The 72,089-nt window shown below is 37.3% G+C and overlaps 1 protein-coding gene across 1 annotated transcript; it reads right to left on the reverse strand.

Annotated features, from left to right (window-relative positions):
• Positions 1-907: 907 nt before the first annotated feature.
• On the reverse strand, positions 908-42,860 carry TMEM26 (transmembrane protein 26). Its single transcript, XM_012762754.3, has 6 exons — positions 42,147-42,860; positions 25,411-25,489; positions 20,880-20,993; positions 18,451-18,671; positions 8,770-8,846; positions 908-5,054 (listed from the first exon to the last, which is right to left on the reverse strand). Exons 1-6 carry the CDS (start codon positions 42,335-42,337, stop codon positions 4,618-4,620), a joined length of 1,119 nt encoding a protein of 372 aa, XP_012618208.1. The 5' UTR covers positions 42,338-42,860; the 3' UTR covers positions 908-4,617.
• Positions 42,861-72,089: the final 29,229 nt, after the last annotated feature.

The following is a 72,089-nucleotide window of genomic DNA, read 5'->3' on the forward strand; positions in this document are numbered from 1 at the left end:
TGTGTCAAATTTATAGATCAATTTAGGGAAAATTGATACCATTTTAAAATTTCAAGCCCCCTTACCATTCTCCAATAGAAATATCTTCATATTTGTTGTATCATTCATTTATTGCCCTCAAAATAATTTGAAAGTTTTTTCACATAGATCTTATACATTTCTTAAGTTTATTCAAATGTGTTTTATGGTTTGAGTTCATACTGTAAAGAAAATCTCTTCTTCAAATACATGTTCTATGTGGTGCTACATATAGAAAAGCTATTGATTTTTGTGTGATTTCATATTTATGATAGTTTCTGAGGTTTTAATATGCTTTTCTTGGATGTTCAAGACTCAATCTTATATGAATAAATGATCATTTTGGTTCTTCCTTTCCAGTTTCTATATCTCATCTCTCTTGTCTGATTGCACACAGACACCTTTTTCCAGAGAAGTAAATAATAGTGATATATTTATGATATTTTTTGCTATTCAAAAATGTTAAACTTTTATGTAGGAAAATTTGCCAGTCTATTCTTTAGTAGCTTCTGGGTTTCATGTCTTGTTTCAGAAGATCTTTCCTATCCTCCAAATACTAAAGTCACATTCCATATTTTCTTCTAATATTTATAGTTTCCATTTTACATTTAGATCTGTAATCCATCTGGAATTTATTTCTATATATTGCATGAGATAAAAATCTAACTTTATTTTTTCCAGATGGATTGCAAAATTTCCCAACATCATTTGTAAATTTGGTCAGCCTTTCCTCACTGGTTTGAAATGCCACTTTAATCATATTCTAAATAGATTAGTTTTATTTTTTAAACTGGAGCTTAGAAACCATAAAGACAGTGAATTGCAGTAGAGAACAAAGACATGAAAAGCAGGCAAAAAAAAAAAAAGACATTAAGATAAAGTTGTGCACACATTATTTAATGTTTACAGTAAAATACAAAAGTCATTCATAGCAAAATAGTACAAATATACATACTTCAGAGAAAATAGTCTTGTATAGTTTTCTGGTAAGAAAGATTCAGAGGATGGATACCCATAAAATATAAGACTGTGGCAGTTAATTATTCAAACATTGTTTAGAGTTTCTTGCATCACATGGAAAGTTATTTGAAGCCTCAAAGCTATAAACATCCTCCAGCTGCCTGGTTTAACCTCAAATCAGATGCTTCTGAAACTGGATCAGAATGTCCACTAAGTAAAAAAGTAAAGTCTGAAATTAGAAAAGAAATTAACAATCTCCTTTTTTTCTTTTAATTTGAGACTGTTTGGCTTTTTCACTCGCATCTCTGAGTCTCTGCAGTGTATTTCAACATCTCTCTTTCTTGGCATTGGAGGAGCACTAAGGTAGATAGAGGCCTGGCTTTGGCAATTCTTTCTTTTAACAGGAGACTCAGTTAAGAGTCATGGAGATTAAATGCCAAAGATAGTAAGAGTCAATGTTCAACTCTGAAACCTGGGTGGAAATGCTAACGCTTGTCCACCTACAATGAATGCATGCCTTTCCGGAGCTTTGAAAAGTTTCTATTAAATGACAAGTTAGCAATTAATACTGCAATAGTAAATCCTGATATTTCTTGCCCATATCTTTATGGTTTTATGAGACCTAAACGGCTATGTGTAAGGGTACATTTGTGCAAGACTCTTCACTGGAAAGTTAGAAAGAATTGTTACTGGCTAATGCAAAATTTTATTTGTTAAGCTATTTATTACAGCTTCAATAAAAATTAAAAGAATAATCCACAGATAAGACAGCTTACTAATTTTACCATGTCAAGTCATGTCCTTTGAGGCTCATCCAGCAATGGCAAAGAAAACCCACAAAGGGGTCTTGAGGTGTGTTTCTGCACAGTATCATTAAAACATGTGTACTGTGTTTGTTCACCAGCAGATGATGTATTTTTAAGAAGAACATCTAATTAAGCTTTAATCAAGCAATTAAATAACAATAGCAATAACGACAACATCACCGACAACCACAAATAAGGCACTTTCTTTGGTGGTTGGGGAATTGGTCTTTGTGTGTCGGGGGCAAGGAGGGGCAGTGGAGAGGTATGGCTTCGTCACATTATACAGATCATGTGAGTTACTTATCTTATTGCAAATAAAATGTAAACAAGTCCTAGGATGTCAACATGTGGGAGGTAACTGATGTTCTAGCCACTTATAACAAACACTGAGTTGTTTTGAGACATTACCATGTATAGCAGTCTACACTAAAAACATACAGTTTAACTGAGTACATTTTTAACTTTTCATCCTGGGTCCTAGAGATGGATACAACCTGGGCTTAGAGCTTTTTAAAAATAAACTAAATGAATACAGATTTTTTTTTTCTGTACTATAAAAACATCCAGTCTAAGGGAGTGGGAGTATTGGCAGTTAGGTTAACAAATGCTGCCCTTAGCAGATTTTCCTGGAAAACCTTCCAGAGCATGTGTCTATTTTTGCCACCATTAATCGCCAAGACAGTCCTGGGTGCTCTTTGACTTCCTGACACTGTACATGAAGCTAGATTTTGGACAGACTTTTTATTTCTCAGGCCTTCAGAGGAGTGCTAATTACAAAATACTTTATTTAAACACTACAAACTCATTCATGAAGCCAAGCCAAATCTCAGATTTGAAAGTATTTAAAATTATCCTTGCAACAGCCGTACTACTTTATACTTTATCTATTTTTAGAGGCTCAATGTTTGTTTTCCTGGAAGAAAAAAAAAATTAAAACATAAAAAGTATGCCATGAGCAAATCTGCAATAATAAGCAGCACATACATGTTGGGGATGAAAATATTCAACACAAAGCAGTCTACATAAAAACAGATTTTGCTGAGACATTTTTATAAATAGCAGTTATTATTTTGCTTTCAATTGCTAAGCATTTTAAATAACATGCCCTCAAAGGTTGTCAAGTTCTTTACTTCATGTAAATATAATTTCTTGATCTTAACTTTCATAGAGTTATTATGGAAAATTATAAATGTATTCCATTAGTCTCATGCATCATTTTATAATCATTATATTGTTAAAATTAGAAGCACGAGGAAGAAAAGAAAGAAATAGAAACACATAACTGAATGGCACTGAAGAAGCCATTTATTGGAAAATATGCATTACTCTGTATAAAACCAGAATTTATCTATAAAACTTTGTATCAAATGTTTTAAATGGACATTATGTGACACAGAGATTTATAGATACAATTGCCCCAATTGGTTGTTGATAGATCGTACCCAATTAAGGGTACACTCTACCTTAAACGCCCCTTTGAATTCCTGAGCATACTGACATAGGAGGAATGATGCTTTGAACCCTAAAAGAACAGTTTTGTAACTGTCTGCCTTATGCAATTACTGCTATACACCCCAGCAAATTTTCACACTGCATCTTTTAAAGCAAAAACTCACTATAAAAGCTTCTGAATCACCTCCATCTGGAAAGCACAGAGGTATGTAAAGGAAAAATATAGCTATTTCAATACTGGGAGAATTAAGTCTTAATGCAGGAAAATAATGCGTATTATTCCCACCGTGTGGTGGCACAGTTCCGAGCCCCGTCACTCATCCCTGGCTGTTGGCCACGAGTGGGGCTGATGCTGTCCTCCGTCCGTCCCCGTGTTCCCTGAGACCAAAGGCCACCTCCAGTGGTGGCGGTTCAGAGGAGCGAGCTGCAGCTTTTTTCCCCGCGATTGCTGGCAGACACCAGAAACCATGGTAACACTTAACAGGGCCCGAAACACCTTTATTCCCTGTTTCAGAGCTTCCCTGCATCAGCCCACGTGATCCAACTTGGCAATGTAGAAAATGGTAACGTGGGGGTTCAGGAAAATACTGACGCACCCTGCAAATCATGCTCGGAGTGGAAATTGTGACTTTGCTAGCATTTTTCCCAGTATTTCCTGCCTTGCCACTAGTAGATATGTAACCGAAATGGCTTGCTGTGAATGTCATAGTACCCAAGCCAAAAGCAATAAAATTTCTGTAACAGCATATGCGCCATGACAGAAGACCACATCAGCCCAGAAAAATGATTTTCCTGGGAAGGGCTGCGCAGCAATGAATAGGGCTCTCTATGATACGGAAGCTGGGCAGAGATTTTTCCCTGCTTCCAGCCCACGGTGAGGTAATTTTAAAGGCACTTTTGCCTTCATTTGTTCTGCATTCACTGAATGTACATTTTTTGATGTCAGAGGGACACTGCAGAAAAGATCACACGGGATAGTCTGACAATGGAGCCAAAGTTCAAAGCTTCTCTATTTTCAGGTAGCAGCCACGGCAGTTTGCACTAAATCTTTCAGGGGCCATGTCACTCTAACCCTGCCCCGGAGCTTTTTTTCAAACGGTTGGAGACAAACAAATCACTTAGCCGTGGAACAGCTACAAAATCTGATGCCATCATGCGCAAGTTGTAAGTGAGAGCCCCTAATCAGAAGTTCCTCCCATTGGGTTGAAAAAGGAAAATTCCTTGGCTTTGGTCGAAAGATCAGCTTTTTTTTTTTTATGTTATTCTTTTGGAAATGATGATATGCCCAAGTCGGAAGAGCAGAAGGAAGAAGGCGACCCCGTCTGCAGGAAGAAGCAGGAAGTCCCAGGCAGCTGGCTGCACGAGGCTGGGCGTAAAAGAACTACGGGGCGGGGTGCGGGTCCCCGGAGGTGTCGTCAGAGGCCACAGGGGTGGCCCGCAGAGGAAGCGCCAGGCCCTCCTGGGGCTCGCTCCCCCAGTCTTGGGGGGACAGTCCCCGCTCGCAGGGCTGCCCCCCGCAACCGTGCTGTCCTCGGGGGCCACCTGCCGGGGGCTGGGAGGAGGCACGGGCGCCCAGGGCCAGCACCGCCAAGCGGTACAGCTGCAGCACCACCACGAGGAAGTTCTTGGCGGCAAAGAACACCAGCATCTGGTTTATCACTTTGAAGTGGGCCATCAGGATGAGGCGCACGACCAGGAAGGGGCCGTCTTGGATGAAGACGCTGATGCCGATGTTCCACAGATCGGCGCTGTACCTGCAGAAGAACAGGCCGAGGAACCCTCTCGCTGTCACAGACACGGGGCACGCCACGCTCTGCACTGAAAACCCAAGACAGGCAAGTTACCATCCCTCTCCGGAGTGCGGGCATGTCATGTCAGACGGAATGACAAGCGGGGACAAGTCACTCACAACGGGGGGCTGTGCTAGTGCACGCTCGGAAATGACGCCAGAGTCTAGTTTTGGGTGGAACAAATGACACAGCACCTTGCCACGTGCTTTCCATGCAGGTAAAAAAAAATTCAGATCGGCCGGTGTGCGGTGGCTCACACCTGTCATCGTAGCTAGCACTCTGGGAGGCCGAGGCGGGCAGATCGCTCAAAGTCAGGAGTTAGAGACTAGCCTGAGCAAGAGCGAGACCCCTGTCTCTACTAAAAACAGAAAGAAATTAATTGGCCAACTAAAAATATATAGAAAAAAAAAATTAGCCAGGCATGGTGGCGCATGCCTGTAGTCCCAGCTACTCGGGAGGCTGAGGCACTGCTTGCGGATTGCTTGAGCCCAGGAGTCTGAGGTTGCTGTGAACGAGGCTGACCCCACGGCACTCTAATCTGGGCAACAGAGTGAGACTCTGTCTGAAAAAAAAAAAAAAATTCAGATCATCTCGTCATCACTCTGGGGAAAGCACAAGTAAAGAGACTACAGAGAATAAAGAGTAGTGTTCTTGGGGCCTGCGGTGTGTGGGTGGCACAGTAGTGTGCTCCACGCCTCAAGGCAGGCTTGGCCCCAGCTCTGGCTGTTGTCATTTCTAGCAGTGAGATGCTGGCCATGTCACTTAAGCTCCTGGACCTCAGTTTCTTCCTTTGAAAACTGGGATAACAATGACATCTGCGAGGACAGAGGCCTATTCATGGCCACGTTTTGTTTCTTTTCTTTTCTTTTTTATTTATTTATTAATTTATTTTGAGATAGAGTCTCACTTTGTTGCCCAGGCTAGAGTGAGTGCCGTGGCATCAGCCTAGCTCACAGCAACCTCGATCTCCTGGGCTCAAGCAATCCTTCTGCCTCAGCCTCCCAACTAGCTGGGACTACAGGCATGCGCCACCATGCCTGGCTAATTTTTTCTATGTATATATGAGTTAGCCAATTACTTTCTTTCTATTTTATAGTAGAAATGGGGTCTTGCTCTTGCTCAGGCTGGTTTCAAACTCCTGATCTGGAGCAATCTGTCTGCCTCGGCCTCCCAGAGTACTAGGATTATAGGCGTGAGCCACTGCGCCCAGCCTCGTTTTGTTTCTATTAGAGTAAAAACCCTGCCTTCCTCTCACTGTCTCCCATCGTCTCTCCCTTAGGATCTGAATGATGTGCTTGACTGTAAGTTTGGGAGTTGGAGCAAAGTGCACATGGCCCAGATCATTCTAGATCCTCACTTTAGGATCCACCTACTTACTGGTTGACTCAGTGATAGTGGTAAATTGTGCTGTGAAAATTCAAGTACTTATTCAAATGCAAACCTAATTTATGTTAAACATATTTTTCTAATGATGGTGGGTGGGGGGAAGCCCAAATAAATGCCATTGTTATTTTATTTTGTCCTAATTCCTTATGCTTTTGTTTCACAGTTTACAAGAAAGACTGGATGTAATTACTGATTTTCCAGCAGAACAAAAAGAGGTCCAATCAACAGATGAACCTTTTGTTTTAATTTCTAAAATGTAAATTTAATTCAGGGTCAAGGGCAGAAAATAATCCTTTTATAATAATGAAGCTTTCCATTTGGAGTTTTCAAACAAAGAGTGCCTTCGTCTACTGGAGCCTGCGGAATATGATGAAGCTGCTTTGATATGGATGAACATAATGTACTGTTTGTTGGAAAATACAATAGTGATTTAGTCAGAAGTAACATTTGGTCTTTGTTTTTCAAACAGCTGCATAACATTATCACCCCTGAAAGTTTACAAAATTTCTTTCTTAAATAAAAATTGTCTTAGCAAGGCTATAAACCACAAGATAGGGGAGGGGGAGGATCAGAGAGTGAATGACAAAAGAAAAGCTAATGTAAGATCAATAATAGCCTTTCCTGAGAAGCTAAGTCAGGAGATGGCTCCCAAAGGACTTCCTAAGGGTATTATTACTCAACATCTAACGAGATGGCACCTAACATCCCATCAGTAGACTGCAGCTGAGCAAAGAGCACAGTGTACCCTCAAGGGCACACTATGACAAAATTTGTGTGTGCATGCTATTAACATACATTTGTTTGTAATTATTAATCAGCAATTAGGCTTCAGATATTTCAAAGAAGCCACAGCAACCCTTTCTGTTTATTCTGGTGACAATTTTCTTTCAGAAAGTGGATGTTAAGGTCTAACATGGCCTCTGATCTTGGAACCTATCAAAGGGAGCCAAAAAAGATACAGAAAAAAGTTAAATATTTCTGTCCTATGGATTAATTCTTATCCCGAGGCCATCAAGTAGGATGCTATTTAAAAAAAAAAAGTGAGATTAAGAAAAATGTAATTATTAATGTCTAGAATTTCTGCAGGGTAAAGTGTCATCCAAGAGAATTCCCAAATCAAAATTGTAGGGTTCCAAGAAATTATGGGATGACTCCAGATCAACACTGTCCAATTGAACTTTCTGTGATGGTAAAAAAGTTTAATATCTCTGCTGTCTAATATATTAATAGTAGCCATCATGCTGGACGCAGTTGTTCACGCTTGTAACACTCTGGGAGTCCTAGGCGGGAGGATCATTTGAGCTCAGGAGTTCAAGATCAGCCTGAGCAAGAGTGAGACCCCATCTTTACTCAAAATAGAAAGAAATTAGCTGGACAGCTAAAAATATATAGACAAAATTAGCCAGGCATGGTGGCACATGCCTGTAATCCCAGACACTTGGGAGGCTGAGGCAGAAGGATTGTTGAATCCATGAGTTTGAGGTTGCTGTGAGCTAGGCTGATGCCATGGCACTCTAGCCTGGGCAACAGAGTGAGACTCTGTCTCAAAAATAAATAAATAAAATAAAATAAAAGCCAGTGTGCTGATTGGTACTTGAAATGTGGCTAGCGTGACTAAGGAATTGAACTTTTAATGTTATTCAATTTTAATTGATTTTAACTTAAAGTGTCACATGTGGTTGAGGGGTACCATGCTGGACAATGCAACTCTAAATCATCACTAGTATAAAATTCCTCAGAAACAGTTTACTTCTGGCAAAATATTAGGAGTTTATATGACTTTGTTGAAGTTAAGACCAATGGGATTCCAAGAGCCATCACTGAGGGAGATTTTAATTTTTAATTTTTAATGTTTACTCCCCAAATTACTCTTTCTCTGAGGTTCATGATTCTGACAAAGAAATGAAAATGACCCCTTACAAATATTAAGAGATTAACACTCATAGGCCAGCAACTTGCTAAACACTTTACAAATTATATCTTATTGAGTCATCACAAGAACCTTCAGCCCTGGCAACTGTGATTATCATCCCCATTTTGTGGACGGAAAAACTGAGGCACAGATGTACTATCTGATTTGCAGGAGGTTTTACAAATCATAACTGATAGAACCACCATCTGAAGTGAAGAAAAAGCTGTGCGATTATCCACACAACTATCTTAAGCTCACAGTGTACCAGAGTGGATCCACTCGGGGCTTCCTAAGTTTCAGTCTACTTCCCTTCTAAGTTGAACTAGAACTAACACTGGGATATTGAGAAACAATAATCCTCGTGATTTCCTCCTTTAGCTTTAGTACAGTTTATAATCAAGAGTGGTAATTTTCTGTTTCTTTGCACAAACATCAAGACACTTACCCGCCAGGTCAAGTGGAAACTGCAGCATGCTCCAAGTCCATATAATAAGGATGGCATAGACTAGTGCAGGGCTATTCCTAGAATACAGATTAAAACTTTAAATTAGTAATAAAAAGGATGATCAAATGCATCAGAGAGAAATCTTCCCAGTCCATATTTGAATATATGCCTAATAAACCTCTTGGGGGTTGCCAAAATATCTTGGTGATAAAATAAATCCATGAAAAAAAATTCATGCATGATCATAAAGGAACAATAAAGAAGATTTGAAAAATAAATAATCTGAGGCTCAACATATACAAGAATTATACAAAGCCTCTTGGTACCATATTGCTGTATTTAGCTTTAAAATCATAGTAACATATGGCAGAGACATGCTTGGAAAAAAAGTTAGAGATTGATGGATATTGAGATAGGTAAACATGGATACATGATAGATATATATAAATATTCAGAGGGCTGATTTCAAGAAATTTCAGGGAGAAAAACTAATAATTATTCTAAGATTCCAGGGATCTACTTGAAAAACATGAAAATACATCTCAAAAGAGCTAAATGGTACTCAAAAATTAAGAGCTCAACATGTAAAAGGATACTGTACTTAGGTGGAAAAAATAGTGAGGAGATAAATCTAAACAAAGATATTTACACAAGAAAATAGGATGTAAAGTTAGGAATATGTGTTAATTAAACGCTATATATATGCTAAGTGCCTAGAACAGTACCTGACAAATAATAGGCATTCAACATGTATTTGTGGAAAGAATGATAGAATACACAAAAGAAGGGCACGTTCTTGGGCAAATATACAAATGTTACAGACCTAGGAAAATGGCCATGAAAATTAAAGTCAGAAAGAATAGAGGTTACAGAAATGCAAAGATATTAAAGAAAGTTACATTTATTTTTAGCAAAAATACAAAGGAAGTTATCAATTTGAGCTCAGTGGCATAATAACAGATTTTGTTTCCATCTTCAGTCAAGAGGGATTTTCAGATTGAAGAGGGCTGGAAAAGCATCAGGGAAGGGTAATTGAAACCAAACTAAATGAGGTGATTGTAAGGGATATCTATAAATGCTTCAAGTGTTGAAGCTCTCAAAAATTAAATCTCAAAACTCAGAATTTGTAAATGAGATTTCTAAGCCATCATTATCTGTCTTGGCGGTTAATGGTGGAGACCAGGTTGGTGGCAGAAAAAGTCTCAACTTTCAAAACGAAGCAGAAATATCTCAAAGTACAAAAGCCACATTTACTATTAATCCCGAGTTACATTATGTAAGTGATTTTTAAAAAGATTTCTGATAGCCCTTGTAGAAGACAGTAATTAGAATCAGCACAGGTTCTCTGAGAACAATTGCACTCAACTAAGATTATTCCCTCTTTTTTTTTTTTTAATAGAGTTAGGATTATGAAGCAGGTAATGCTATAGAAACTGATAATAGACATTTGGATTTAAACAAGGCTTCTGAAAAAATCTCTCATATTGTCCTTGGTAACAAAATTAAGAAATGTTCTGGGTGTGAGTGCTGTTAGATGGATTCCTAACTGTGTAGATGACCCCCTGGGAGCTCTCCAAGGGGCTGCTGCAGGCTGAGCCTTTGAATCTGTTCTACTTCACATTTCAGCGATGATGACTTGGTTGATGACACTGATGGGCGGCTTCTCTCATGCACATAGGACACGGAGCTTGGATAGAAAACCAGTACCCCGGAAGACACAATCAGGATTCAGAAGGATGTAACTGAATGCCCTAGATTAGGAGTAGAATAGGATAGAAGAGATAGCATTTCACATCAGCAGCTATAAAAAAGGCTCAAGGATTTTCCCTTACTATTATCTAATTATGAGTCCACAGTGTGACATGATTTATGATTTAGCAAAATAAAATGCAATCATAGGTTGCTTCAGAAGAAATACAAAGTCTAGAATTTTAAGAAGAAATGCCTTAGGAACGCAGACCATAACTTTCCCCTCTACAAGGTCAATGTCTATACAGAGTAGAGCTTCAATAAGTGTCTGATTTTTTAAATAATGTTTCTGATCTCATTCTTACATGCTAGGAAGTTTTCCAAATGCTTAAATCTATGATCACACTTAATCTCATACCAACAACAAAGTAGGCATAATTATTATCCCCATTTTACCAATGAGGCAACTGAGGCATAGAGAGTTTAGGAAATGTACCCAAAGTAATGTGGTTATAAGTGTTGAGAGCAGAAATCAAACCTAGATAGCTGATTTCAGCATCTACCCTTTCAACCATTACACTATACTATTTCCATGAATGAAATGGAAAGTGTTAGCTCTGCTCTATTCTACAATGTTCAAAACATACCTGAAATACTATGTTTGGTGCTTCATGTTTTAGGAGGAACTTTTATGAAGTTACTTGCATCAAAGGGGAAAGCTAGGATGGTAAGGGAACTCAGAGCCGTGTTACATGTGGGATAGTTCAAGAAACTGAAAACTAGAGAAAATTCCTTAAAAGCTTTATTTCAGATGTTTCAAGGGCTATAATGTGGAAAAGGAATTAAACTTATTTCTTGTGACTTTAGAAAGCCAATTCAGGCTCAGAGGATTTTAGTTGCACCTCTAAGAATCCAGATTTTATCACAATAGAGGAAAGTGCTAATAACATTACCTCAAACTAGAATAAGTTGCCACTTGGGTTAATATATTTTCTACTAGTGCAATTTTTCAAATAGAACTGACAGAGGAACGTGTTGAAGATATTTTGGAGAGGATTTTTCAAAAATAGATACAAAATAAATTTTTCATAAGATGGTCACTTTTGAAGTTTCCTCTAATCCCAAACTTCAATAATTCTACCAAAACCTCAGGTGCAATTTGTCTGTAAGGCGGTAGAAAGAAAAGTATGGGCTCTGGTGCCAAGTGACCTGGAGTTTAAATACTAGCTCCAAGCCTTGCTAATGAGATAGGATGTGAAACTCTAATCTCAGATTGATCACTTGCTAGTTATATGAATATGAACAAGTAATTTAACATTTATATACTTTAATTTACCCATTTACATTATAAGCATGACAAAAGCTACTAGACTTTTTAAGAACGACATTATTTAATTATGTTAAGCATTTAAAGCTATTAGAAGAGTATCTGACACAGACTGTTATGGTAGATCACTACAATTTACTTATTTTTATATTACATGCAATTTTGAGACTTTTAAAATTTCTTTTGCCTGATATTCTTTGTTTATAAAATAGTGATAATGATAATATCTACCTTATCGTATTAATGTAAAGACTAACTTATTAAACTACAGGTCTTAACAGACTTATTGGCACACAGCAAATGACAAATAGTAACAGGCAAATATGAATTTTTAGATCAGGCCGTAAAAATACTCAGGAAGGTGAAATGGTGGAATATGAATAAATCACTGAGTTTAAATCACAAACGCTCAAGCTCTGCCAAGGAATTTTGGGGTGGATTTATCTATCACTGTCCCTTATATGTGATATGCCTTCACAAATGTCAACTGAGAAGCATGTAAGCAGATGTGATGGACTTGATTCACAAAGAGACAAAAGATCTTGAGAAGTAAAATTATTGATGTGATTATCACTGTCCTGCTTGAAAAACTGGGAGGATAAAAGACTGGCATTTGGCAAATCAGCACACTCAATCTGGTAGGTGAAAATTAGAAATAAAAAGTCATATTTGCCAATCCACTTAACTATTTCTTTTTGGAAGTATAAATATTCCTGTAGACAAGAGGAAATCAGGGGATAGAAATCATCCAGCTTTAAAAAAATAATTGACAAACACCTTCAGAGAAGGAAAAATAATGACAGAGAGAGGGAGAAGGAGAGGAAGAAAGTAAACAAAGTGTTAACCTCTCCTGGAAGAGATGTTTCACCAAGATAAACAAAGAAAAATGAAGAGAAAACACAAAATGTAAACATACGAAGATTCTCCTTTGTGGGGTCAAATACTCACAGTAAAATATCAGTAATGCTAGGAAAACAGATTTCTTCTTAACAAATGATTTATGTTCAACAACAAGACTACATAGAGTGGTCTCCAAATGTGTAAAATGTCCAGTGAACTCTTCTTAGTAATGATGCTGAAATTCTGAATTGTGAAGATGTTGGAGGCTGGCTGTAACCAAATGAAAAAGTCGACAAATACTCTCCCCAACAGACATGTATAGTATTGGAAAAATTGTCAATATTCACCATCCAGGGCTCTGGAAATCAACCAAAGGCAAACAACAAGCTGAGTAACATTTATTAATGAAAAACTGGCAGAAATTCAGGAAATCTACAGCATTCCCTCCTATGGATATTCCTATATCCCCAGTTTGGCTATGTTGAAAAATTGCACTGTTAAACAGGTAAGGAAGAATTTATTCTAGACTATTGCAATAGGGAAGAGACTAAACTCTCCTGAAGCAAAAGATGGGAAAGTTTTTAACACTGGAGTGAGCTAGTGGAAAATCCTGGAGAAGGTTAGGGTGGAGGTTGCTCAATGTGATTATGCTATTTGTGTTTGCTAATTGGCACTTATCAAATTAGGACCCTACTGTCCCACAGAGACTGGGATATTGGGGTTCTATCTTTCTTTGTGATTACATTCTAAGGAGATGCCTCCCAGGTCCTTGAGAAAGATATTGTTGGGTTGTAAACTGGAAAGGACTGGGAAAAGATTTACATCTCAAAGAGGTAGAGAAAGAATTTATAATATCAAGTTTTCTAAAATAAATGCTCTAAGAAAAGAGAAGTCGGGGACCTGAAGTCAGGAAAAACCCTGGCTAAAGTTTACTCACGTTCTGAAAATACGAAGGCCATTTTGATCCATCAAAGTGATTTTAACAGAGAAGGCTTGGCAATGAACACCACAGGCTCCTTGTGGCCAGAGTGTACTGATTTGATTTGGAATTGAACATGAAAACTCATACTCAGAGGTGTGGTCAATAAAAGTAACAAACTTAGTTGGAATTTAATCAGAAAATCCACTCTGAAATTGCAACCCCAGTTGAAATGAGTGATGAATTAACTCTAAATTTAATGAAGAAATTCTGAAAGTGACAGAGCTATCAATGGGCTAGAGTTCTCGTGTATGCTTGGCTGACTGAGAAATTGCAGGCATGTGCAGGGAAGACCCAAGAGGACACAGTGGAATTAAAGGCTGAGGTAGACGTGAAAACTTCCTGAACCTTAAACATGCTACCCAATCCATACACAGATCATCAGAATGTAGAATTCATAGGGCTCAAAGTGTTTGATCACAATCTCTGCCCAAATCATTGGCTGACCTCAACTATGTAGTTAAAGGTATGGATGCTAAGATGTCAAGCTAAGAATAAAACTAAGAATTAAAAAACAAAAACCAAAAAACTGAGATACCCATGGCTACAATCCAAGGAGAGGTAGATCCTTCGGATTAAGAAAACAAAGCAACAAAAGAAGCAGCCTGAAGTGGTGAGGGGGCAAAACCTAAGGATAATATATTGTCACAGTATTTTACCCAAAAATGTTCAGTTTTCAACAAAGTAAGTATGTGACATGCAAAAAACAGAAGTGTGTGACCTATAATCAAGGGGGAAAACAGTCAAAAGAAACTGGCCTTAATGGGGCCCAGATATTTGATTTAGCAAAAAAAGAAATCAAAGCAACTATTATAAATATGTTCAAAGAATTAAAGAAAACTAAATTTCAGAAATTAAAGAAAAATGTGATGACAATGACTCAACAAATAATATAAATAAAGATACAGAAACTATAAGAAGAATTAAATAGAAATGCTAGAGTTGAAAATATGAGTACTGAAATAAAAAATTTATTAGAGGCACTCTATAGTTTGACTCTACATCTAGATTTGAGACAGCATAAAAAAGACCCCATGATCTTGAAGATAAATTCATAAAAATTATCTAATCTGAAGGACAGAGAGTAAAAAAGATTGAAAAAAAATCAACAGAGCTTCAGAGACCTATGGAACACAATTAAGCAAACATATTTTTAATAGGAGAAGAAGAAAGACAGAACAAATAGGAGAAATATTTAAAGAAATAATAGCTGAAAATTTTGAGAAAAATTCTGGAGCTTTCTTAAAAAGTTAACATAAAACCAGCCATTCTACTTCTAGGGATCTACTGAAGAGAAATGAAAACATAGCCTGCCAAAAGTTTGTAAGTGAATGTTCATAAGCAGCATCATTATTAATAGCAAAAATAGGAAACAATACACACATACGTCTACTACTGAATGAATAAACAAAATGCGTTATATGCATTCAGTGGAATACTACTTAGCAATTATTAATAAAAAGGAATGAAACACAAAACAACATGGATGAACCCCAGAAACATTATGCTAAGTAAAAAAAAGGCAGACACAATGGACAACCTATTTTATAATTCCATTCCCATGAAATTTCTAGAAAAGGACAATCTACAGAGAAAAAGAGTGTGCCTCCAGAAAGTAGTATAGAGATACCGGTAAGAACTAAAAGTAGAACTACCATTTGATCCAGCAATCCCACTACTTGGTATCTACCCAAAGGAAAAAAAGACATTCTATAAAAAAAAGACATCTGCACTCAATTGCTAAGATGTGGAACCAACCTAAGTGTTCATCAATACATGAATGGATTAATAAAATGTGGTATATGTATACCATGGAGTACTACTCAGCCATAAAAAAATGATTAACTACCTATTGTATTATCCTGGATGAAGCTGGAGCCCATTCTTCTAAGTGAAGTATCACAAGAGTGGGAAAACAAGCACCACATGTACTCACCATTAAATTGGTACTAATCGATCAACACTTATGTGCACATATAGGAAGGAACATTCATAGGGTTTTGGGCAGATGGGAGGGCGGAGGAAGGGATGGGTAAATTTGCACCTTATGGGTGCAGTGCATGCTGTCAGGAGGATGGGCACACTTGTAGCTCTGACTCCAGTGGTGCAAAAGCAATTTATGTAACCAAAGTGTTTGTACTCCCATAATACTCTGAAATAAAAATACTAATAATAAATAAATGAAATTAAAAAAAATAAAAGATTAGAAAATTTAAGCGATGCCATTTAAAAAAAGAGTGTATCAATGGTTGCATAGGGCTGTTGGTGGGAGTGAAGCTTGACTGCAAAGAGCCACAAGGAATCTTTCTGGAGTGATGGGAATGTTCTAAATCTGGATTGTGGTCATGGAAGAACAAGTCTGTAATTTACTAAATATCATTGAACTGTAGAATTATGATAGTTAAATTTTTGATATTTAAAATATAACTTTGTATAGCTGTTAAAAAAATTGCAGAATCATAGGATTTAAAAGCCTATAAAAATTCCTAAGATGTAGGCAGATGAACTTCAATGTGGCCCAAAGGAAAATAATTTATTTAAATTAAAAAAAAAAAAACAGGAATTGACATACTAGCCAGAATATAGGAAAGAGATGTAGATATCATCATGTCAGCAGCTATCCCAACAAATATAAATCTAGTGATGTGGACATCATGTAGGCTTTCTCTCAGGTAAATCTATCAGCCCAAATATGGAATAAAATACAAGAGAAAGTAAAATGCCATAATAATAGGCAATGCTGAGTAGGCTACAATGACGTGATCTGCAGTTACACATAAGTATCTTTTAATTATATATTAAGTTTATTCTTCATGATTGTCCTTTTGAGCCCAAAAGGTGAGACCTGAGACAGGAAATCAGAACTTAGAAGATGACATTCAGGAGAGAGAAAAACTCTATATTCATTCTGGGCCTTGCCTTTGTGGGGAAGGGAAGGTATTTGAGTAGTGGAGACACAGAGGAATGGAATAGGGGTTATAGAAAGCCACTGACACAATGAAACAATATTAAAAATAAAAATGGCTTCAATCTGAGCTAGTGAAAACTGAAAAGAATTTTTTAAGACATCAACCGTATAAACTATGACATAGCTTATTTGGCCCCATTAAACATCAGCTTTCTTGAGATACAGTATAAGTTTAACATTAAAAAATATATATATTTATGAAGCATCCAGATTAATTTGTAGGTTATAGAAGAAACTGGAGATATTTAAGGTGTCTTGAAACATCAGGTGCTTCCAAAATTCTTGCTGAACTGAAATTGTCTTGATTGGGACAGGACTATGTCCTTTTGCTAACCCTTTGCTCCCCAATCTCTGCCTAGCACAGTGTTTAGCACATATTAGACAACCAATCAATAGTGAATGAAAGAATGCCATATGGTTTTAGAAGCTTTTTTGGTTTGTTTGTTTTGCTGGGCAATTACAATGTTATTCATGAACTTATCTAATATTCAACATTTATTGGCAAGCACAGATTTATAAATTGCCCCCTGGTGTCATTCTGGATGGGACTATAAAACAGTCCATTAAGATCACTGAATTTGGCATTTCTCACAATTTTATGACTGGTCCCCAAAATGTATCCCTCCTCAATACCTCTTTTACTATCCTATGTTCTATCCCATCTCCCTAGATATTTTGCATGTACATGTTTATTTCTATATAGGTATAGTTATTTTTATATTATGGTCTCCCTATCACTGTTGATAGTTATTGTTTTTATGTGCTCTGTCATCATTTCTTCATGTTTTTCTTGTAACCACATTGTATTATATTTGAAAATACATTATACATCGTAAAGCAGTAACCATATATAAGGCATTAAAACTACAGAACTAAATCAACACTTTGAAGGTGATGGATCAATTTAGATTCTTTAAAAAAAAAGGAATATGTCAACTTAATAAGCTATAAGAAAAATTAGTATAAATGAATCAGGAAATGATCTTATAAAGGTAACTCCTAGTGATAAATATAATTTGTGCCATAATTGGGATATTAAGTTTACTCAGTAAGTTAGCGTATTTTGTTCAGCTTTATGTTTTGTTGTTTGAGAAACACAGCATAAAGTAAACTGTAGCATTAAAAGCCAGCCTCATTCCAATTTATTTTTATAGCACAGTGCAAAACAACCCAAGCTTAAAGTACATTCAGGCACTGAGACTTAAATCCCTAATGGTAAGAAAGTCGTTCCATAAACAGATGTGATCATGGATTCTGAGTTTATTTGCTTGTGGCAAAAATAAAAGTACCAACTCAATAAGTTTTAATTTATAGGCATCCACACCAGAAAGCCTTTGGGCACTTTGAACAAAACTGACTAAAAATAAAATTTAGTAAAATAAAATCTCATCTGCCCCATTCTCCATTTACACCAGGGAATGAAAATTCTCCAGCTGAATAGGAGACAGGTTTGTCTATGTATTCTCTAGGTGCTCTCTTGGAATTGTAGCTGTGTTGTGCTCTAGAAGAGAATTTTATGACTGGCTATGCTCTTGACACTGGAAATGGTATAAAAAGGAGCTGGGGGTGGTAATTCTACTCCAAGTCTTCGGGTACCTGACCTGTGGTCATGCAAACATGCAGAACTTTTCTGGTCTCACCCACAGGAACATTATGTGCCCCTTTTTCTAGTAGACATCTCCTTTACGTATTTTTTTTAAAAATAAAGTCCAGGCTGGTTTTTCATATGTATCTAAATAGCAGCAAATTCTCTGATTCTAACATTGGACACAGGCTATCTTAAAAATCCTTATTCATGCAGAATATAAATGAGAGAACAAAGAGACAGATGCATGGTCCTGTCCTTGAAAAGGTCTTTCCATTGCATGGCCTGCTTACCTCACATTTTGTTCTTCTAGGGTCTCACTTGTGAATTCCAGTATGTCAGCAGCTGTCCCCACAAATATAAGAAGAAGTTGAGAGAGTTGATCTCGAGTGATCCCACCTCCAATGGGTAGAAGCCATCTTCCAATTATTAGCATTAACAGGAATGTCTGATGGAGTCCCAAAGTCCAAACTTTCTCACATACTGTAGATAAGTTACTTACAAAAACTTTGGCCTATTAAACAGAAATGTCATACAGACAGAAAGATCATGAGCTACTTCCTTGGAGAGAGATATCTTCTTCACTATGGCTTTCAATCAAGAGTTTAACTTTTGTGGATGGTCATTGTCAGGAACTATTCTTCACTTGCTAAAGAAAGTAACACTCCTTTCAGCTGAGCACTCTGAAAAAGTAATAGCTAATATGGTCCTTAAGATGAGGCTGCCTGTACCTAGCAAGTAATTTAAACCTTACACTTGGCTAGTGGGATTGTACCATATGATATTTAAAGAAACAGTTTTACAAGGTTTTAAAGATCATGTCTCATTTTATTATACTCAAAGTATATCACAAAGCAAAATTTTATAAATTTCACATTAAAATCACAAACTCCCCCTATAGTTTTTCTTTTATAGATTTTATATCTGAATTTACTGATCTGAAGATATTTTTAGCATGGTACAAATCTTCCCTTTGTTTTGTATTGCTTTAAAACTCTATTATATGTAACCATAAAAAAAGGTAATAATGTTTATCCAAGACCTAAATGTAAAGGAAGAGAATAACTATAAAGTTATTATTTTTATTCTGAATACTTAACATATTATTTAATAATCTGTAAGCTAGCAAGCAATTTTATTCTGCCCTTATTATTGCTCTCTAAGAAAAATTTACATCCCACTCATATATTCTGGACATATTCTGGACATCTCTTGCCCAATTACCTTCTAAATCAGGCTCAAAGTCTATTATTGACCCTATAGGTTACAATCTTTTAAAGACTACAAGGACTTAGGTCTTAAGCGAATTGGATAATGATTCTAACTTAATTTATGCAAGTGACTTAACTATGTTTGTGCAAAATCCATTTATCGCTCTTGATTACTGGCTGACATCAAATGCACAAGCAAAGGGCAGGCAAAAGACAAGGCACCATGCTAACCTGATGGAAGGATGAGGATCCATAACCTTTCGTTTGCACACTTCTTTATATCTTGTCCATGAAACTTCACATGCAACTTATTTACTCATATAGGAAGCACAATAGTAGGATAAACATTAATATTTTCATTTGTCAGATGAAAAACTCAGAGATAGAGAGACTAAGTGATTTGTCAGAACAGATGCAGATAAATTGTGATTGGAGCTTGATTTAGAATCAAAGGTTCATTCCATGAAACCTCGCAGAATGTTTTCAAGATAGGGCTCTTGGCCTTGAGTCTCTCCTTTACACCATTTTTGAATAGGCCATGATCAGTTTGCCAAATATCAGACATGTGAAGAAAAAGGAAGTGATTCTATTTGGGCTGGAAACTTTCTCTATTTTACTAATAAACACCTAAAAAATATGTATGGTGGAAATCCTAGCTAATTCAATAACACAAGAAAAGGAAATAAAAGGTATACTGACTGGGACAGAAAAAATAAAACTATTTTTGTTCATGGATGACATGATTGTCTATAGAAAACTCCAAAGAATTGACCAAAAAACTTCTTCTAGAACTAATAAGCGTTTATAGCAAGGTTGCAGGATCAAAGGTTAATATGCAAAAGGAAATCTCTTTCTTTATATGCTAGCAAAGAACAAGTGGAATTTGAAATTGAAAACAAAATATCATTTACATTAGCATTCTCAAAAATGAAATGTAGATTTCTAACTTTTAACAAATGTACCACTCTGGTACAGGGTGTTGATGGATGGGGAGGCTGACATGGTCACAGGGTATATGGAACATCTCTGTACCTTCCTCTCAATTTAGCTGCAAACATAAAACTGCTCTAAAATATTTTTAAATTCGTATTTGTGTGTGTGTGTGTGTGTGTATGTCAGATTTCAATCTTTTCATTATATCATTCCTTCACAAATGTATATGTCTCTCTTTGCACATATTATCTGACTTAAGTGCTCCTTAATGCTGCAAATTAAATATATCGTTTAATACATAATATCTATTAATAACTATAAAATATGTCTATTAATATATTACTAATAATATATATTCTTATGCATGTTCAAGATGTTTAATAATATATAAAATATGATTATTTTACATAATAAAATAATAATATATAAAATATGATTATTTGTGAATCACTGAGCCAAACAATTAAACCATTAGGAAATTTCTTCAGGAAAGAATGAGCTGTAAGGTGTACAGTATGTTATTCTCACTAAGCTCACCATTTGCTAGATCCTTTCATTATGGTGGAAAAAGCTCTCACCGTCTTAATGAGATCATCTGTCCCATTGGTTTGTTCACTGGACATCAGGGTTGGATTGAAGTCTTCTTTTCTGCTGGCATTCTGTGAGTTTTCTTCGGATTGGATACTGCAATACTAAGAATTGGAAGAGAGGCAACATGCCAAAAAAATATCACAATGAGGTAGAGTTTAAAATTGCTTCAATCTATCCAAGAGATTATGAACAAATATGTGGAGTTTATATAATTAATGTGAGAAGAGTGTCAACTATATATATCTTATTTTTCCATAGGTCTATGAGGATGTAAATGTTCTGAGTCATTGTGAAGAGCTATAGAATTTACAGATTGATAACTGACGCTCCTTTTGTGAACCTTGCAACAATTGTAAAATGAACCAGTAACCAATGACAGCAATAAAAACATGTTATGATCCTAATCAAAGCATTTACAATATTTTGAGAGTTTGTTTCTTATCCAGAAGCCTCTTTATCTAAAACATACCATTCTGCAAAGTAAATAATCTATTTTCAATCTTGTCTGTCAAGCAACTTAAAACATTGCATGTTCACCCACTAAAACATACATTCTAGTGACAGTTCAGAAGTTAATTTAGATTTAAGGAAAATTTGACAATAGACCTAAAAGAAATGATGTGTTTTCTTCCTTCACTTTGTATGTGAATTTCTGCAACTGAACTGTGCATGATTTTTATCTGCCAGATGCTGGTAATTTGGGGTAGAGTAAGAGAAGGAAAAAGTATACGAGAGGAAAAGGGTGGCACTTGAAAATGTAGCTATAGCCAATGCATATTTTATAAACTGGTTAAAAAAAAAAGGTTGGAGATTTTTTAAACATCTGCAGTGTTAACATCTTTTTGAAACACGCACACACCACCACCACCATTACTACCATTATCACACATCCACAATCACACATTTGTATTTAGAGAGAAATTACTTAAAAAATTAAAGCCATAAGAAGTATATTTTTCTTAATTATTCTGGATACTTCATCGATTATTCTATGAGCTACTTGATAAAGTAGAACGGAAAGTCTGCCAAGAAGCTATTTTTTCTACCTTTCATCCGAACAACTAGTGTTATGGGTGAAATGACTAGAATAATTAAGAAAAATGGCCATATGCCATATCTCTAGGAGCAAAATTACAGCTGTTTTTATATTTGTGTGTGTGCGTGCATGTGTGCAGCTAAGGCTCCAAGAAAAGATAATGAAGATAAAAAATTAAATCTTGAGCCAAGCAATAAATTCTCATTGCAGAGTAGTTTTGGGACTCTATCTCAGAACTTAATAGTCAATAGGAAATAAATTTTGGCCACTTTGTGGGCAGGAAAGCAGGTTGTATATTAAAAGTTATGACATTAATATGTTTTTGACATTCATATCACTAAAAATCCATAAACATCTTGTTATTTAAGAAAATAGCCATTGTTTAGTACAGTAGAAGATAATTTAGAAGCAAATAGCTTTGTAGTCCATATTACGGTATTAAGACTTATCTGAGTTCTTCTTTACTCTTGTTATTCTTTTCGTTATATTAATAGATTGATGAGACTTTCTTTTAAGTGGCAACTACATTGGGATGGCAATGAATAAGTGATTTCACTCTGCAAGCCTTGCCTGACTTATACTGTTTTTGTGGTTATGTTGTTTACATTCAGCATTGTATAGGTGAGTTCATATAGATGACCTGAGTATGTCATTTTTTCATGAGCTATGTGTTTAAAACTCTTATTATCATCAAAAATATTCCTTTGGGGCCGAGCACGGTGGCTCACGCCTATAATCCTAGCACCCTGGGAGGCCAAGGCAGGCGGATCGCTCGAGGTCAGGAGTTTGAAACTAGCCTGAGCAAGAGCAAGATCCTGTCCCAATTATAAATAGAAAGAAATTAATTGGCCAACTAAAATATATATAGAAAAAATTAGCCAGGCATGGTGGCGCATGCCTGAAGTCCCAGCTACTTGGGAGGCTGAGGCAGGAGGATTGCTTGAGCCCAGGAGTTTGAGGTTGCTGTGAGCTAGGCTGATGCCAGCACACTCAGTCTAGTCGGGACAACAAAGTGAGACTCTGTCTCAAAATTTCTGTCTAATATATATATATATATATATATATATATATATATATATATATATATATATATAATCCTTTGGGTCAAAGCAGGCTGTGACACCCTTAAGACCAGAATGTTTCCATTACTTTTATCATGCCACTTCATAAACAGACCTAAGAGCGAAGGTCACAAACATTGTCATAACCATCTTGTTCCATGCATGTAGACCCAGCCGGATTCAGGAATGAAGGTACCAGATTGGTCATCTAGGAGAAATGTTTTCATGAAATAGGTCAGGATGTTTTCCTAATGCCAAGTCACAGATTAGAACATTTAGAATGTCGAGTAGATGGAAAATGTGAAAGGAAATTAAATTACTCTTTTCTATAGTGAAAAACTCAGATGATTTTGATGCAAATGCCTCTAAAACATGACACACATAACTGAGAAAGGCAGTGTGGTTTAATGGACAAGGGTCCATTAGGTTCCCAGCCCCAGCACTGCTGTTGATTAGTTGTGTGGCCTTAGGAAAATTACTTAACCTCAAGGTCCTCTTCTATAAAATAGAAACGTACTTACCATGCCTAACTTACAGAGTTTCTGGGTTCATAAATGAAAAAAGTGTATATGAAAGTACAAGGGACCATATGAAAAAAATTGATTATTATCATAACCAAAATTTTCTAAAAGAGTAGACTAAGAGAATTACTGTAACTCCCTTTATTCTGCCATTTCTTATTTCTTGAAATGCATGTCCAATATTTTATGTCCCTTTTCCTTTTTTCTACTTCCTTCTCTGCTCACCCTGCCCAATTCAATCTCTGGGCATTCATTTTCATTCTCAGTGTCAAAACTAGTCAAATCCATTATTACTAAAGGTTCAATTTCTTTTGTAGTATGAAAATTAGAGAAGTACTGCCCAGGGCTCAAAAATCTTTTTTTATTAAAAAGAGAGCTTTAGGTTGTATGCTATTTGTTGTAATGGGATTTGACCTGTATAGCAATTAACTGTGCAACACATTTATATTATAAATGCATTTGGGGAAATGAATTGTTATTGTAGATGATAGCCATGTCACAGAATTAGATATGAAGGAAAAAATTGATTCAAATCACCAGAGCTTATTTCCACACTCTTGAAAGTGGTAAGTAGTAAAGAGATTGAAACAGTCCCCTAATTCCTTATGGTGTAGTTTTAAAAAGCCATGATAATTTGAACCAACCAACCTACAGTTACAAAATACTTTTTGCTACAAGCATAGAGATAGCTTGTGACTTTAATGTTTTTAGCAGGAGATTTTATGAGGAAAAATGTTCTTTTCATCCTACATTATTGATATGTGCTTGTGGAATTCTTCAAACATAGTCTACAGAACTATTTAATAAATTCCCCTCTGTGTGCCTAAAATTTGGAGCATTTTCCAGATGGGGTTATGTTAATGTATGGGAAGCTTAATCTTGCAATAAAATGCCCAAACGTAGCAAAGAAATCTGTATAGTGCCAAGTTCTCACGGATCTTGCCTAAAGCATTTTATCAGTAAAGGTATCAAAATGCTATTATATCATAACCACAGTTCCTCTGTAACATAGTTTTATAAACTGAACTGTGAAGTCCAAGCTGGAGGCTGATGGGCTTTACTAACTTGGGCTCTCCAAAGTTGTATAGGAGCATCAATAACAGTAAATGGCTGAGCTCAGCCTAGAACCTGCTAACTAGAGTTGTCTGTGTAGGAAGCATCTCAACTGAAAATCTCTCTGTATAAATTAGAGACTTACTGGAAGCCACCATTTATTTTCTAGGTCAATGTGTTCTAATCCGTATGAGCCTACCTTCTCCCTGGTGGGTCCCATGACTCCCCTGCTTTAACCTTAGTTTCTAGATTCTAGAACAGAATTTCTATTCACTAAGACGACACATGGGACTCCCAAGAGTGAATCTCCGATAATCTGCACAGTCTGTATTTTCAGACAGACTATTTTAAGTAAGACAAAATATTTTAAACCTACAAGTTTGATTGTATTTAGATAGAAAGGACAAATAAAGGTTTTTTTTGTTTGTTTGTTTTTGGAGTTTCTAAAAGTGTTATTTTACAGGATGCCAGATTATCGAGGCCCACCCATTCTTAGCACAACATGGAAACTCAGTGAAGCTGCATAGGTTAACACTAAATTTCCACACCCCCATGTCAACTCTAGCATATTGCGGGGTGTGGGTGGGGGAGTCTTAGTAACAAGATCTCTAATACAAAATGCTAATTAATTATGTAATGTCAAATCTTAAATAAATGTAATGTTTTTATTGTTTTTTGACAGATCATAGATTCACTTTTTTTTTTTTTTTGGTGATGGCCTCTTATTTAGTAAAGGCTTGATGACTCCAGTCCCTTAGAAAAGTACATTTCTGAAATAAATCAGATCATACTGTGGAAGTCGTTTATTGCCGAATATTTCAATTTCCTACTTTCCAGAAGGAAGTACCTGGGTCTCATGATGCATCTCAAGAAGCCATAATGATGGAACGATGCTAATCAGATATAAAAATATAGCTGGTGAAAACCTGTGAGAGAGGGAAGAAAAAAATATAGTTTAGCTTTTCCAAGGAAAAAAATTATTTTAAAGAGAGAAAGAAAAATAAATGCACATACTCTGACCGCATTGACTCAAACCTTTTTATCTTAACTGTTTATTTCAATGGAGAAAAAGGCATTATGTGATTTCTGCCATATGGATTATAAAGAAACAAAGTAACTGTAAAAGGCATTAGCAGCTGTCATTCTCACTGAATTTCTAATCCAATTAATAGATGTTAATTTTAATATGGTTTAATGGGACACTGCCAATTAGTTTCAGGCACAACACTGGATATTTTGTATTTAATATGTTTTATGAAAAGCAAATACAGCAGTAGTAAATCTTCCTGGATTTATTCAACACTGCAATTCCAGGAAGATTGGCTGCATTTTTCAACATTAACCTAGTATTCTGAGAGCTCAAATCATATCATGCTAGAACACAAAAATTAGATAATAAGGACTAAGAATGAGAACAATCCACCTGTTTTTTGTGTGCTTTGCTAAACCTGTAAAAGAGAAATACAAACAACAGCTGAAGTGCTTGGTATTTTTTTTTAAAGGCTATCTATATTCATTATTTTTTGGCTGGAATTCAAGAGGGGAACCTGAAGAGTGGGCTTTTATAGTCAGACACACACAGGTTCAAATGCCAGTTTTGCCACTGACCTTTCAGTTTGTTTCCTAATCCATAAAATTGGGACAATCCCTGCATCAGTCAACTCAGCTTGCCATACCAAATACCACGGACTGTGTGGCTTACAGAACAGAAATGTTATTTTCTCCTCGTTCTGGAGGCTAGAGGTCCAGGATCAGGGTGCCAGCATGGTCCGGGGCTGGAAAGGGCCCTCGGTCTGGAAGCTTTAGGCAGCGCCTTCTCAATGTGTCCTCAGACAGAGACTGTACCCTCTTCCTCCTCTGATAAGGAGGAAGACTGTACCCTCTTCCTCCTCTGATAAGGAGGAAGACTGTACCCTCTTCCTCCTCTGATAAGGAGGAAGACTGTACCCTCTTCCTCCTCTGATAAGGCCACCTATTTTATTAAATTAGGACCCCATCTTTAGGACTTCCTTTAACCTTAATTACCAAATTAGTCTCCAAATGCTGTCACATTTGGGGTTAGGGCTGCAGCACATGAATCTGGAGGAGGACACATTTCAGTCCGTAGCCATCACATTTGTCTCTCAGGGGTTTCATTACACTTTCTGTAAAGCAGTGCCTGGCAGAGGTGAGCACTCAATAATGGGTAGATATTATTAGTATTATTATGGGTCCTTGTGTGATGAAAAGGTGTCGTTGAAGAATTTGAAATAAGATAAAAATAATATACTTTTCAAATCCATTTTTTTTCAAATTGGATTTCATTTTAGATTGCACTCTTGCATTATTAGAACATCTCAAAGTCAAAATTGTAAGTCAATATAATTTTATTGAAATGCTTTTAATACACAAATGTGATGGTTTAAAATGACCCAGAAAATAGAAATGTTAATTGCTCAACATGTAGAATTATTTGAGATGAATTGTTACCAAAACTATATTGTTATAATCCAGCAGAGAAAAGTGAATAAACTGAAATAAAAAGAATAATTTTAGAATGGATTTTTTAAAGGCTATTAACCCTTTCACTAATATCTTTTTTCAATTTCTGGGAAGAGGATGAGAGAAAGGGCAAGAGAAAAAGAGGTCTTTTAAAAAAAATCAATATTTAATATAGATACTCCCCCACCTTTGATTTCCTGCAAAAACCAATTTTGAAACAAAAGGTTATGGGTCATGGTATTATTAAAATCTTACTCAGAAGATGGCAAAGCTGCAGAGAGATATCAAAAGCCCATGTTGAGCATGTTCATAAAAAAAAGGAACAATTAACTCTTTGACCTTACATATCAAAGGAAACATCAGGAGAGAATATTTCCTTTGTGAAATGGGGAAAGGAAGTGAATTCTAGTCAGAGGGACAGTTGAAATATGTAAATTTTTGTTTGTACATATCAAATGTTGCTTAGACTATAATTTTGTTGACTCTGGAGATTAATTTTGAGATTAATTCCCCTAACAATACGTTATAATAATAATCTAGGGAAAGCATAGACTGAATATATCATAGCTCTTGAAAGAAGTTAAAAATAAAACAAACAACAAACATTAACATCTTCTATGTATAAGATTTACTTCTATAATTGGAAAGAAATACTATCCTGTTTCACAGTATTTCTTCCAGTTAGGAAACTGGTTATATAAACAAACTTCAAGATTCAAGTTTTTCTGTGTTGCCTACAATAGAATATCTAAACTCCACAAACTGATATTCAAAGCCTCCATTATCTGGTCTTATCTCCACTTCCACTTCCTCTTCCCTTACCACATCCTATCAGCTGAGTAACACAGTCATTCCAACCTACTGCATATTTAAAACAAAAGAAAACAAAATATGTTGGAAAGTTCCCTTCACTTCAATACCTCCTTATTACACTTATTTGACATAAAGAAGAAAAGAGGAGGAAGAAGGAATCATATTAAGGTCCAAGAATTAATTATATTCAACTCAATCCCCAGCCTTGTTTAACTAACCTTGGGTCCTTGGTAAGAACAGAAAGTGAGTGCCCTATGCTCTCCCAGCTTGGTTAATCTGAGGAGAGAGGTTGTGAAATGACATTAGAGCAAATATCTCCCCAAATTATGAAAGCTTGTTTTGGAATGCCTTTTTTTCACGTGTCTATCCATCAATATCCTACTTGTATTTTAAAGGCACAGCAGGAATTAATCTTGACCTGTAGTTCTCTTGTGACCCAACACATGCTATGCTGTTTCACAGTTATATGCATGTAAGACTTAGCTTTCCTAATATAAGTTTCTTGAAGGCAGATCCCTGTCTTATATATCTGTCTATCCCTTCTGTCTTTCTACTACTTCATCTTTTCCACACCACCGGTGATATCATAGTATTTCACTAAGTCTACAGTTAATGCTCATTAGGCAATTGCTTTAGTGTTTAAATGCATAAATTTATGAATAAAGGAGGGACTGAACAAATGAAGAGAATGGAGGCTACAGGCATCTACAAGGATCTTTTATTTCAGGAGGCCCAGTATAAAGCGAGTTCTTTGAGCTGTGACCCTTGAAGAATTATTACACTGCAGTATGATTTAGTAGAAATTTCACAAATTTAGAAAACCCAAATTTGAAAACTACCTCTTCCATTAATTTATCTTTGGAAATTCACTAACTTTTCTGAGACTCAATGTCCTCACCCGCAAAATGGGGAAAATAATGCTATCTTTTAGGGTGGTTATGAGAACTAAATGAGACAATGTGTGCCATGAGACTGACATTGTCTCAATAAATGCTCTCAAGGTGCTCAATAAATGTAGTTGCTGCCTTCCCTCGGCTGAGCTCTGCAGCTACACCATGGTACCTATGCTTAAAGGGCCTCAGAGTGTAACAGTTTAGAACACTGTTTCTTCAAATAACTTATAATCAATTTTATTTTTAAGCCATCATTCTCATAACTTAACCTATTTAAGACTCCTTCAATTAAGGGACGTTATATGTACTCCTGAGTACATCATTATGACTGGGTTCACAATCAGTGTTAAGGCAATTACTGTCATACACCCATGGTTTGCATGGGCCATTTGCCATCATGACCTACAAGATGCTTCATAATCAGGCCTCTGCCTACCTCTTGGGCTCTGTTGTTTGCTTTGCCTCTCTTTCAACTATGCTCCTATAACAGTATTCTTCTTCCAGTTCTGGAAAAAAAAAAAAAAAAACTAAGTGCCTTTCTAACACAAGCCTTCACACATGTATTTATCTCCCTAGAAAATAATATACTTTTCACCTGGTTATCTCCTTCTCATAGTTCACCTGAGGTATATAGGACTTCTGCAGAGACAATTTCCTTGTCCCTTGAGTCTAAATGAGCTTTCCCTCTTCACTTTTACTTCATAGAATTTCAATGTTTATAATTATATATGTGCACATGTATATGTGTGTGTGTGTATTTAGTATCATTTACGTGTTATCTTCAAGAAATTTTAAATACTACAAGCACAAGAACTGTGTCTGTCTGCTCATAATTTACAGTCATCCCTTGGTATCCATGGGAGATTAGTTCCAGGACCCCCAATGGATACCAAACTCTGCATATGCCCAAGTCCCTTATATAAAATAATGTAGTATTTGCGTAGAACCTATCTACATTTTATCATATACTTTAAATCATCTCTATATTACATATAATACCTAATATAATATAAATACTATGTGAATAATTGTTATACTATATTCTTATTTGTATCATTTTTATTATTATATTGTTATTTTTCATTGTTTCTTTTTTGTTTGTCAAATATTTTCAATCCATAGTTGGTTGAATCCATGGACGCAGAATCCATAAATATGAAAGACCAACTGTATACTCTTTACTACTTCCAGATTGTCTGGCATTTCATGGGCTCCCCACAAATATTTAGTAATTCGATAAGGCCCTAGTTGATTTACAGTTTCTACTTTCTTGATGCTCTGTTGCTGGTTTAACTAGAAATCTCTTCTTGAAATATCACCATAAATTGATTTTTATTGGAAGTTTTACTGAAGGAAACTAATTTAATATGTTCTGCTTCTATGAAAGATTTAATATTTCAGGGTGACATCATGGCCATTACTTATTATTTTGAGGGTTTGAAATATTCTTTATCATGTGTTGTCAGTGCAATTCATTTTTGGAACCAAGGAGAGTATGAAGTCTAGAAATTAATAAACCAGGCTTGATCTCACCTTTTTCTCTGCAATTAATCAAATTGTATGCCCTTTCTTACGAGCTACCAAATAATTTTTCTTCAATCTTTGTCATATGGCATCACACATAAGTAGATGCCAAGAGCCCTGTATGCAAACTGATACCATAGAGAGGTCTGGCCAACTAACAAAAACTTATATCAGGTTTCTGGATATTGTTTATAAAAACAACATATTAGAATGATTAAAAAAGGTAAGTATAAGATTAAATCATTAAGATATGTCCAACTGGGAAATTTTTACAAAATTGATAGTACCTATTACCAGTGAACTATCTGCCTTTAGAAAGTCAGATTTATTATTAATACAATTCCAATTACTATCATCCTATCAGAATATCTAAGTTGTACATCATTAGTACTTTAATGCCAAATTACTTTGCTTAGTTATTTTTTTCTAAATTAAAGCCTTCCTGAAAGTATTCTTTCTTTTCCATAGAAGTTTTGTTTTTTGTTTTTAATTCCATAGCTCTTATACTACTTATCAATTCTCTTCATAGTACACAAGCAGGAGCACTGTCCCAAATAACTTTTCCTTTATTTTTTTATGTATTTATTTGTTTATTAACAAATTCATTTGTGTTGTTTATTAATTAAAGACATATATAGGTCTTGCTCTATGCTAGACACTGCTCTGAGCTCCTTAAGAGCTAGATTCATTGTTTTATTTTTCAAGTCACTTCATACTTTTGTATTTTATTTTTGTAAAATATTATTTATCATAAAAAGTTGTCATTTCAACACATTTTAATGCTTTTCACAAAATGATATGTCATGACATTTAGCAATTTAGCTCTGCAATGGATTTTATTTACTTCAAATTACGATTACTCTAGAATTAGGATTCCATTTTCCTCTTTCTAAAAAAGGCAATTACTGTTGTTTCCCTATTGAAAATGTAATACTTACTCATTTTAGAAACATATAATGACATAAATAAGCATATAAAAGAAAAATTAACCATAATATTATCGACTATCCTGTTTAATTTTTCTCTTTCTGATTTCTGATGGTATACGTAAATCTGAAATGAATAATATTTAAAAGAAGCAAAAATTAATGTTCAAAAAAATGTTCAAACATTACTTCAGTGTGAATCCAGATTTTATTTATATTCCATTTCTCAGTAAGTTCTACTCTACAAAAACACAGAGGGGTTATAAAGATACTAGATCCAAGTTTCAAAATCCCATGTTAAACTGACTTCAGTGTCCTCAATAAAATTTCTGGCACCCTTGTACAAATAATGGGTTTATTGGAAATCAGGAAATTAGGTCAAATGCCCTTTCATGAACTCCTAAACCCCCTATAACAATTTAAGGATGGCCTGTCCTTCTTACATGTAGACTGGTTTCTCTATGTGGCCTTAACATATATGATTTCCATCTAGGCTGCTCAGCAAGGGCTTTCTATTGGTGTGCAGGGGAAGTATGGTGGCCCATATGACAACCTCAGTGCTTCATCTACCTTTCTGTGATCAGAGCACACAGTCTCTGAGTGTCTGGGAAGTAATGAGTCCAACCCCAGCCACCACCCATTTACTGTGTGAACTAGCATGCCTCTCACTACCACCTCCCCTCCCGGATGTCTTTGCGTATACCTGCCCACCAGCAAGGGAGACAACAACTCATTGGCCATAAGCTCCTGAGAATTTCTAAAGAAATGGAAAATTGAATATAAAGTAGGTATGTTTCAGTAGGTGCCAAGATCAAATGATAAGGTTTATTTTTTCAGTGATCTTAAGTGAGAGCAGACAAATAATTAACAGAAGAGACAGGGAGGAATTTCAAATGGGTTGGGAACATGCACTGCAATGGAATCATTCTTTCTTTATACGTCCAAAGCCCTTGAAGAATGCCTATATTTAGGTTTTGTAAAGGGGAGACATTTCTGAAGGTGACTCTTAATTACAGTTTTCATTGTTTGTTTTTGCCGGTTTTTAAAAAATAAAGTCATATTCCCATATAATGATATAAACTGGTAGCAAAATTAGTACTCTATATACCTCTCTTAATCTAAAATTTCCCAACAATATGTCTAAAGCAAATGCAAGTTTTATTACAACTGAAGGTGTTCACATGCAAACTTCAGCAGTATGTTTTAGTTTAGTTTGTCCCTGAACTATTTATAGGGACAAAATATGAATCAATTTTAGGATATACATACTATTTTTCTTATAAAATATTTCAGAGGCAAAGAAAACCATGACATCTCCCAAATGAATTGGTTCCATCTGAAACCCTTGGTATCACCATTATGATATTCTTTCAACCCCAAAAGCCCATCTCTGTTCTCTTCACTCTTGTATAACCACTAGTACCCCAGAAATCATTTACCTCAGAAATTTTCCGTGTCTAACAAGCCTATTTTACTGATTGTATCTTGATTCTGCTGCCTTTCTGAACTTTTGGACATAATTTGTGAAAAAACATTTGGTTCTCAAATTGTTGTTTTATATTGTTCTCATATAATTCTATATATTTTACATTCTTTGAAGAACACCATCACAGCATCCAGTAAATAAATTCTTGTTTACTGAATAAATGAACTTAAATTGATGCTGACTACGGGGATTTTGATGCTTTCTAAGAAGAGAAAATGCATTATGAATGTCATTTATGTAATGCTTTAGTTTAACTTTATACAAAGATGGCTGTATTTACTTCTGTTCTGTAGAAGAGGATGGTCCTTCGCTTTGGGATCAAAAGTGAAGACAGCCTAGAATTTTTTTCCCTGTATTTTTTTCTTTTACATTCAGTTTCGGTTTTACAAAGATGTCTAGTATGAATTTTCCTACATAATGTTCTAAACAAGATCATGCCAACCTTCCATTAGCAGGTCACCTGAAATTTACCTGCCTTAATTAAAAAACAAAACAAAACAAAACAAAAAAACACAAAAAATGGCAACAACAAAACTTTGACCCTTTCTTCACTACAGAAAATCCTTGCCCCTAAAAATTGTGTAGTGGTATTGTCCACAGGCAAATCCTTTGAATGCAAAGCATAACCAAGAGGCTGATGGAGACTCAATACAGGATGACCAAGGTTTCAATGCCAGGAAGGGGAATCCCCCTCCGAGCCCCTAAGCCTTGGCTTCCCCATCTGCAGGTAGGAGCATAAGGCACAACCAGAGGATTACTGTGAGGACCAAACTAGGTGATGCTGGCAATGCAAATGCCTGGCTCAATAATTGTGAGTGCTCACCAGATGCTAGGAATTGTTTCACGATTTGTTACTATTAGTTGTGACCTTAGGTAAATGATGTAGTCTTTCTGTTCACCAGTGCCCTCATCCTAAAACGGTGATAAAAATGGAAATGAATTCATAGGGTCATGACAAGGATTGTATGAGATAATGGGTGTAAAGCAGGCCTGTAGCATTGTCAATGCTCAGTAATTGATAACTGTCACCACCTCCATTATCGTCACCGTCATCATCATCTTCATCACCATCCCTATCACTATCATTAACAGACTAAGAATGGAACAGCCAGTGTATTAGACTACTCCAGGTGGATTAAAACACGTGTAGGGGACAGGAGGCTCAATGTGGGCAAAAGCAATATGGAGATACCTTAAAGCAATACAAGTGAATCTACCATTTGATCCAGCAATCCCATTGCTGGGCATCTACCCAAAAGATCCAATGACACTCTACAAAAAAGACACCTGCATTCGAATGTTTATAGCAGCACAATTCATAATTGCAAGGCTGTGGAAACAGCCCAAGTGCCCATCAATCCAAGAATGAATTAATAAAATGTGGTATATCTATACCATGGAGTACCATTCAGCTCTAAGAAACAATGGTGACATAGCACATCTTATATTTTCCTGGTTAGAGCTGGAACCCGTACTATTAAGTGAAGTTTCCCAAGAATGGAAAAACAAGCATCACATATACTCACCAGCAAATTGGGATTAACTGAACAGCACCTAAGTGGTCACATAGGTACTGCAGTAATAGGGTATTGGGCAGGTGGGAGGGGGAGGGGGGCGGGTATATACATACATAATGAGTGAGATGTGCACCATCTGGGGGATGGTCATGATGTAGACTCAGACTTGTGGGGGGAGGAGGGGAAATGGGCATTTATTGAAACCTTAAAATCTGTACCCCCATAATATGCCAAAATAAAAAAAAGAAAGCAAAAGAATGCCACAGGACCCCAACAGGGCTGGTATCGTCATTGATGTGAAGAGACATTCTTTATTTTCTTAAGGATTACCAATTCTTATTCTGATAAGTAGTTAACATTAAATCAGCTGTACATTATCTATCTCTTTGAGGCCAGTCAGACAAACCAAAGAGAAAATATAATGCCCTTCCTTAAACAACTATGGGCAATACAGGGAATCCCAAAAGTCACTATACATAGGGAAATTGTAGCTAAATTACCTTTATTACAAAATATTCATTACAAAATTTTTCCTTCATATACAGACTTTTGGGACACCCTGTAGTTTAGCTTCAGAGAAAAGTAACAAAATCAGTGCCTACTCTGGCATTTTATATTAACAATCCTTATGTCCTTAACATTATTTTGCATCTTTCAAAAAAAGTGCTTTTTATGGTACCTATATTTAAAAATCGTTTTTTTAAAAAGAAGAACAGAAACATTAGTTTTCTTTAACAAAACAATTTATACATCTGTAGGCTTGACTGTCCAGATACCAATATTTCGTATGAACTTGCTGAATACTGAATGACAGGCACATGGGGAGGATAAATGTTGATGTGCATGTGAATTTTTCATTGTTGAAAAAAAAAGCTAAGCTATTCAGATTTGTCCTGATGCTGTATGCATAATAATGTCACTGCCATGAGAAAGAGAAATGCATAAAATTTAAAAGTAGAGATATATTGATACTGACTCATGGGAGCTGCCCATACTAATTTGTTCTTTGTTTTCTCTCAGTCAAGCACAAGGAGCTGAAAAACATTAGTAACCTTAATTTTCAGTTCTAAATGTCTCAGTTGAACATACTCATAAAGAAAGCATGGTTACCATTCAATGGGTCCACTTCTTGGAAGTCCCAATCTAAATGTGAACATAATTATTACATTGATCCCAAGTCCATTGTGAAATAAAAGAAAAAATTATGACTTCTTCTTGGGAATGAAGCATAGTACTAATTTAAAGAGATGACTCTTCTTCCTAAACTATGCTTTGGATTACCAAAAACAAAGTCAATTGCTGGTAACATTCAATGTGTGCTTCCAAAAAGGATGCGGATTTAAGTCATCCTTTTGCACTGTGCTCACAGCTCAGGATATAAAAAACACATACCCACAAACATATGGGAAGATGATAACATAGGCATACCTTAGAGATATTGTGGACACACTTTCAGACCATTGCAATAAAGTGAGCCACACAAATTTTTTTGATTTCTCGGTGCATATAAATGTTATATTTATACTATACTGTATTAAGCATGCAATAAATAGCATATGCCTAAAAACAATGTATATACCTTAATTAAAAAATACTTTATTGCTAAAAATGCTGACCTGTAGACACAAAGTGAGCACATGCTGTTGGAAAAATGGCACTGAGACTTGCTCTACTCGGGGTTGATTCAGCCCTTCAATTTGTCAAAAACACAATTTCTGCGAAGTGTAATAAAACAAAACACAATAAAATGAAGTATGTTTTGTGTTATATTATAATACTCCAGATACACAGTGTAGGCAGGGCTGATAAATCCAATGCACAGTGAAAAGTGTTACTAGAATAACTAAAAAGCTAAGGAGAGATGTCAGGAAATCTGGACAGCAAGTGTGAAAAGGGGGAGAGATAGTATATCTTCTGGGAGAATTTCTAGTGCTCAAGTTGACCAGATGGAAGTCACAGGGTCTCCTTCCTAATCTCTCCATCTTACCCTCTCGAGGGTCTAAAAAGATCACGGGGGAGGGTGGGAAAGTGTTCTTGTTTCCCAATTTTCTCTCTGGCATTTTCATAAACATTTTTAGTGGGGGAAAGTACATATTATCACGTACCACAGAATTACATCATACAAATTTCTCCTGTATTGTTCAAAACTTGTAAATCAAGATCAGACTTCATACAGTATATATTGTCAAGTCCAAGTTTTTAATATCCCTGTGAATTTTCCAAATGCAATTGAATAATCAAATAGATTTCACTGGATTTTTTTTTTTTACAAAATTGGTTTAAATTTGAGATCAATTTAGAACAGAATCTCTTCTGATTCCTTTCCAGTCTTCAGTTCTGAGTCGTACAGATGATTTCAAATACACAGCATTGAAAATGAGATACAATAAAGTTAAAAAAATATTAGTATGAATTTTTCACCTAGACTCAGAGGACACAGGAACGGGAAGGGACAGGGGAGAGAAGAAAAGAAAGTTGGTATTTTTCAGTCATTTAGGGATATGTGAGAAATGTCCCAAACACAGGAAGATTGTCTCTGTCTCTGGCTTTTTTCTTCCCCTTGGAGTACTCTTCCCATGCCTGGCTTTTTCTCTTCTCCAAGGCCCCAGCTCAAATATCACGTCCCCACCAGACCTCTCTGGTCCCAGTGGAACCTTCCCCTGTACATTTCCTTGCTCTATAATCCGCGCCACTTAGACTTTCACAGTTCTGATCACTCGTTTGTCTGCTTGCTTATTATTACTTATATGTTCACTTGTTTAATTACTTCTCTGTTTATTTTCTGAGCCCCTCGATTAAAATGTAAAGTTTTTCAGGGCAGAATTTTGGCTTTTATTCACTTCCATATTGTCAATATTTGGCCTAACACAATTCAGTGGACGTCCCATACATTGTTGTTGAATGTGGAATGAGAAGGCTCCGTGCTTCCTCCAGAGAAATCTGTTTGAAGTTCCCTACACTCACCTACCCACTCAGAAGTGTCTGTATGTACGTGGCCTATGCACTCGTCTCTCCCAGAGCAGAGCTTCCCCACTTTTCCTGCTCCAGCTCAAACGCTGTAGTTTCCTCTCCTCCATCCAGTAAACTGCGTTACATCCTTTCTCCTCTGCGTTGGTAGAATGAATGCTAAGAGTGGTAACTTGCGCTCTTGACTTCTCTCTCTCCCAGCTGACAACTAAACGATTCTGAGTGGGATGATCTAACAGTTCTGTGCCTCGGTTCCCTCATCTCAACATGGGAGAAAACACAGAAACAGAAAAATAATTACAGCTGTTGTCAGGATCAAATGAGACAATCTGTGTAGAACACTTGGAAGAGCCTAGAACACAGGAAATGTTCCAGGAACATAGGGAATGCTAACTAGTCATAATTACTCTGATTCTCACACATTCGAGCACTTCACTAAAATGCTCTCTTTTACTTAAAAATATCAGGTGTGTTTCTTTTCTGTTTCTCACACCTGGTCACAAAGCGTCTAGCATGGTACCATGCTAAGCAATTCAACAAACAGTTGTCTGGTTGAACTTAAGAATGGAAAATGAAAAGAGAAAACAAAGAAAGGTGACCCAATTGATGAGTTATTACCTGCTAACTCAAAAATTATATTTCCCTTGTACTTTTTTAAAAGTATGGTGGAGAAAGCTCAGTGCTTAACATTTTGTACTTTTGCCAGTTAATTCAGTTTAAACTTTTCTACTGATTTTTAGATGCTGCCTGCTTTCAAGTGAACAAGCTTCAAACTTGTCACATTCTTGGTAATTTTTTCTATCCCTGAGGAATATTTTATCACTATTGGCTGGAAAACAACTGAAATATTGCATTCTATTTGGTTTTACCTAAATGGTAATTCACAGATCCATTGGATTGTTGCCCAGACAACAGAAAATCAAATCAACAAAAAATTGAGCTAAGTGATACTAATTTCCATCTTCTACAATAGAAATGTAATTAAATTTGAAGGTGAAATAAATATTGGGTGAAAAAAAGAGCAAATTCCACTAGCACACATTGATTGAACTTAACAAGGGATGTGTCGTTGGCTCATCACTCTATCCTATAGGATTCCAACAAATTAAACCTCTCCAACTGGCAAGTTAGTAACGTTGACGTAACACTGCTTGCCCCCGGACAGCTGAGCTCAGCAACTCTGGTTCCATTTTTCCTCTCCAAAGGATAGCTAAAGAAACATTTCTTGGATAAATGTAATATGTTTGATACTTTTCAAAACATTTAGTTCACATTTTCCTCTATAGCTCTGCTTATTGTTCCATGATTTATGTAGATTTTATTTGTTTGGGTCCTGGTATAAATTTTAGTAAAAAGAACAATATTCAAAGTAGGTCACAGTAGCCCAAAGGAAGTTCACGGATCTGATGTTCAAGAAAAAGAAAATTTTCAACTCTTATGTTTCATATTTTAGTCCACCATTCAGGTGTTATTCTATTCTATTCTATTCTATTCTATTCTATTCTATTCTATTCATCATTATTTATTTTTGGTATAGGAGGGTTTCTCTTCTCTTCCCCCTCTCCTTCTCTCTTCCTCCTTCTACTTCTTCAACTTGTAAGAAGAATGCTTTCAATTGATACAATGGGTAATTTTTTTACAAGTACATTTTTTAAAAAAATGAACCATAATACATAACTCTGTAACTTCAGTCTCCTGAAAATATATCATGGACAATCCTCTAGGTCATTAGTTAAAATCTAGCTCATTATTTTTAATACCAGTAAAATAGTCTTATGGTATGACTATTTCACAAGTTTTCAAATATTCCTTTGTTAGATGATCAAGTTTTTCTCAGCTTTATTTTTGACTAACAAGATGGAAATTAATATTTTTGTTCATGTTGTTACATACATTGTTCATGATAATATTTTTGTTCATGTTCTATAGGGTAGGTTCCAAAATGTAAAACCAATGGGTTGAAGCTTTACCTATATATCTATATCTCTATAGATCGATTAATACATATAGATCAATATTTGTTAATATTTTTCTATATAGAGGTATGATGTTACCCTAATATTTACTTTATCTCTATTTGATTCCATCAGCCTAGATTTTCTGATGAAAAATTTTTCTTAACTGTCAAAAATAACAAAAAATTATGCCTTCCTGTACTCAGAAAACTTGAACCGCAAAATGAAATGTGCCCCAAATCAAACTCTTTTTCATTGTTACCATGTTATTTTAAGGATCATTTCCTAAATTTCTTGGCAGTCCCTCTTCTGACATTTTTTCTCAAACTTATGACAGAATGGTATGTGGAGGTTGCCCACCACACAGATGACCATATTTGTAGACTCAGGTGTATTTGGCAAAATCAGTAGAAGAAGGCATTGCTAACCATATTTCTATTTAGACCATTTACAAAGACTCATTTGATGTGAAATCTTTTGTTTTCCAGCATATTATAGGGGTACAAATGTTAAGGTTACGTATATTGCCTTTGCCCTCCCTCCCCCCTCAAATCCGAGTTTCAAGTGTGTCCATCCTCTAGATGGTGCGCACTGCACTCATTGTGTATGTATATACCCATCCCCTCCTCCCCCCACCTGCCCAACAACCGATAATTGTTATTCCTATATGTCCACTTAGGTGTTGATCAGTTAATACCAATTTGCTGGTGAGTACATGTGGTGGCGAAATCTTATAATAAGCCAAATCTATCAACTTTTTTCTTTGCTTATTTTTGAATATTAGTCTAGATGTTGAATCAGCAAGATTTTTTCTTGAATTAAGGTTATAATGTACAATATATATCATGAATCTGTTCTTCTGAAATAAAAATGAGAATTTTATTCTATTTTTTTTCTCTGAGTCAATGGTTTATTGGCTAGTTATTCAAGTAAATTATTTGGCTTGTGCAGACATAAAATGTGTCTAGTTGATATAAGAATATTTTTTAGTAAGAGGAAAATGAAAACTTTAAGCTCTAGAGAGGACCATTTTTTTATTCATTGACCATCAACATATATTATCCCATACAATTCTCCAACAACATACAAGTATTTTACAGAGGAGAAACTGAGGCAGAGAGACATAAGTAGCTTGCTAAAGGTCTCATAGCAAGTAAGTAGGAAAGCCCAGATTTTACCCCATTATCTGTCTGATTTTGAGGCTCATACTCTAAACACTAGTATATCTCCACTTCCCTATTTAACCCAACTCATTGATCATCACCCATTTTTGCCCCAATCACTTTTCCTCTCTTGGTTGTCAATTATGTCAGTCATAATCAGCAGCGATGATATAGACAAGAAGGGAAAGATCCACTGGCTATAGTATTTCTATACAACTGGAGGTTTTGACTTACAGCAAGTGACAGGCTCCAGTCTACTCTTGGAGTGGGAAAGGGGTTATTTCAGGTTCCGCTGAGCAGCCCTCTCTTCTGAGGTTGACATTTCTCCCAGAAGGTCTGATGGCTGGTTACCTAGAACAGTTTCCAGCCTAAGACTTCATCCTCCTGTTCCCAAAGATATTTCTACCCTCATGTATTCAAGCTACTCAGCAAAAACTAAATCAGTGTTATATGACCTGCTGAGTGAACAAACACTTTTCTCCCCTTTTGTTTCTTTAACCCTGAAGCTTATTTGGGAAGGGAACACCATTTTTCTTTGAGATTTTCAAAAGGCACACTGGAAAGTACCTCAAATGTCTCATGCTTAATAAATTGTTGTGAAGAGGCGGTGTGTGTGTTTGTGTGGGTGTGTGTGTGTGTGGTAACATTCCAATCCTCACTGTGTTAAATTAGAGTTGTTCTTGAATAATCTGGGCTTTGATACTTCTAGAAATTTTTCAGCAGTGGAAAATTTAAGCAAGATTCACATCATCTTCAGAATCAACACATTTTCTTCTATAGGCTGTCAAGAAATACACAGCCTTTTGTAGTTTAATATGTAAAACCCTAGCGGGTCCCCCCCCCAATATGATGACTAACTACAACGCCATGGTGTATGGTGTTCTTAAATTCTTAAATTGGCTAATACTATTTTCTCCTTTTCCATAGAATTAGGTATTTTTTGAAGTATTGACATATATGAAAACATAGCCCTTTAAAAAAAATTTAATACAAGAAGAGGCCTAAACTTGGAGAAGTTTGGATTGAAATGTACTGAGAGTGAAGGGATGGGTTGGGGGAGGCTCTTTGTAAATCACAAGAAAATCCGTTTCTCAATTCTTTCATTTCCATTCAAGTCTTTTGGGAGAGGAAATAGAGTGCCACGCAGAGCCTGTACTTCTTGCACGTTGAGGTTAAGACTGAGCCACTACTTGCTTGGTCACTCTACCAGCATTGCCATCCATTCCTGGCAAGATAGGCTGGCCATTAGCCAAGCCCCAAAATCACCAAACCCCGACGCCCTTAGATGCCCTGCGCCAGAGAGCTCTGGACTGCACGGGCTGGAAGGAAGGGAAGCGGCTGAAACCACCGACGCGCAGCGAGGGGCTTCTCGCCCTGGGAGGGTGCCGGTGCGCTCAGCTCTCCCAAAGGTCCCCGATGCCCAGTGAAGGGCATTCCCACACCTGCACGCACACACGGTAACCCGCGCACACCCTCACACCCCACATTCAGAAAGCATCGCACGTGGCAACCTCCTTGCTCCAAAATTTCCCTATTTGGGGACACAGTCTGCAAAGCAATTAAGTGCCTCCCTTCTTTTTTCTCATCTTCCAAGTTTCCAAACCTGAGGCTAAATGCAGCTCGCCTGCGCTCAGGGCTGGAGCCTTCCTAGTGTCGCACTGGGTACCCGCGATGTGCCTAAGGGACGCACCAGCATCGCGCGCGCCTTCCAAGCGCCAGCGAGGACAAAGGGGGGCCGAATTCCAGTTAAAGAAGCAGCAGGTTTCGGGCAGATGGGCTCTAGGGCTGCCCGCGAGTGCCACGGGGGACGATACCCTGAGTCCCCCCGTGCGCCCTCCCTTTCCCGGGGCACTCTCACCATTTGTAGCCTCTGCCGCTCTTGAACTTGAGGGTGAGCACAGTCTCCAGGAAGAGCAAGAGGTTGAGCAGCGCGAGCAGCCAGTACCAGGGCTCCTTCTTCACCTCGGTCACCCTCCAGACCCCGACCAGGGAGTGCAGCACGAAAAGCAGCCGCGTGGCCAAGGCGTTGAGCAGGACCAGTCCCTCCATCCCGGCCTGTGCGCTCTGCCCCCGGACCCGGGCGGGAGCACCAGGAGCCCGCCCGAGGGCGGGAACGTGACAGCACGGAGACCTGATGCTGCGGTGGTCCCTTCTCACCCTCCCGCGCCCGACGCGGGTAGAACCGGGGAGCGCGGCTCGCCCCTCCCCTCAAACTTCCTGAGAACTCTTCCAAGCGCGGAGAATCCAAATCCAGCTTTTCTAGACTGCTGGGCTTTCCCGGGAGTCCCGGGCTGCGGCTGCCCCGGATCCCGGGCGTTATTCTCCAGCGCCACCCATCCCCCTTCCAATTCTGGGGGCCAGTCTTTATTCCTGTCCTCTCTCCCCGCCTCCGGGCCTCCAAGGGGCCCACGAGAACTTCCCCACTCCAGGGGCTGGACGGAGGAGGGGGGTGGACTGAAGGTCAAGGTGCTGCATAGCCAGAAAGACTGAGGGGGGGCGTGGCTCTGGCACCTCCTCCTTACTTTTCCAGCGAAGTACTTTAATTCACTCACACATTTTACAGGAACACGCTCTTACGGTGACTCGAAGCTGGAATGCAGGAGAGCCAAAGAATCCGCTGTCCAAGCAGTTTGAGAAACTCCCGGGTCCTGCCCAGTTTGAAGAACTGAAATGTCCCAGGAGCAGAAGTCATCCATCACCCTGGGCTCTCTGAGAGCTTCGTGCATCTCTCCCCTCGCCTGGGGGGTGGCCCTGCTCACGTTCACTGCTTGGACACCGCCTTATTAAAAAAGAGACAGCCATTATTATGCCACCTCGTGCCCCACCCCACCACAGTTTTTTTTTTTTTCCCCCTGAAAGAATATAGGGTAGCAAGCTAAGAGAGCATATAGGGGAAAGTCAGGGGAGGAGACAGATGATAGAGCCAGGAATACGATTAGAAGGTGAAATTCTTGGATCAGGACCTGCACTCTTGAGGTCAATGACCTTGAATGAAATTCTCCTCTTTCCAGCATCCAACAGAAAGAGGAAAATGAAATTAGAGTCAGGGTTTCTCAAAACACCTTCATGATTTTTGTTCCCCTGTGTAGTGCCCTACCACCTGCACTGCTGTGTACTTAACTTTTTTCTTTAAATGGACTCACATTTTTGCTGAAATAAATTCATTTTAAAAAGAAACTTTTAAATGGAAAGCCAGTGTTGTTGGCTATAGATGGAAGGTTGCTACAAAAATAATTAAAATAAAATGAACTAAGTTATTGAAATCTTGCTAGATATTACGTAGTGCCTTCCGAAGTGCTGTGTCTCCAACTCCCTCTTTCTTTGCTGTCAAGGGACATAGAGAAAAAAAAAATAGTCGTATTACTCTCAAGCAGGAATGCTCTCTTGACCACACTGGTAACATTGAAAGCAAAACCTACAGAGACTATCTTTCCTGGTTAGGTTTATTCAATTTAAAATCATCTCATATCTTTCTTAAAGTTAAGATGAAAAACTCTGATATCTACATGATTCATGTCTCCAGTAGGTGAAAAATATCCAACTGCTTAGAAGAAGTTTATAAATTATTTCCAGTACTGAGATCTCTCTGGGACAATTTTGGTTTTGTTTTGTTTTTTCTTTTTTTGTTTTTCCTGTGGGTCTGCATTCTCCCACAACATCTTACAGGAAACCCAGCAATGATTTCCTGGGGCTGTTGATTCTAGTGCCCTTCAGTGTCAGCGGATGACACAGTGACCTGGCACTATTCAGTGAAGCAGAAGAGCAGAGCACAGCAGACAAACGCGGGCAGGAGGGAGCAGCGAGTTGCAGAGGTCAGAGCCCAGTGCCCATCAGCTGCCTGCCTTGGCTTGCTGGCTCAGTCACTGAGTAGCGTTGTGCCTTTTGGACCTCAGATTCCTGCTCTGTAAATTGGGTACTAGGTCCATGCACTCACAGGGTCAGTGTGAGGATCGAATGAGTTAATCCATATAAAGTGCCTGGCAGGTAGTAAGTGCTTAGTTAACATTGGCAATTATTGTGAGGACCAAGAAAATTAGTCCAGGGGAGCTGCTCTTTGACTATCCAAGAAAAGTAATAATAAGAGTGCAGTGGAGAAACACAACATTCCTAAAGCCTCTCAAAATGCTCCATCCAAACATCACCATGAACACATCTGGAGCTGAACAACTGGGGTTTATTACCTTTTTAGACAGGGACACGCTCCATGGAGAACCATGGGGCATCTCAGTAAGAAGGTGCTGGAAAGATTGAAAAGTGTTAGAAACAATTTATTAGAAAGATTTGGGGCATGAATTAGATTTGGGGGAGCTTAAGAAAGTGAGGGTTTACTCTGGATTAGATGCCATCAGGAAGTGGGGTTAATTTTATGTTGGCTGTCCTGATATATACAATTTAGATGGGAATGATTGATTGCTCATGGTTATGGTTTGTATAATATTCATGTTTTGACTCTGTTAAAAAGGCATGATTATGCAGTCCTCTTCATTGTGTTTTGATCCATCATGATCATAGAGTGGTCTTGCATGAACTGTAAAATGTTTTATGTTCAAGAGGAGGACACCAAGGCCTGGCTGATGGTGCCAGACCAGTTGCTTGCTGTGATGGGTGGCATTTCTTTCTTAGACCTTCTAGGAAGGGCTCTCTAGGAGTAGGGCTTGAGAAAAAGGCAGGAAGTCAGTCTGACATCTTCCAAACATCTTTGTTGTTCCCTATTTTGAAAGTTTAAATTCAGGACTGATTCTGTGGTCTCTGTATTTGAAAAACAAAACTGTCATTAAAGAGAATTTAAAAATTATTTCTCTTTAATTTTCTCTTAAGCCCATTTTAAAAGTTTGGAGGCTTTGAGAAATATCTTGAAGCCTGCAATCTAATAGCCCAATAATCTTTTAAAAAGAAGAAAAGAATTGGGCAATTAAAAAAAATAATCTACTCTTCTTGAAAAAGCAATGTCAGCCTCATGCACCCAGTCCTGGGGGTAGGGCCTGGGGTTGCCCTAAGAGTAGTTGGCCCATTCCATTTTCCCAAGGGGCACCAAACACCAGGCTCTTCCCTTTTGTATGCAAAGTGAACACAGTTGTCAAGCTTTTCTTTGAATGAGAGTGATTTGGGCTGCAAAAAAGAGACTTTCTCAAATAGCTCAAGTAAAAGGGGTAGTTATTGGAAGGGAATGTGTGGTCTAAAAAGAAGATGGAATCCCTTGGAATCAAGAACAGGAGGTATATAATAAGACCAGGTCTTGGGTAACTGGATCTTCAGGACAGTGGTGGCTTTGAGTGACACCAGGGATCTCATGGTGACAGTTTGTGGACCTTTGCACAGCAGTTCTCTGACACTGTTGGCTTCCAGCCAGATTTCTACATACAGAGTTCAAATTCCTGAGAAAAGGAATTCTGCTGATTTCCTTCAATTCTAGGTGTCAGGCTATACCAAACGCCACTGAGCAGGCTAGTGATTGACTGTAGTCCAGTTGTTGGTCATCCCTGTGCAAGTCCTATTTTAGTGTTGTTTTCTTCATCCTTCAATATGAGATTCTGGGCAGAGCAATTTGAGCTGGGGCTATTCCTCTACTTTTTGATTTGAAATTTGGGGAATCCATTACTCCTACAATACCTTCTTTCTCACTCATTCTACCTCTACTCCTAAATTTAGTTAATAATGTTGTCTATAACAAGACCATTCTATTTTCTAGCCATAATTAAGCCTACTGGGTCTTGTCAATTGGTTGATCCTAAAAAAAAATTGAAAATCGGCAAACAAAAGACAAAGATGGAAAATATGAAGTAGTCCAGAAGAAGGAAACAGAAATAATAAAGGAGAAGAAATTTTTAAAGAAATAACAAAGATTGACTAGCCCAAATAGACATAATAAGATTGTGTGTTGAGTAAGGTATATGAAAAAAAGACCAAAATCTAGACACAGTCAAATATAAGCATTCCAAGATAAAGAAGAAAAATCCTAATAATTTCCAGAAATTAAAAATAATTATCTACCAACAGAAGGCAATGAGACATATATCAGACTTCTTATAAGTATAATAACACTGAATGCTAGAAAATAAAGGGGAAATGCCTTCAAAGTTCAGGAAAAAAACTATGCATCTGAACATATAGCAAATAATAATTATATATTTTAAATTATTTATAAGTTCTTAATTATTTTATATTCCTAAATTATGTCTGTTTTTACTTTATTGGTTGCTCAGTTTATTCAATTGCATATTTCAGGATTTTATAATATCATGGTCCTCAAATAATCTGATAATACTTTGTGCCCATTTACATTTACAGATCAAAGAAGGGGCTGGTTACAGGATGCGTTTGGAATAGGCATTACGCGTTGCCATTTGTCTATTGAATGGGAAAGCTGGCTGTGGCCCTGGATACTTGGGCAAGGTACATTTGTCTGGTCAGCTTCCCCAGGGGGTGCAATGCGGAGAGCAGGCAGGGGTGTCAAGGTAAAGACGGTTCCTCTGAGAGCTGGTGCTTAGTGCATCTCAATAATCCTTAGCAGAGCTTGCCTGACTTCTCTCCTCTACCCTATGCCCCATCTCTGGCTCCTGCGAAGATCCACATCTACACACAAGGATGTTCTGATTCTGCCTACACCCTTGGATCCTCACACTCGTCACCCTTTTTTTTTTTGAAGAGCAGCTCTCAGGTTTTAGCTTGAGGGCAAATATCACTGGTGACAGCTTCTCAGTAAAGAAGCAGAGATGGTCTCCAAACATTTCTATTGTTCTCAATACAGGTATTGAACAAATACCTTGAGCATTACTGCTCATTGTACTTTCTGGTTATGACTTTGGCTTCTTAGGAGGCTCTCACAGGAGGAATTGTGCTCACCTCTGCTATCTTAGGCCGTTTTCTTCTGCTGTGATTTCTCCACTGACCCAAACCTATCTATTTTCTGTCTTCCTGGATTTCCTCAAAATTCCTAGTCCATTCCCTCATGATTTCTAGCAATCATTCCCTCATGATTTCTACAATTTTTTTATTGTACCCTTTGGATATTAAAAATCTTTTTTTGTCATTTCAAAAGTGAAGCCTTTGTTTCTAGTTGACAGATTTGAAACAGAAAACTCATAGATTCTGTTACTGTTCTGAAATGTGTGGATTAAATAGGAATTGTAACTACAACTATTTCACACACATATATATGTATATATGTGTGTATATGGAGGAAATACAGCTTTATTAAGCTGGCAATGGCTATAAAAAGCACTCTTCTTTAAGAAAAACAGTAAAGGTCAGTAGTAATTATTAATTTTCAGACATTTCAACAGCTAGCAAGGAAGAGAAATCCAAGTGAAGGTGGATCATATGGACGAGGCTGTCTTCTTCAACTTGCCTTCTTCAAAAGTTGGCTCCACTTGGTAAGTGATGTGATTGTTGGCAAGTTACTTAGTTTCTTTAAGTTTTGGTTTCTCATCTGTAAAAAAAAAAAAAAAAAAAAAGAGCAGTGCTAGTACTTTTATGTCTATAATTAGGATCAAATTAATTGATATTTTTAAAATGCTTAGAAAACTGCCTAGAATGGAGCAGGCAATCAGTAGATATTTGTTGAATAAATAAATGAAGATGTAAGTGAGGATTCAATAAATAACACCCAAAACAGAAATGCGTTGTTCCCCAGCTGGTACCGTAGCTGAATATTCTTCTAAGGCCAGCTGTTTATAAATGATGGTGCTAATAATACAGCTAATAAATGTTATTAGTGTGAACTCAATGCCTCATTCTATTGTATGAAGGGAGACCACTGACTGGTAAAAACACTGCATCATCTTCTGTGATGATAACGCAGACTAAAGTGCTGGTGTTTCCACTACCCTGAATAATGTGAGACTCATTTCCCAGAATAGCTGAGTAGTTAAGATTTTGGCTTTGGAGTCATATGGTTTGGGTTTGAATCACAAAAGCTTCACAGCTTAAAACTCATCAGTTGTTTATTTCTGGAATTTGGCATTTTATATTTTTAGACCACAATTGACCATGGGTAACTGAAACCACAAGACAGCAAAACCACAAATAAGGAGGGGCTACCATATGTAACTATATACATTGTGTATATATGTGTGATATATAATTATATAATATGTAATTATAACCACAATAATAATAATTGTTTTTGTTACAAACATCACCAGAATAACAGTTATCAGGCCCTCTCTATCTGTTGAAAAGTGAGCACACCCAAAATGTTGCATCTTTTTGTAGACACAAACTTGCTTTACAGATGAGGAAATAACCTTCTTTTAAATGACTTTGGGGGTCGGGTGAAAAGGCTTGAATCTTTATGAAAATAAGATATGATTATCTAGCACAGAATAATCAGTTCAAAACGTGAATTTAAATCATGATGTTTAGTTCACGCAGTTTGTCATTTGTTACTGGGTTGGTTGGTCGGCCATTTTGATCGGAATTTATTCAAATAAGCCTAGGCAATAGCATGAAGATAACATGAGTCATCGAATCATAACCTTTCCTAGCCACAAGAGCTCTAGAAGGAGTTCACACTGGAAAATACTGTAAGATGTTGCTTCATACAATGCTTCTTTTATGTATAATTTAGAGGAGGTGGTCAGGGTGCTATGAAGAGCCCAGGTTGGAGGTGAATTGGAGCACCTTAGCTCCAGCCCCAGCCTCAAGGTCCCCCTTTGCAAAACGAAGCTAAGGATGCCAGCTTTGTCCATTTCATGATTATTAAAAGAATCACATGAGGTTAGGAATATGAAAATGCTTGCTATATTGAGGTTAAGGTTAACATCACCAGTGACAAGTTATGTTGATAGTATGTACCTTTGATATGATATTGAGAATGGCGCTGTGGTCTTCCTCCTCTGTTGTGGTCTTCCTCCCAAAAACTCATAACCACCCCAGTCCAACATAAGAAAGATATCAAACAAACCCAGATTGAGGGACACTGTGCAGGATATCCTACCAGTACTTCTCAAAACTGTCAAGGTCATGAAAAATAAGCAAAGACTGAGAAAATCTCAAGGACCAGAGGAAACTGAGGAGACAAGATGAATAAATATAACATGGCATCTTGGATGGGGTTCTGGAACACAATAAGGGCATTAATGAAAAAACTAGTGAAATCCAAGTAAATTCTATAGTTTGATTGGTAGTAATATGCCAACGTTCATTCTGTACTTGTGGCAAATGTAACATGATAATGTAAGACGTTAACAAGATGGAAAAATGGATGAGGGATATATCAGAACTTCTGCATTATTTTCACAAATTTTATATAAATCTAAAAGTATTATAAAACTTAACAGCTTATTTTAAAAAGTAAATTTATATGTAAATAAGATTTTATTTAGTTATTTATTTGAAAGCAGATTTTAAATTAAAAAATTTACTTTAGAAATGTCAGATAAAGAAATTATTATGTAATATTTTAAGAATACTTTTTGAATAGCAGACTCAATTATCTTTTGGCTGTCTTCCACAAAAATAGTCTCAGTTTTATTGTCATAAAAAAAAATCATTGTTTCAGTGCTGAAGGGTCCACAGAGCTTAGGTAGTCCAACCTTCTTACTTTACAAACTGAGGCCCAGAAAAGGGCAGGTGACTTATCTAAAGTCATGACCTATTTAGTTTCTGGAAGCTCTAAAAGTGTTTAATAAAAGACATTTTTATTGTACACAAAATACTAGAACAAATATGAACATATGAATACATGTGTGTGTATGTGTATGTGTGCTGAGAAAGCTCCAAATATGAACAGGGTATGAGCACATGCACAGTGGGAAAAACTCCAGGGAGAGTCACCCAACCCAACTATGGGGTGGCCTTAAGGAACCCTTCTTGGGAGAACAACCACTTGAGATGCTTTAAAAGATGAGGAGTTCGCTAAATATAGTGAATGCGGGAAGGGATTCCAGGCAGGAGAAGGGACATCTTGTCCTCTGAGATTGTAGGGAGGAAGGAAGGGTGTGGGTTTAGGCAAACAAAAAATGACATGGACCAGGCATGGTGACCTCAGTCATCACAGTGGTAGAATCTGAAGCCATGAGCTACAGTGAAGGGTCAGTGCTGGGTGTGGAACCTGTGGAGAGTAGTGAAAATCTGAGCTTGTCTTTGAGGAAAAAGAGAGTGGAATCTAAGCAAAGGTAAATAAAGGGCTAATGAATAATTCTGAGCTGGTATTAGCACCATTAGATAGGGATGTGGAATTTCCTCTGGCAGGCTTCAGCTACCCAAGTATAGAGAAAGCACAGAGAAAGTAGATTTCATCATTCATCTCGAGTTAAGTTTTCTCAAGGATCTAAGGAACCGAGGATGCTGGTATCAATTGTTCTGATATCTGCTATAAATTCCAGGACAGGCAGGGCAAAAAGGAAATTGGATGAAGTCAACAGACTAGAAGAAAACAGAGACAGCAAGAAATGTGGTGTCTCTGTAAGGATAAAGGAAGGTAAAATCTTAAAACTAAATTTGGTAGAAAAGGATAATAATCCATGTGCCAAGTTTCTGAGTGAATTAAAGGAGACAACTGAAGGGTTAAGAGAGGCAGAGGAAATTATTAATAAAACCAGATGGCACTGACTTCAAAAGAGAATGACACTTACAAAAGGGTAGAAGCTCAATTGGATGCCAGAAAAATATATCCTGGGAGTTAGAGTTAGAGTCCTGTTAGAGTCATTAAGAGTACAGAATTGCTAAGCAGTAGGGATAAAAACATACCCCAGAGAGGAAATGGGGTAGGGATGCCTATTGTTTGGTGACCAAGAATTGCAAAATGGGAGGAATGGTTGAAAGAGGTTGCCTCTGATATGGCAGGGGGAGTGGCAGCCCAAAGTGAGGGCATGGCATCAGGCTCAGAGGACTATGTCTCTACAGGAAAGGACATTAAGCTCTCCACATCCCCCTCTTCTCATTTGTAAGGGTACTGACCACACAACCTGCTGCGGCACTGAAGAAGGTAATGTGCTTGTGCCATAGCGAGCGGTAGCTACATAATAAATGAGAACCAATGGGTTTCTTTTTCCCCCTCCCCCACAACTTTGACGGTGGCTGGGGGCCCTAGGTGGTCTTGCCAATCAGTGCAAGTCCTGCATACAGTGGACAAGGGCTAATAGCACCCTGGCGCCAAGTGAACAGAGCATCAATGGGATCTGGTGTGATCAAGGCCTTTGATGAGGTATGGGGTTTGATATATTAGCAAGTCTAACAGTTAAGCTTACTTTGAAAGACAACAAAAAATGGAAGTCTATACCCCCAAATCACTACTGCAGATGCATGTTCTGAAGACAGGCGGGTGCGGTGGCTCACACCTGTAATCCTGGCATTCTGAGAGGCTGAGGAGGGCGGATTGTTTGAGCTCAGGAGTTCGAGACCAGCCTGAGCAAGAGTGAGACCGTGTCTCTACCAAAAATAGAAAAAATTAGCCGGGCATGGTGGCGCATGCCTGTAGTCCCAGCTACTCTGGAAGCTGAGGCAGAAGGATCGCTTGAGCCCAGGAGTTTAAGGTTGCTGTGAGCTAGGCTGATGCCACGACAGTCTAGCCAGGGCAACAGAGTGAGACTCTGTCTCACAAATAAAATAAAATAAAATAAAATAAAATAAAATAAAATAAAATAAAATAAAATAAAATAAGAGACAATTCCCTTTTAGGCCCCTTTTCCTCCCAGAGGAGTCAATCTATTGCCTATAGGTGGGGAGGAGGCATATACATGGCATAAAATAAGGAGAGGGGAAAGAAATTGGATTGAGTAAAAGACAGGAGCAAAGAAATGAGGATAACCTGTATAAAGACAAAGTTGTCAAGTGAACTCAATCAAATTCCACGGCCCTAGGCTTGGGTTGTGTTCATGGGGAAAGGACCATTCTTGAGATCTATGGGGTCTTTAGTTTTCATTATATGTAACATGTTGGTCGTATTTATAAAATAGAATCATAACTACATCTGGAACTTTTACATAGAAATTAAGGTTGACTTACATGCCAGATTGATTTATATTCCCTGATAAGATGGTAAAGTAAAGATTTATTTTACTTTGCACTCTTTCAGCTTGGATTATTATTCATACTTTATTTTGCAAATTGGTGGTAACCCAACTGCAGCCAAATCAAGAGTTCACATGCCAAGTTTTGGTCTGAACAAGTTTTCAGTCCAATATACACTTGGCCAGAAAAATAAGAAGACAGAATAATAGAAAAGAAAAGAAAGTATTTTATGCACCGTGGAGGTCAAAAACAGATGAGATAGGGTCCTCATGGAGTGTGGCTAGTTAGCATCTGGTAATCCCTAATGCATTTCACTATCCATTTGTAAATTTCCCCCAATGTTTAATATCAACAGCTATTCAGGAACGTGGTGACTTGCACAGAGAATAAAATTTATAGATATCGAAGACAAAGCCAGAAAATTACTCTGTTCTTGGCATCCATCCTTTCTGGGCAAAGACTACATATTTTCTTTCTGTTGATGCTATGTTTAATAAAGCTATGTGATTGGTTAGATTTCTATTGAGCTGAATGTGTTTTGTTTTGTTTCTTTTTTATGACTCAGTGACAAAAGGAAATATAAAACCTTCTGCTTACTTTAATCAGAGAACTTTGGTTTCTTCTATGTAATTTGAACAAGACTTAAGAAACACCATCCCCAGAAGGACTAGTTGTGCTCAGGGTGGTGGGAGGAAAACGAGAAGGAGGTGGTGAGGAAGGTAGATAACTTAGCCTATTTTCTTTTCTTGGCACACAGTCTGTCTGAATTCTTGTTCCCTTTCAAACCACTTTTTTTTTCCTGCAAAGGCAACTCCCACAAACTGCAGAATTTGTAAGAAAATTTGCAGAGAAGAGCAGAAATGTCTGTATTTCCAACCACAGAGGTGTAAAATGCTGAGGGTCATGCTGGAAATGTTTTAGCAAAGTTGATGGAGAAGTTGTAATTCCCATTGGTAACTGCAACAATTAAGATGAGATACAGGTTCTCCACCCCATCCACACAGCCGTGTTGCATTGTATAAATTAACAGTAACCTAGACATTCCTTTGACAGAAGAGTCTGGCCCACAGAATTGCTAAATTCTTAATAGTATCTAATTTAGAGACGGCAACAAGGTATCAACTTGTGTGCCTACTCAGGTCCACTGGTGGTTGCTGCCAGGAATACTAATACTAGGCATTAGGATTCTAAGCCCTTGACACACTCTGTGGGAAAATATCTCCTTGGTGGATTTCAGAGTCTGCCAGGACAGTGGAAGGGAGAGTAGCAGCATGTATACTAATTAGTTGCCATCCCTGATTTAACCCAAGGAGTTTGTCATGACAAAATATGCTTCCTAAAGTTTGGGAATTTTAATTCAAGATAAACCCACAGAACAAATTCATGTGTATTTTATGCAGTCACAGTAAACTCAATCTCATGATAGTGCTTTGTTGATGTAAAAGAGGAACTTTTACATGTGTCATCTCATGAGATCCTAAAGTGACTCTGTGAGATAGGAAGCAGATATAGTTTTGTCCCCATCTTACAAATGAGGAACTGGATTTCAGAGCAGATAAGTGATTCGCCCTAGATCATGCAGCTAGTATGTTAGAGAATTTAGGGAAATATTTTATTGAAATATTTTGTAATCATTCAAGTTTCTAACTTAAATAACAGAGTTGGAAAACTTTAGGAACTGTGGTTAAAGTGTTCTGATTCCTAAATTTTGCAACAATAAAATATAAGCATGACTAAACAGAATACATTTACAATATACACGATTAAATGAGAAGTAGGAGATAGCTGGCCTTGGAAATGCATGTCTGCATTAGTCAGAGTTCTCCAGAAAAACAGAATCTGCAAAATCTGCAGAGCCTATATCCCCCTTTGAGTCTGAAGGCCGGAAGGCTGCTATAGAACCAGGAAGAGCCAATGTACCAGTTCAAGGGCCTTCAGGCAAAAAAAAGCTGATGTTTCAGTTTAGAGACTGGCAGGAGAAATCTCTTACTTGGGAGTAAGTCAACCTTTTGTTCTATTTAGATTTTCAGTGGATTGGATGGGGCCCACCTACACTATGGAGGGTAATCTGCTTTAGGCAGTCTAGCAATTACAATATTAATCTCATCCAAAAAACCCTCACAGAAATACCCAGAATAAAGTCTGACCAACTGTCTGGGTTACCTATGGCCCACAGTCAACACATGAAATTAACCATCATAAGTCTATGGCTTGTTAACTTGGCACTGTACACGCACTTAAACTACACATAATCCAAATAAGGATGATAACAAGGTCATACTTCTGCCACATTATGCAACTATTTCTGTGTATGACCAAAAACGCAAGGACCCCAGAAGAGCATGCAAAGTCCTTGTGTAATGTTTACTCCTTGATATCTCGTAACTTAAGCACTATGAGGGAAGAATGTTATTAGTTGAATTCTGCCCCCCACCTTCAAATTCTTATGTTGATACCCTACCTGACAATGCAACAGTATTTGGAGATAGGGCCTTTAAGGAGGTACTAATTTTCGCACGAAGTTTAAGGGTGAAGTCCCAATCCAATAGGACTGGTCTCCTCCCAGGAAGAGGAAGAGATACCAGAGAGATCCCTCTCTCCAGGCTCACAGAGAGGAGAGGCCATGTGGGGGCACAGCAAGAAGGCTGCCTTCTGCAAGTTAGGAAGAGAGGCCTCATCAGAAACCAACCCTGCTGGCACCTTGATCTTGGGACTTCCATACACCAGAGTTGTGAGAAAATAAACATCTCTTGTTTAACCCACCTGGTCTGTGGTATCTTGTTATGGCAGCCCAAGCTGTCTAACATGATGACTAAAGCCATAACTGAGGTATTTCTCACTATCACAGAAGGCACAATTTATGGAAAATGTATCATTCCAATTACTGGCTGCATGTTCTTACACTTTCTGTTAAGTTTCCAGGCTATGCAGAAACCTTAAATGAGGCTCTTTTGAAAAAGATATCAGAAGACATCTTTTCCCCTTTATTTTGAGGGCTGGGTTACAAATTCCTTTATGTCTTAGGAGAAGGTTCCATCGTGCTGTTTTTAAAGCAGTATGGTGAACTTGCCAATAGTAGAGGGGTGATTGAGAAAGAGAATAGATGATCAAGCAAGTTTTACTGAGTGCCTACCATATGCTGAGACTTGGAGATACAGCTGGGGAAAGGCACATACAGTTTTTACCCTCAGATATATTCTAGTGAGGGACAGAGGTATCTTGTAGGGTGGGATAGGGCATTTCTTCCTCTAAATCTTTAAGGTTGTTCATTATAAGAAATTGATTTTTGTAAAGCTCATTTGGAGATTCCAGCAGAAAGCATAGCCATGCATATAACTGTAACTGGAAGATACCCTTCCTTGATTAAGGAACATGGTCTCCTTTTCATTTATCACCTTTGGCTATGAGCAGGGGAAACAGATGCCATGGCCAGGCTATCCTACCCTGTTGACATCATGCTAAACCAGCTGGTTTTTAGAAGACTTGGTTTAAACCTAAAGGGTTTGCAATCAAAAATACCTAGGAGATAAACCAGGAGAATAACAAAGTCAGTGTCTGGTGTCTATCTCTATATTTGTGTGTTTTAACTCATACTACACAACCAACTTTTAGAACCCTAATTTGTTGCAATGTCCTTACGTCTGTAAGGAGGTGGTTTCCATTCTTTGGGTAACACTATGTTTTTTTACAAAGTTGAACAGATTTGTTGAAATATTTTCATGTGTTAATATAATATATTTTTTTGTGTGTTAATATAACACCTTTATGCTGTAAGTCCTAAAGAAAAACCAAACGAAGGGTGCTCTGTAGCAACACTAAGGTGTTTCAATTTTTCACTGTACAGCATTCATAGATTTTGGAGATGACCTATGAAGCTGTGAATAGAAGCAATACTCTTTTTCTGTGAAACAATTTTTAAACTTTCCAAAAGGTGCAATGTTAGATTTATTTAATAGATTGGTACAAACTTTCCTTAGGGAAACTAAGGGAAACCAAGGGTTTTTGTTTTTTCCTTGCTGAATCAAATGTTGATAATGCAGATATATTGCACAAATCATGACCACAACATCTTTTCTTTTTATTAAACAGCAGTTGTCGTTTGAAGAGTAACTTTGTTCAGAAAATTGTGGAGACTTCACAGCAATGGCTAAAGCTATTTGGAGTCTCCAATTATCTAATGGAACAGGTAAGCTTTATGCCTTTAAAATTATATATATAATTTTCTTTCAAGCCTCTGATACAGAACTTTTCAGCTCATAATATTTTGTATTGAGCATGAAATTGACTGCAGTTTTTACTGCTTCATCTTTTCAAAGTCCCAGTGTAGGAAAAATATTGGATTTTTTAAAAACAATTCCCAAATCCAAGGATTACATAAAGGCTGCCTTTGTTTCCCATAGAGACTTAAAAAATGATATATCAACCTGGCTTCTGCTACATAACAAAATTATATTAAGTCGGTGCCCTTCTAACAATAACAACAACATATTCCTACAGTTGCAGTGGCAGAATGGGTGATGGATGGTAAATGGAAACAGTAGGGAGTATGGGTTAAAAAGACAGTGTTACCGTTTATAAGAGATTCAAGATGCTTAAGACTACCAAGAGTTGAAAAATTTAGTAACAGATGATGATATACTGCATGCAATTAGCTAAAAACGTATTATAATAAATGAAAATCTTGGTATGGTTGACCACATAAACCTATCAAGGCATAATAAGGTCAGAGTTGAAGCTCAGATAGTCTACCATGAAAGGTAGTAGATGATGGTTCCCTTCCCCCTAGAATCCAAATTCCTCCACCGCCCTGCCTCCCACCCACACACTCCCCATCTGACCTTAAATGCAACTACCGAAACTTGCTTTCCTATCTTTAAGAAGAAAGGTCATTTATTCTTCCCTAAGCCCCCCATTCTGCAAATTCCAAGCTAGTAGACCTTGCCATGCCATGCTCCCATGGGATGCTAGGTTTCTGTGGGATCCATAAACCTCAAAGAACTTGAATTCCACCTAGAGCAGGGATGTGTAAACCAACAGGGAATAAGGTTGAAATCGGAGAGAAATGGTAGGAGAGGCAATAATGAAGAGAAATCACCAAAATTGATGAAAGCTTTTGGCTCTGTGAGTCACACTCAGGTGAACAACCTGGGCAGGTGAGGGCAGAGCAGTGCCGTGCACCCTGCGAGGCTGGTTATAACTCCCCCACACCTGAGTTACCCACGTGGTTTGGGTGAGCATTGAAACCAGTCGTCACTATCAAACCAGGCCACTCCGCCGTGGGACATCCGCTGTAAGGCTGGGATGTGAGAAGGGAAAGGTGTTTCCCTTCTTTCCTGCAGAAGAGAAACAAAGAGCCAAAGGCAAGCGGTGATGGAGCTCTAAAGCACCAATGGCCATCAATGCCAGCAGGTGAGCAGCCCTGGCAAGAGCTGGGAATCTGCAGTCCAGGCACTTCCAGAGACCATCGCAAGGCCAGCAACTCTGAAACAGGGCAGAGAGAGAGAGTCAGTTATGTGTGGGACAACCATCTGCCCCAGAGGCTTGGAAAAAGACTCAGCGACTTTATCTAGAGCCACAAGCTGGAGAGATCTGGGAACATCTGAGTTACTTTTGTATAAACGGCATTAGATCAAGCCTCTTTTATGGTTACAGAGCAAACCAAGGCTCGTGTTACAAATGTCATGTAGGTCCTTTCCTGCTAGCTTAGTGGACTGCCTGCCCCCCTTATCTTTTTTGTGTGCTTTGTTTGGGTTGCTTCATTTTTAATTAAGAAAGGGTGAAAGGGGGCTTATTTAATTTTTAATTCCTCATTTTTCATAGCAAAAGAGAGACCTCTTTTTTTAAAAAATTCTGCAGTCCTAATCATATGCTGTCCAAGTGAATTATTTCCTGTGCCCTAAAGTCAGAGCCCACAGGCAATAGTTGAATTCTGGGAATAGGATGTAAGGAGAAAGAGCAGAGTACTAAGGATTGTTTTTAGGGTGCTCTCGGTGGGGAGTGGGTGGCACCTAAAAGAAGGAAGAATTCAAAGCCAGTTGGCTGGTGCAAAGTTCAACCAGCCCAGATGTCTGTATTAACTATGCAAAAGCAGTGATTCATAATTTTACTTGACGAATAGAACAAACTTGACTTATACATACATATATATGCAGATATAAATATGTATAAATGAGGAATCTTTCTCTCTCTCCCTACACACACACACACACATACACACACACACACACACACACACACACACCCCTCACATTCTAATCTGTAAAATGTCTCATTGAATAAAAAAAAACCTGAAGAAATGTATGTATGCCACTATTCTATTTATCTAAGAAAGTAGGGTTTTTTTGGGGGGAAGGGGCAGGAGGGGATGGGCTAACACATACCTTCAGGATACAATGAACAACATCTGGGTGACAGGCACTCTTAAGACCATGACTCAAGCATTATAAAAGTGATTCATATAACTAAAATTATTTGTACCCTTTAATACTTTGAAATTAAAAAAGAAGAGTTTAAATATATTCATTCTTTTTTTTATAGCTGCAGAGTACGTCACTGTGTAGATATACAGTAATTTATTTAGCTGGACCCCTCTCGATGGGCATCTGAGTCATTCTTAGTATTTTGCTATTACAGAGAGTAGTCTTGCAATGGACTGCCTTAGGTATATACCTTTTCTTGTTTTTGTCAATGAATCATTGGGATAAATTTCTAATCTTGAGGTTGCCAATCATAGTGTAAATGCATATGTGATTTTGCTAAATGTTGCCAAATTCCTTTTCCTATAGGTTGCACTGTTCTATGTTTCCACCAGCAATATATGAGAATGGCTGTTCCCCTCAGCCTCACCCACAGAGCATATAGTCCTACTTTGTTTTTGTCAATCTAAGAGTGAGAAATGCCATCTCAGTATAGTTTTAATTTCACTTCTCTTTTCAGGATCTAGGTTGAGCATTTTTATATTTATAAAATTTAACTCTTTAAAGTTCAAGCTTGTTTGATATCAACATTACCAAAATATATCAAATTACCTGTATAAACCTGGAGTGAGGCTATTTTTGTGTCTTGGCTGGAGAAACCAAAATATAAAATCCTTCCTCTCTCTTTGTAGCAATAATCCTTTAAGTCCTAGGTCATCTCAACTTCATGATACCCACACAAGGGAATAAAATTTTCCTCCAAAAGGTTATGTAGATTATATTTTTTTCCAAATTATATCTTCCTCAACTTCCTTCCAATGTATTGTATTTTCTTAATTCAGTAACACACATTTATTGAGTTTCTACTATGTCCCTGAACAACTTACATCCCATAATAACCAATCAGAGCCAGTCTTTTCCTTGGTTCCTGGCACCACCAATAAATTGCAAAATTCCAGAAATTTCTGGCCACTCACAATTTCCAGGACCCTAATCTGGCTCTTCAAATTCCATATGTTTTCTTTACCCAACATCAACATTTTGCATAATTGATATGAGGAAAAACTCTCCATTCTTCAGCAGGCTTTGAGTTTACAAAAGAAAGCAGGGTAGAAAAGAAGCTATTCTCCAACAGAACAAGACTAACGGGAAAAAATGAGGGTCCTGAGGAGGAGTTCTTGGCTTTAGGGTCAGTGTGATTCATCATTCAGGGCTCTGACTAAGACACAAAAGTTGAGCAGTGGCCAACTTTTGAACTGCTACAGTTTACTGAATTTTAGTCTCTTTGTCAAAGAATAATTCTTTTATTCCCAATGAGTTAAAGGGAAACGATAGATTAAAATACTTTAAGATTATCAAGAAGACACTAAATATTATAAACGGTCGATCAACAAAAGTCCTGTACTTCCCTTGAATAAACAGTGGCAAGTGACAAATAAATGACAGAGATAATTTGTGAGACAGCCAGCATTCGTGTTTCAAACAGCATTCACTAAACTTGCTTTTTCTTACAGCTACCCCGCCCCACATCCATTCCATTAGCAAAATTCTGCTTTCAAAATCTATCCTAAATTTTAAGAATTCACATCCCCCCACTGGTACCCCTCTAATCCAAGCCACACAGAGACTATCACCACACCTCCTAACTGGTCTCTCTAATTATCAGCGTATCCCTACTCCTGCCTTCAATCTCTTGTCAATTATCCAGCAACTAGAGTGACGATTTAAAAATGTAACTCAGCTCCTGCCACACTGATACTCCACACCTGCTAGTGACTTGCCGTCATCACACTCGGTTTAAATCCAAAGCCCTTTCGTGGTCTGGAGGATGCAACGTGATCGTGATGTAGCCCCCGGCTTCCTCTCTGACCTGGCCTGCCCGCACTTGCCCCTTGCTCACTCCGCCTGGCCAGATGCCTTCTCGCACACTTCCTCAGAAAGCCCAAGCAGGATCCTGCTTCATTCAGGGCCCTAGCACTTCCTCTTCCCCTGCTTGCAACGCCAGGCTCATAACTCCCTGTCACTTCCTCCAGGGCTCTGCTCAAGCTCCTCATTAGCGAGGACCCCTCTGATTGAAACAGCAGTTCAGTCCCTCTCTAGCTGCTTCGCCCTGATTTGGTTCCCTTCATAATATCATTTTTAATACCTGGCACATTTTATACTTATTTGTTTATAGTCTGACTCCTCCTTCAAGAATGTAAACTCTGCCAGAGTAGGGACTTTGTTTTGTTCCCAGATGGATCTTCGAGGCTTAGAATTGTGGACAAACAGTTATTACAGTGGCCTGTTCCCAGTAGATGGGTACGAAATAAAATTATGAAGTGGGCTATTGCTGCAGTGACAGCTGTTTGGGCTGTGAAAACTGCTTGTCACCACCGGGTTTAAAAGTCTCTTGCTAACAAAGTTGAGGAGGTGGGCCAGAGGGGGGGTAGAGATGAAAGGAAAGCAAAGAGTTGGGGCACGCCTCCCATGGTCCAAGGGAGAGATAACTGTGGTTTGGATTAGGGCTGTGGCAGCCCAGATGGGGAGAACTGATAGGGCTTAGTAATTGTTTCAATGTGGCAAATGAGAGAAAAATAGGAAGGAATAAAAATTATTCTTGAGTTTTTTTCACATGAGCTGCTGGACGTGTAGGGATGCCTCTTGTGGAGATGGAGAAGAGGGCAAGGAAATAATGGGATGTGTGTGTTCATTTGGAGGAATGGGGCATAGTGGTTGCACAGGTTGTTTCCATACCCCCACCACAACACACACACACACACACACACACACACACACACACACACACACACCCCTATTTCCCACTTATCTCTGCTATGGCCAGTGTGCTTTCCCCCCCAAAACAGCAGCTATTGGTACCAACAGGGTGCCCTTATCATCTGTCAGCTGGCTTCAGGCAATGTGAGGAGCCAACAGGAGGCTGGAGAAGAGACAGGTAGGAGCATTTATTCCTTTTGATCCTCTCCTATCTCACCCAGTGACTGCATTTCGGGGTCACTGCTTCAATTGGATGGCTCTTGTTCCATGGCTCCAAGCTTTCTCTAGGCTCCTTCTGCTTTTCCCTACAGGATTAAAAGGGATAACAGCTTCCCAATGTTGCTCATCCCAGGATGCTTTCACCACCTTGTATTGGCTTCTTTAATTCTGCCCACATGTCAGTAAACTGTGCCTCATTAAATTTTTAGTAAAAGCTTTGAATACACAAGCTGTCCCATACTGAGACATCCAAGTGAAGATATACACGGGCAAGCAGAAATGGGTCTGGGGAGACGCTAAGGCTGGGAAAATCCAGAAGGGAAAAAATGTAACAGCCTTCATCATATAGATGCAGAAAGAAATATTAATAGTTATCACTTTTGCTCACCATCTCCTCTGCCGGCCAGCCCACCATATTGAACAGTAAGCGGGAATCTTGTTGGATTCAAGGCATTTCTGGACTACTCCATCCTCACATTTAGGAAGCCTGACATCCAGGACTAAAACCTGAACTAGTTACCCTCCTTCTTTTAAGATTTTATCAAGACTAATATTCCCATGTCTCAAATCACTGTTTACCTTGGTAATGAACAGAGGTGCAAACTTCCCAGGCATCCATTTTCTCAGGACTGTCATCTCCTCACTGTTGTGTGTATCTCCATAATGTGACCTGATACTGCCCCTTATTTCAAACTCTTTTACTTTCAGGCAGTTTTAGATTTTTAGTCATATATTATTTAATCTATGCCCATAATGAACTATTCAAAAATGGCTAGCATTTGTCTAAGAACACAAAATTAATTCACTTAAGCCACATGTTTGTAAAAGCACAGCAGCCATGATGCACTTCATCACTCAACAGACTCCATGATAAACATTTGGTGACAGGGACAAGGACTCATATTAGACTGATCAGTGTTTTTACTGTTTTAGGTTTGCACTGACATACATGGCCATAAACAGTTAATTGTATCTATAAATACTTTGAGTTAAGTTTAATTAGTTCTCTGTGCAAAATCTCAGGTTGCAATAAATGTGGTGATAACTTTGGATAATGTTTTTTTAATTTCATAGGAAGTTTGTTTAAAAAAAATTGACCTAGAATATGCTATGAGAAAAAAAAAAGAGAGAGAGGAAAAAAAGAAATTGGATAAAGGAATGAGAAATCAGAGTATGAAAAGATTAGTTACTCTGTAAAAAGCCAATATGATTGTAGAAGTATTAAAATCCCTGTAGGAGATTTACAGAGAAGTCTGCCCTGGATTAGAATTTGATATCAAATAACTTAACTGAAGTCATACAATTTCTGTGCCATTTGTAGTTGAGTTAATAGCATATGTTCCTGGAGGATTACAGCCAATGATTAAGGAAATTAGGTTTTGTTTGAATTTAATTTAGTTATATAAAGCTGCTACTATAATTTACAGCTTTGATATTTAATATTTAATAACCCAGATCTTAGAAGAATACTAGATATAGCTGTGTCATTATGCCTTGAAATATTATTCCCATAAGTCATTTATATTTGCTGGCTGATAAGGATGTTCATCAACTAGATGGACTCAACATGAGCCCACTGATAAAGCGACTGCAGTTTTACAGTTTGCTGAGTCCCTTGTATGTTTCCACTCCATTTCCCACACCTGTAACTTACTGAATCATAAATTATCTGGCTGGCCAATTGTCATAATAAAGAAACATTGCAGTCTTTTCTTTAGCAGCCAGCTGTGGGAATGACTCAACTCTGCCTTTCTCTCGCATTTTATGTATCTGTGGCATTTAGTCATTAAAAATCACAGGACTTTCTCTATAAATATTGCCCCCTCAATATTTTTCTTTCTTTCTTTTGCATTGCTACATTTGTTCCCTATCCATCTCCTTTACTTTTTCTTTCATTTGTCTGAGGCTCTGTAGTAATTGTAACTATCTTTCCTTCCTAAATGTATCCCGTTCTTTATAGATGTTTAATTTTTCTTTCTCTCTGATTTATAAAAAATTAATCCTAAATTTCTAATCTTATAGATTGTAATTTATTTCCAAATATTTCTATTTTTTTCTCCTTATAGAAAATATTTTTACCACTTAAATGTCTTCTTTTTTCTTTTAGTACATCTGACCTAAATCTTTTATCTCCTGTATCCACATGTCTTCTATTGTCTTTGGAGCTAGTAGGAGTCCTTCTATCACTGCTGTTCTGGCTAGCCGCTCACTTGCCTTTACTTCCTTGTTTGAGCTTCCTTCAAAGAGAGGTCAAATCAGGCTTCAGAAAATTCATAAGCTACCATTTCTAACTCCAAAGATTTTAGAGTCTACGCAGAAGGCTTACTCAAGAGTGCCTACTCTAACAATTTATTGTTGAGTGAGATATATTATATTTTGATATATATGTGAGCTATTTAAAGTTTGTCAGTATTTAAACATGCAAGTGATACACTAGAAAGTTGATTGAAGGGAATGCATTAATACATTCTAAGAAACAAGTTTCCTTTGTGCTTTAATACAAGTCCTCTAAAAATTCCAACTTAAGGAACATTTCTTCGAGCGGACAGGGTCTTGCTCTGTTGCCTGGGCTGGAGTAAAGTGCTGTCATAGCTCACTGCAACCTCAAACTTCTCAGCACAAGTGATCCTTCTGCCTCAGCCTCCCAAGTAGCTGGGATTACTGGAGCATGCCACCATGCCTGACTTGACTTTATATTTTCTGTAGAGACAAGGTCTTGCTATGTTTCTCAGGCTGTTCTCAAACTCCTGGCCTCCCAAAGTGCTAGGCTTGCAGGCATGACCCACTGCATCCAGCCAACATGTTCGTAATAATTATTTTATTAATAATTATTAATATTATATTTTTAAAAACATAGTGATTAACTATGTGCCTAAATGGCAATCCTGGCTTCACTACTTTATAGCTGTGTGACTTTGAAAAATTTACTTATCCTCCATGTGCCTCAGCTTTCAAATATGTAAAATGGGGATATCACTAGTACTCTCTTGATAAAGTAGTTGTGTTAACACATCTTAAAATGCCTAGAATCATACCTCGTACATAGTAAACTCTCAATATCTGTTAAATATTATTATTATTTATGTCATTATATTTGTTACCTTTAAATATTACTGTAAAATAAAACACTGATTAGAAGAAAATAACAAATCAAAGTAGACACTAAGGAGAAGGAGGAAAGATGGCTGACCAGAGACATTGGTTGCCAGATAATCCCAGAAAGAAGAAGAAGTTTCAAATGAAAAGACTTAGCCCAGGTATCATTCCGAGGGAAGACTACCAGAACCTACCAGAGATCCCATGGGAAGAAGGTGCAGGGTAGAACAAGAAGGAGAAAAATACCAGTATAGATAAATCCTCAAGGAATTTGGTGGCCTGTGGAAAGGGTGAGTGGGGGTGTTTATTTCCTCTCCTAACACCTGTGGCAGTCTGGCAGCTCCCAAACTGTTGGAGAGCCCCTCGACCCTCATGAGCCTAGGTACTACTGCCATCAGTGAATTGAGAACTTCTTAAGAACCAAGCACCATGCTGCCAGGCCACACAGGGTCACTTTCCTCCAACCCCCACAGACCTGAGCTGAGGCAGTGGGCACCATACTGCTTATGCACCTCTTGTGAGCCTCTATCATGCTCAGGGAGTCTCAGCCTTTCAGGCTACTTGTTACTGGATCCTACACAAATGTTCCCCACCACCTGCTCAGGTTATGACAATTACAAAAGTCCAGGGGGACACAGGAGGGCTGTGGGATTCCAGGAGTTCCAAACCATAGGGTCGTTGTCCCTAGGGGATGTGAGATACAAAGACATCGGCAACCTTATAGACTAGAGGAAAAAGTGACTATCTGAAATGAAAGTCAGGAGTCCTAGATCAGTGTGTGATAGGTAGAGGGACAGTGTGTCTGCCTACCCAGACTTGGAAACTGGGTCACTTCCCTACCTGCCTGCCCACACTCCCAGTGGAGACTGCAATGAAATTCAGTACAAGCTCACCCACCACTTTCATCAGGGCTGGTATTTCTTCATGTCTCTGTGGTATACAAGGGTGAACTTGGCAACCTAGCTCTGCCCAGCTTTGCCCCATACCCATGCACGGCTGAACAGGGAACATAAGACAATAGGCATTCTACAGACTACCCCACGACTAAAGCAAAGTGAGACCAAGTATACACCATCAGCACCTGCTGAAGTTGCTCTTATTCATAAAGACCTCCTACTGGCCTTATAGTTGACCTACAGACTAGTAGTTTCTCTACTACAAATAGCATCTTAGAAAGACCTTGTGCACTGCACAAAGACTATTGATAATGAAGAAATACATATAGAGTCTTGCCTCGCGGAAAGTACTCTAAATTGAAGCTAAACAAACAAGCAACATACATTTTGGGCAAACCACCAAGGGGGAAAACTGAAAACTAAAAAAAAAAAAAAAAAAAAAAAGAATCAATCAATAAAATAAAGTAAACTAAAAAATTTTAAAACTTCACCCAAATGAAAATATAGTCAAAAGGAAGAAGGTACAGCTTCCCCAGATGAGAAGGAATCAGCATAAGAACCCTGGAAGTATGAATAAGCAGACTCTTTTAACACCCCCAAAGGATCACATTGCCTCTCCAGCATGGATCTCAATCAAAAGGAAAATGCTGATATGTATGACAGATAAAGAATTTAGATCACGGATTGTAAGGAAGATCAATGAAATCCAAGAGAAAGTTAAAAATCACACCAAGAAAGCATGAACCTAGGACATGAATTAAAAATTTACTGAAGAGATAGATATATTAAAAAAAAAACACCTAATAGAACTTCTAGAAAAGAAAGATGGATTTGCAAAATGCAGTTGAAAGGTCAAACAATAGACCAGACCAAGCCAAAGAAAGAATTTCAAAACTCACATACAAGTCTTTTGAATTAACCCACTCAGACAAAAATAAAGAAAAAAGAATTAAAAGAAATGAACAGTCTTTGGGAAATATTGGATTATGTAAAATGCCCAAATGAAAGAAATATAGATATTCCTGAGGGAGAAGAAGAAAAAGTGAAAAGTTTGGAAAACCTTTTGAGGGCATAACTAAGGAAAACCTCAATGGTCTTGCTAGAGATTTAGACATCCAGATATCAGAAGTTCAAAGAACACCTGGGAGATTCATTGAAAAAGGGCATTGCCAAGGCATATAATCATTAGGCTATCTAAAGTCAACATGAAGGAAAGAATTCTAAGGCCAACAAGACAAAAACATCAAATAACTTATAAAGGAAAACCTGTCAGACTAACAGCAGACTTCTCAGCAGAAACCTTACAAGCCAGAGAATTGGTGTGCTATCTTTAGTATTCTTAAGTAGAACAATTGTCAGTCAAAAAATTTATATCCTATAAAACTAAGTTTCATAAATGAAGGAGAAATAAAGTCCTTTCCAGACAAGCAAATGCTGAGGGAATTTGTCACCACTAGACAGACCCTACAAGCAATGTTTAAAGAAAAGTCTTAAATATCAAAACAGAAGGCTGATACTCACCAGTATAAAAATACTTGAAACTATAAAACTTACAGGGCTTATAAACAGTAACACAATAGAAAATATAAAGCTGCTAAGTAACAATCAACATGATGACTAGAACAGTATTTCATATATCAAAAATAATATTGCATGTAAATGGTCTAAATGCCCCACTTAAAAGATATAGATTGGCAGAATGGAGGAAAAAACACAAGCTAAGTATATGCTGCCTTCAAGACTAATTCATGAAGTTTCTTATAAATTCAAAGTAAACGGGTGGGAAATAATTCTCCAGGCAAATGGAAACCAGCATTGAGCAGGAGTAGCTATTCTTACATCAGATAAAACAGACTTTAAAACAACAGCAATAAAAAGAGACAAAGAAGTCAGTATATAGAAATAAAGGGAACAATACAGCAAGAAGATATAACAATCTTAAATTTATATGCACCTAGCACTAGTGATCCCATATTCATAAAACCAACACTACTAGACTGAAGGAAAGTGATAGATAGTAATACAATACAAGTACAGGATTTCAACACTCCACTGACAGCACTAGACAAATCATCAAGGCAGAAAATCAACAAAGAAACACTGGACTTAAACTGGACTCTAGAACAAATTGATCTAACAGATCTTTACAGAATATGCTACCAAAAAATCTGTAGAATATACATTCTTATCATGAGCATATATAACTTTTCAAAGATAGACCATAGGATAGGCCACAAAAACCAGTCTCAATAAATTTTTAAAAATCAAAATTATATCAAGTATCTTCTTAGATCACAGTGGTCTAATCTAGAAATCAATTCCAAGAGGAAGTCTCAAAACTATACAAATACATGGCAGTTAAACAACATGCTCTTGAATGATCTTTGGGTCAACAAATAAATAGAGATGGAAATTAAAAAATTTTTGAAATGAACAATAGGTGACACAAGTTATCAAAATCTCTGAGATACAGAAAAGCAGTGCTGAGAGGGAAATTTATAGTGCTAAATGCCATAGCAAAAAGGCAGAAAAATCACAAATGAACAACCTAATGTCATATCTCAAGGAACTAGAAATACAAGGACAAATCAAATCCAAAACTAACAGAAGAAAAACATGCCAAAAATCAGAGAAGAAATAAATGAAGTTGAAACCAAAACAACAAAACAAAAACAAAGGATCAATGAAGCAAAAAGTTGGTTCTTTTAAAAGATAAACAAAATTGATAGACCACTAATTTACATTAAACAAGAAGAGAGAGGATTGAATAAATTCAATCAGAAATGAAAATGGTAACATTACATCACAGAAATAAAAAAGATTATCTGAGACTACTTTAAACACCTCTCTGCACACAAACTAGAAAAAAATAGAGGTAATGCAAAAATTCCTGGAAACATACAACCCCCAATTTTGAATCAGGAAGAAATATAAATCCTGAACAGACCAATAACAATTAGTGAGATGGAAATAATATAAAATCTCCCAACATAAAGAAGCCCAGGACTAGATGAACTGACAACTGAGTTTTACCAGACATTCAAAGAAGAACTGATACCAATACTACTACACTATTCCAAAAAACTGAGAAGGAAGGAATCCTCCCGAACTCATTCTATGAAATAAGTATCATCCTAATACCAAAACCAGAAAAGGACACAATGAAAAAAGAAAACTGCATCCTTTCCTGGTTTTGGATAAAAAAAAAAAAAAAAACAGAGCAGAAAATAAAAGAAAACTGCAGACCAATATCTCTCATGAATGAATATACATGCCAAACTCCTCAACAAAATATTAGCAAACTGAATCCAACAGTACAATTCACCACAATCAAGTGGGATTCATTCCAGGGATGCAAGGATGGTTCAACATATACAAGTCAATAAATGAGATTTACCACAAAAACAGGACTAAATACAAAAACCATGTCATCAGTTCAACAGATGCAAAAAAAAAAAAAAAAAAAAAATTCAATAAAATCCAGAGTCCCTTCATGATAAAAACCTTCAATAAACTAGGTATGGAAGAAATATATCTCAAAATAAGAAAAGCCACATATGACAAACTCATAGCCAACATGATACGGAATGGGAAAAAGTTGAGAGCATTCCCTCTAAGAACTAGAACAAGATAAGGATGCCCACTTTCAACACTTCTATTCAACATAGTACTGGATGTCCTAGCCATAGCAATCAGGCAACAGAAAAAAATAAAGGGCACCCAAATTAGAAAAGAGGAAATAAAACTATGTTTGCTTGCTGACAATAGGATGCAGGAAAGCCTAAAGACTCCTCCAAAAGACTCCTGGATTTGATGAATGAATTCAGTAAAGTGTCAGGTTATAAAATCAAGGTACAGAAATCAGTAGCACTGCTATACATTATTAACAACCAAGCTGAAAATGAAGTTATGAACTCACTCTAATTTATAATAGCAGCAAAATAATAAAATACCTAGGATTATACTTAATAGGGCAGTGAAAGATCTCTACAAGGAGAAATACAAAACACTGATGAAAGAAATCATAGATGACATAAACAAATGGAAAAACATCCCATGTTCATGGATTAGAAGAATCAATATTGTGAAAATTACCATATTGTCCAAAATGATTTATAGATTCAATGCAATTTCTATCAAAATACCAATGTCATTTTTCACAGAATTAGAAAAAAACAACACTAAATTTCTCATGGAACCAAAAAAGAGCCTGAACAGCCAAAACAATCCTAATCAGAAAGAACAAATCTGGAAGTATCACACTACCTCACTTTAAATTATATTAATACTACCAGGCTATAATAAACCAAACAGCATGGGACTGATGTAAAAGTAGACACATAGACCAAGAAACAGAATATACAACCCAGAAATAAAACCAAATACCTACAATCAACTGATATTTAACAAAGCAGACAAAAATCTACATCGAGGAGGGGACACCCTTTTCAATGTGGTGCTGGAAAAATTGAACAGCCATGTACAGAAGAATGAAACTAGATCTCCATCTCTCACAATATAAGAATTAACTCCAGATGGAATAAAGACTTAAATGTAAGACTTGAAACTATACAAATTCTTAAAGAAAACCTAGTAAAAACTCTTATGGACATTGGCCTATGCAAAGAATTTATGACTAAGACCCCAAAAGCAATTGCAACAAAAGCAAATATAAAGAAATGTGACTTAATTAAATTTAAAAGCTTCTTCACAGCAAAAGAAATAATCAACAGAATAAATTGGCAACTTACACAATGGGAGAAAAAGTTCACAAACTATATATCCAACAGAAGATTAATGTCCAGAATTTATAGGAAACTCAAAAAACTCAGCATTGAAAAAAACAAATAATCCCATTTAAAAGTGGATAAACAACATGAACAGTTTTTTAAAATAAGATATTCAGATAGCCAGCAAACATAAGAAAAAATTTTCAACATCACTAATCGTCAAAGGAATTAAAACCACAATAAGATACCACATTACTCCAATCAGAATGACTGTTATTAAAAAGTCAAAAAACAATTGATATTGGCATCAGTATAGTGGAAAGAGAACCTTCATACACTGTTGGTGGGAATGTAAATTAAACCTCTATGGAAAACAGTGTGGAGATTTCTTAATAACTAAACATTCCATTTGATTCCTCTATTCCAACTATCTATCCAAATGAAAATAAATCATTTTATAAAAAAGACATCTGCACCTGAATGTTTATCACAACACAATTCACAATAGCAAAGATATGGAATCAACCTAAGTTCTCAACAACCAATGAGTGGATAAAGAAATTGTGATATCCATCTATATATAGATATCCCTATATATACACACACATACACAAAGATACCATGGAATAACAGTTATAAAGAAGCAAAATTATGTCTTTTGCAACAAATTCAATGAAGCTGGAGGCCATTATCCTAAGTGAAGTAACTTAGGAATAGAAAACCAAATAATGCATGTTCTAACTTAAAAATGAGACCTAAGTTATGGGTATGCAGGGGCAGGGCACACAGAGTGATACAATGGACATTAGAGACTCAAAAGGGGAGAGAGTGGAAGGGGGGTGAGAGATGAAAAATTACCCATCAGGCTCAATGTACACTATTTGGGTGATGGATACACCAAAAGCTCAGATTTCACCACTATACAATTCATCCATGTAACCAAAAGCCACTGGTACTCCTAAATCTATTAAAATAACAAAAGGTAAACACTAAGAAACAAACAAGCATCATTGCTGTAATGTAAAGTCATTTACATAATCTGTATTTTTTACTTTTTTGTTATATTTTTGGAGTTAAAAATTCTTTGGTATTCTTTGGAGTAGCCACGAATTGAAGTCACCAGTAGGGTATCAACAATCTCTCTTCCTAGCTCAAAAGCAACCTATATGAGGAACTGAAGGGAAACCGCATCAAGCGTATTTGAGATGCAAAGTCCTGTTTTGTACCTGAATATAATGAGCTGCTTCAAATTGTGCAAAGCCTGAAGCTCTAGGAGTTATTAAATTTCAGCTTATGAATTAGAGAAATGCAAAAATCAGAACCATAAAGTAGCATCTAGAACTAGATCGAGAGATTCCACATCTCAAATCAGAATTCCCTAACTTATTTGAAGAGAAATTCATTGAGTGCTGGCTATAGAGAAGACACTGACCTCCACTTTGTAAGGGAGTTAAGAATAAAGGATGGTAACTGGAACAGCAAATAGAATCCTTAATATCTAATACGAAGGAAAGAAAGGAGTTTATTATGTCCCAGTGAATCATGAATAAACCAGAACATGCCACAAAATAGAAAAAGAAAATTCAAAACTGACCAAAGAGAGAAACAACATCTACTTCCTATATTATGTTTTCACTGATTCCCAAACTAGACACCATAGAATATATACTGGGAAAGGGTAAAAATATACAACATACTACTGCCAAATAAAACATCTTCTGTGCTGGGCACT

Source organism: Microcebus murinus, chromosome 14, assembly GCF_040939455.1.
Source record: "Microcebus murinus isolate Inina chromosome 14, M.murinus_Inina_mat1.0, whole genome shotgun sequence".
Lineage (NCBI taxonomy): Eukaryota > Metazoa > Chordata > Mammalia > Primates > Cheirogaleidae > Microcebus > Microcebus murinus.

Bases quoted from the DNA above. Each gene is read 5' to 3' on its own strand.
- TMEM26 (XM_012762754.3), bottom strand. From the start codon at position 42,337: ATGGAGGGACTGGTCCTGCTCAACGCCTTGGCCACGCGGCTGCTTTTC. The intron at 20,994-25,410 runs GTACTTCCTTCT...TCCAATTCTTAG, and splicing joins AGATGCATCATGAGACCCAG to TATTGCAGTATCCAATCCGA. The intron at 18,672-20,879 runs GTGAGAGCTTTT...TCTGTTTAATAG, and splicing joins CAGATGATCTCATTAAGACG to GCCAAAGTTTTTGTAAGTAA.